The 60,948-nt window shown below is 44.6% G+C and overlaps 1 protein-coding gene across 2 annotated transcripts; it reads right to left on the bottom strand.

The window, feature by feature from the left end:
* Positions 1-2,026: 2,026 nt before the first annotated feature.
* Positions 2,027-25,877, bottom strand: GPR157 (G protein-coupled receptor 157). 2 transcript variants are annotated; one of them, XR_003944103.1, is made up of 5 exons: positions 24,979-25,877; positions 17,764-17,977; positions 15,227-15,421; positions 11,817-12,618; positions 2,027-2,037 (listed from the first exon to the last, which is right to left on the bottom strand). XR_003944103.1 is itself a non-coding variant. In XM_030222394.1 (4 exons), the coding sequence occupies exons 1-4, from the start codon at positions 25,380-25,382 to the stop codon at positions 12,499-12,501; spliced, it is 933 nt and encodes a 310-aa protein (XP_030078254.1). In that variant the 5' UTR covers positions 25,383-25,877; the 3' UTR covers positions 11,463-12,498. The 2 variants fall into 2 exon arrangements, 1 of the variants encoding a protein (XP_030078254.1); XM_030222394.1 differs by lacking the exon at positions 2,027-2,037 and having other exon boundaries at positions 11,463-12,618.
* Positions 25,878-60,948: the final 35,071 nt, after the last annotated feature.

Here is a 60,948-nt window from a genome sequence, read left to right as displayed (position 1 = left end):
TTTTATTATTGAAGGGGGTGGGGAGGATGTCCAAAAAGGACGTAATTTTGGATGGACGTCCTCAACTGCACTCTCCTGCTAGGATCGAGCCGCATCGGAGCCTTCCTGCATCAAGCCGTGGAGGGGGTGAGCGGCGTGGCGTCTTCCTTTCGGGCAGCACAGGTTTTTATTAAGTGAAGGATGTCCAAAAAGAACGTCTTTGGAGTGGGGTTTTTTTTCAGGTGAAGGACGTCCAAAAAGGATGTCCCTGACGACATTTTTTTTCTTCTGATTTGCCCCAACGAGAGGTGTAGACTTCCATTTTTCACGGTAAGGGGATCTGAAAAACATAGTGCATCTCATTATAATATCCTTGCAATAGCCTTTGGATCATCTGCATTCCGTTTTCGTTAGCTGCTACCATGATCAGAAAATGGCTCGGAGAAGCCTTTAGTGCGTGCCACGGTTTACTACTTGCTCGTTAATGGCTCGTTAAGTTTAGTGCATCTGGCCCTCAGTCAAACTCAAATCCAGAAGTTTTGAAAAGTAGATTATTGTCTACTGCTGTATTGTAAATCAGCCATTGTTTGATGTGTGTTCATTAACTAAAAGTCATTTACACATTTGCTACATTTAAATATTTCTTTAGCAACCATTGTTATTTTTTGTGTCCTGTTTTTTGTCTCCGCAAATATGGTAATCTAGATTGGTCACTCATGGAAGATTCAAACTCATGGGTGACACATTGCTCCTGCTTCATAATGACCTTGTTTGAACGGATGGTCTTCAAGGCTGTTGACTTGGGGCCTTCCTGCCAGTCCAGGCCCAGTCCAGGCCCAGCCTAGTATCATTAGCCTGTCTACATAATTTATGCTCTGATTAGCCTGGGAGGCCCAGTATCAATGATAGCTGGTCTGCTGCAGATCGTGAGCTGAGCAGTGCGGAAGCACTCTGCTTTCAGATGATCTCCTTAATGCTATTAATATTTTGATTGCTGTGTATATGATGAGTTGACAACATGTCCCAGACACACTCCATAGAGAAAACCAACCAGCAGATAAAAGTGTCATGTCAGCTAAGAACCACCTCATAGAAGAGAGATACAAAAGTAATAGCTCTGCAGGTTTATAACTGCTTAGTAAAAGAATTCTTCATATACAATAAGGTAGTAAAGAGGAACCTAGCAGAAAGAGAGATTATTAAATATAGAATGAAATGGAAGACAAATGTATCAAGCAGCCGGAGAAGGCAAAACAACTTGGAAGAAATAACAAATATTTAACCTTAGCGTGCTGTGATAAAGTTAAATCAGGGAGACAGGACACAACAGAGGAAAAGCCCCGCCAGTTGGAGACAGCCAGTTTCCAGAAGTACTTCTGCTGCAACACCGGGGAGAAGCCAGAGAGATGGGGAGGTGGGGGGGGAGGGATGGAGCGATACCAGGCAGGTCATGGGGGAGGGGGAAGGTTGTTTTATAGAGCAATACCAGGATGGTCATTGGGAGAGTTTATGGAGTAGTGCCAGGTCTATCCCGTCATGGGGGGGAAGGGTGGAGGAGGAGAGGGAGAGAGAAGTAGGGATGTTGGACCTGGCATAGGGAACAACTTCAGGCGGCCCCCTACCATTGGGCATGATGGCAGTAATAGTTTGTGATGATTGAACATGGGGAGTAGGTAAATACATGCTACAATGAAGTAGATTAATTGTTAAAGCTGGAGAGTTGCCAAGTTCAGGGAGCAGATTTAAGGGGGAGATTTTAGGCCAATCCTGAATTACTGACAACTCCATCCTGATGCATTATGGGACCTGTAGCAATGATTTCAATGTGTTGAAGCAGGGATTTCAATGTGTAGACTCAGGGCCGTGTCTAGGGTCTCCGGCGCCCCTCTGCAGTTGGCCCCGCCAGTGCGCCCCCCCCCCCGAAAACGATTGCTACACCACCCGCCCTCTTCTCCCCAGATCCTTTTCCTTTTTGTTTAAATTTACCTCTCCGGCGCGCGGCAGCGTAGCGTTAGTGAGAAGGAGGCGGCGCTCCCCCGCCCCGACGTGTCTTCTTCCCTTCGCTCAGTGTCCCGCCTTCTTCTGATGTCATTTCTGACGTCAGAAGAAGGCGGAACCGAGCGAAGGGAAGAGACTGACACGTCGGGGCGGGGGAGCGCCGCCTCCTCACTAACGCTACGCTGCTATGCGCCGGAGAGGTAAATTTAAACAAAAAAAAAAAGGACAAGGATCTGGGGAGAAGAGGGCGAGGTAAGCATGGTGCGGCGGGCCATGCTTACCTCGCTTACCGTGTCGGCACGGCCCTGTGTAGACTGACCTGGGATGCAAGTCTAAAAACAGGACTGACCAAAAAGGCTCTCTCCTAGAACTGGTTAACTTGGCAGGATTGGAGCAGTGGGCTGAGAACCAGGGAAGTAGGGCAAGTAATTTTCACTCTTCACTGCCTCTGTTACAAACAAGAGATAGCAAAGAGGCAAACACAGCCAAGGTGGCAACAAAGATGATGAATCAAAATGTCCAATGGACTCAAGGTAGTTTGGGCTGTGTTTTCACTGTGCTTCCTTTGTGGAGCTGATCTTTCAGTATGCCTACCTAATAGCCTTGGTATGAGAAGGAATAATACCATCTTTGTCCAAACAGAACCATTAGGCACTTTGCACTTGAAGCAACAGAACAGCAGAGATGCCAAAAGTGGCCTGCTTCAGAGAGTAAGATAAAAGTATAAATTTACAAAGTTGTACTATGAAAAAAAAATCACAAATGGAAGAAGAAAAAAACCTTTAGCTTTCTTTGGTGCTTCTGAAAGGATATGGACAGATCGGAAGCAGTATGAGGCCAGTTTTCAAAGGACTTTGCCCAGGTAAATTAACAATTAGCTGGATAAACACTATGGACTGATAATTTCCCTTCACTTAGTTTATGCACAGATATATTTGTACCAGTGAACTTCTGCACTCCAGTCCAAAATGTTAAAGGGAAGCTCTATTTATGAGACTGTCTTTACCAAAGGCACAGAAACATGCGTACATACATACAAGCACTTCCTTGCACTTTAATCACACACACAAATGCACATGCATGCACTCTCATTCTTCAGACATACATACAGGCACATTTTATTTATTTATTTAGATTTTGCTCACACCTTTTTCAGTAGTAGCTCAAGGTGAGTTACATTCAGGTACACTGGATATTTCTCTGTCCCATGATGCACATGCACACACTCTATCACTCTCCAAGCAGCCAGACACTATACTGGTGCTGTGCTGCATCTGCTAATCATGTGCTCATTCAGTCGGTACCTCCCCCCTCCCAATCAGTTCTGCCCACCATCATGTAAAGTTCTTGCATTTGCTACCTCACATTATTTTCAGTCTGCAACAACAGCTCCCTCACACTTTCTCCATTCCTCTTAGATTCTACTGGCTAAACCCCTTCTCCCCCCCCCCCCCTCCATGACATTAGACCAGTGGCACCAGTAAGTGACCAGGCTGTGAAGAAAAACTCAGTTTCCCCCACAGCACTTACAGCTCAGTCCCCAGCCTTCCCATTGGCTGGATCCTACCACAGTCTCTGCACTGGCAGGGGGAGGATAGGAGAACTACAGAGAGCTAAACTATGAAAAATAGCAAGACACTTTAGCCATCCTTGGATTTGGAGACAATTTACGAGTCTGCATGTAAAGACCTTAGGGTTCTGCTTTAAGTGTACCTGCAGTGACACCTAGAGGCTCTGCTAGAATTATATACTTTTTACTTTACTATTATATCACTGGCTGCTAGAGAAAAGGGTTTCCACTGTGACTGGTATTCAGGAGAGATTAGTGTTGGGGGGGGGGGGGGTACTTACTTACGTACTCATTACATTTGTACCCCACGGACTATCTTGATTAAATCTTGGTCTTTGACTCTTTGCTGACCTTCATGTGAGGGGAACGGAGGGCTCATCCAGCCCAAAGGCCTTAGCCATCTAAGCCTAAGCAACATAGGAGATAGGAGGCCAGGACAATCTGTGAGGAGAAACTTAGGAGCATTTACAGTGACAGCAGTCGAGGAACCTGCTACACCCACTCCTAGGACCAAGGAGTAAAGGAGAAACTGGGCAAAGTTGTTCATTTCCAGCAGGGCAGCCAGGACCTCCTATCATCTACAGAGGATCCTGGAACAGCTGTGGAGGCTAAAGAAATTGCAAACCACTTACAGCTACAGATCTTCTGGGAACCATCTCACGTCGAACCAGGACCAAGTTATGAAAAGTGCTGCTTAGTTTGGAGCCTCAGAGCCCCTGAGTCTCCCAGGATGCCAACAAAGTCTTTGAAACTGATTCTGCTATCTGCTCCACTGTTACTAAAGAAAGCCTATAAACTTATTCTAAGGAAGAGAGGGAAAGGGAAATGGGACACAGTGGCGATCCTAGCCGGCATGACACCCGGGGCGGATCGCCGATGCACCCCCCCGGGTGCAGCGCGGCCCCCCCCCGGGCGAAATGACACCCCCCCCGGGTGCACGCCGATGGGGGGGGGGGGGTGCTGCCGCGCGCGCCTGTCAGCTGAGTTCGTTGACTTCGCTAACTTCGCTGCAGCTCCCTCTGCCCCAGCCGGAACAGGAAGTAACCTGTTCCTGGGCAGAGGGAGCTGCAGCGAAGTTAGCAAAGTCAGCGAACTCAGCTGACAGGCGCACGCCGTGGCACCTCCCCAGCGGCATGCACCCGGGGCAGACCGCCCCCACCTTGGTACGCCACTGATGGGACAATATACTGCCTTTCTGTGTTTTATTTATTGCAACTACATTCAAAGCGGTCTACATGGTATATACAGGTACTTATTTGTACCTGGGGCAATGGAGGGTTAAGTGACTTACCTGGAGTCACAAGGAGCTGTAGTGGGAATTGAACCCAGTTCCCCAGGATCAAAGTCCTCTGCACTAACCACTAGGCTACTCCTAATTAAAAAGACTTTGAGGTCGATATTCCCTCAGTGTTTTGCTGACGGCCGCCAGTGTTATGCCCAGAAATACGCCAGGTCACGTCCAGGTTTTGGCATTGAATTTCCAGTTTCCAGAGCTGGCTAACTCATAGCCGGTTAAGTGCGATATTCAGCACTTAACCGGCTATGCACTGCTGCATAAAGATAGGACTGATTTTATGCGTTCCTATTTATGCAGTTATCTTAGCTGGTAAAGTGCTGACTATCGACACTTGACCAGCCAAGTAACATAGTAGATGACAGCAGAGAAAGACCTGCACGGTCCATCCAGTCTCATATGTGCTACTTTTTGTGTATGCCTGACCTTGATTAGTATCTGCCATTTTCAGGGCATAGACCGTAGAAGTCTGCCCAGCAATAGCCCCGCCTCCCAACCACCAGCCCCGCCCCCCCGGCTCTGCCATCCAATCTCCGCTAAGCTTCTGAGGATCCATTTTTCACTCCTGGAATACCCCCAAAATAGCCAGTTTTCAGTTAGGCACTAACTGTTAGGTGCTGCTGAAAATGACCAGTTATCCCCAAACAAGTGATTTAACCAGCCAGGAACCATTTCTGACCAGTTAAATTGCTTTGAATATCAACCTGTTTGTAAATACTGTTTGAATATTGCCTCTGCTATCATTATGGTTCCAGGTAATTATTTTAAAAGACTTTAATTAAATTCATTGGTTCAGAACACCAGTCATGGAGTGGTCTGCCTTATCGACTGTGTGAGGTGTGCAATCTGTGGGGAAGACCCTGCCTACAGCCCCCCCTGGTGTCTGCCAGTCTTGTCCATTTCCCTATTGTTGTTGGTCATAAGTACATAAGTAATGCCACACTGGGAAAAGACCAAGGGTCCATTAAGCCCAGCATCCTGTCCACGACAGCGATCAATCCAGGCCAAGGGCACCTGGCAAGGTTCCCAAACGTACAAACATTCTATACATGTTATTCCTGGAATTGTGGATTTTTCCCAAATCCATTTAGTAGTGGTTTATGGACTTGTCCTTTAGGAAATTGTCTAACCCCTTTTTAAACTCTGCCAAGCTAACCGCCTTCACCACGTTCTCCAGCAACGAATTCCAGAGTTTAATTACGCGTTGGGTGAAGAAAAATTTTCTCCGATTTGTTTTACATTTACTACACTGTAGTTTCATCGCATGCCCCCTAGTCCTAGTATTTTTGGAAAGCGTGAGCAGACGCTTCACATCCACCTGTTCCACTCCACTCATTATTTTATATACCTCTATCATGTCTCCCCTCAGCCGTCTCTTCTCCAAGCTGAAAAGCCCTAGCCTCCTTAGTCTTTCTCCAATTAGAGAATGACACGGGGACGGGGAACCGCAATAACCACGGGGATGGGGACAGAGCTCACGGGGATGGGGCAGGGACAGAGCCCACAAGGACAGGGACAAACTTTGTCCCTGTGTCATTTTCTAGTTGGAAGGGTAGAGGGTGATGGTGGGACGGAGGGTTATTATAGCTACTAGTTGTTATTGTTTTCTATTTGTAATTTATACACAACAGTTGCACAACATATTGTTCCTTTTTATACATTAATAAAAAGATTTAAATATAAAATCATAAGTGTGCAAGGCTTCTCTAGATGAGGACAGAGCCCACGGGGACGGGGCGGGGATGGAGACAGGGCCTGTGGGGATGGGACAGGAATGGAGACAGAACCCGTGGGGACGGAGACAGAACCCATGGGGACGGGCGGGGATGGAGACAGAACCCATGGAGACAGGGCGGGGACAAACTTTGTCCCCGTGTCATTCTCTACCTCCAATGTTTTTTTTTTCTTTGTGGGCATTACCTAGATATCACCAATCTTCAGAGGTGATATCTAGTTACCTGGTAAACTTAGGACAGCCTTTTTCTCTGCCCCCAAACCATTCCCAGACTACTCAGGCAACAAAAGGGTAATTCTCCAAAGTCAACTGCTAGGATACTGCACGCTAAGTGCAAATTCTATAATTGCAGTTACATGCATGGACTTACTGTTATAGAATTGCTAGTGTTAAGTTTGCAGTTATGCATCTAACTTTAGGCGTAAGCTAGAAGGCTGCTGTAAGTGTTTGTGCCTGTCTGTACTCTATAATCTGTGCACATAAGTGCTGGTCACACCCCTGACCCTCCCAGATCCACACTCCTTTGCAGTTCTGCAATGGATTTTGCATGCAGTTTACAGAATACTAACTCAGGGCAGTTACATGCATAACTGCCAATTAACACCAAGTAGCCAATAATTACTTGTTAATGCCAATTAGCAGCTAATTATTAAATTAAGCTATGCACATAACTGAGGCTAGCCTATAATTTGCATGCATAATGTTGCACGCTAATTATACAATTGAGCACGCAAGTTCTAGAATTAGGGACTGGATAGTGCTGCAGTCTGTCCGGATACTCAGCAGCACTATTGGCTGAGTTAGTGCAATTTTACCCGTGCAGAAGCCACTCCTGCCTTCTTAAATTGTTTATTTACGCCTAGATTTTAACTATGGGTGAGGGAGTTTTACTATGTAGGTGATAGTGGAGGTTTTGACTTCTATTGTAACTCACTCAAGTTTTCATAATTATTTATTTCAACTTGATTACATGCTTTAACTCAAACCTCTTTTTTGCCTATAATAGCTTTACACTAAGGAATAGCCGTATGGTGAGTAACACTAAGGAACTGTCTCCAATGAGCTATTCAACACCAACTTATTTCAAAGCCTACCTTTAGCACTAAGCTCCATCAGAACCTTCCTGTTGGCCTTTACTGGTGACCTAGACCCAATTATGCATTGAGATGGTTTCTTCCCCGTTTTATGAAGGCCAAAATTACTACCTCCTGCATGGTCAACAGGGACAGAATCTCATACATTACAGTCAGGAGAACTACAGTATATATTTAGAATAGGTGATAAAACCTGGATTAATTTCTGGTAGATGTTTACCCAAGATCCCATCAAATCCAGCTGTTCCAGTAGGCTTCAGGGATCCAAACATTACTAGGACAATTAGTTCAGAAAGCCACATTCTGTCCTACTCAAATGTGTGTTTGGTCACCCGTTGTAGACAGTACAAAATATCAATGATACATGGAGCGTCTAATATTTGCAACACAACCATAAAGCCAGGATTCGTTTTATGTCAACAATATGGAAAAATCTTTATTTACAGATTCTAAGAAAAGGAAGAAAAACCTGTTTCTCCAGACTTTAAGAACATCAATGGCTCTAAAAACTTCTTTATATTAATCAAAATTGAAACTTTGAAAACATGTATTGACTTATCTTTTATTGTACTAAACAAAAAAGTGCAAATCTTCTCTTTGTGTGTCCAAGAATCTCTTTGCACATTTGCCAGTAGCAAAGATGATAATGGCTACTGTTTTGCCCCAGTGACTTTCTCATTAGTGAGGAAGCCACAGAGTCAAAGCAGTGGCCATTGTTGGCCCTTATCTTACTTTACCCCCTCCAGCCTGCACCAGCATGGCAGTCAGCAAGTCTAAAAAGACTCACCATGGCCAATGTGGGGCCTTGAGCATCTGTTCATGTTGCCCCCTCTTTGAAACAGGAATTTCAGGAGAGTTGGGACCTGGCAGGCCTTGATTATGTATGGATGCCCAAGACCTGGTGCCAGCCATGATGAGTCTTCTATAGATGCACTGACTACCACATTAGTGCCGCCCCCAAAATTGTGCCACCTAGATGGAGCCTAGTCTGCCTAGTGGTTGGGCTGACCCTGTGTTTATGTGCTTATTCAGTCTCTCCCACCCCAGCTCTGTATTTGCATTTGCTGCCAGTTCTTTTTCTCAGCTTCCAGCCGCAGACCTATCACCAGTACTTTAGGTGGGCTTGAGTGGCGTAGCTATTTCCTCCGGGCCCCTGGTTTTGCTGGTGGGGATCCCCAACCCTCACCAGCTGAAGCCTTTTCCAGTGCCAGTTTCTGGCGCCGCCACGTTGCCTGCCCTGCTCTCTCTTCCCCCTCACATCCTGCACGCTTCTTTTAGTGAAATTGAGCATGCTCAGTTTCACTTAGAGTGTGCAGGATGTGAGGAGGAAGAGAGAGGAGGGCTGGAGACCGGCGCTGGAGAAGGGGATGCCAAATTAACTGAGCACACGCCGAAGTGTGTGTGGGGGGGGGGGGGGGGGAGTGCTAGCGTCGGTAGCTGAAAACGTGCTGCTGACTGCTGTGGGGTTTAGACTGCTCAGGGGACTCCAAAAAGGACTCTTCAGCTGGCGGGATCCAGCTGCTCCAAAGATTGCATACCACTGGGTGGGCCTGAAGCAAAACTGGATGGGCCCCTGCCCACCCTTGGCTAAAACACTGCCCTTCATTCTTTAGAGGGCAACCAAAACCATTTTTTCCCAGTGTTGGCTGAAACTGAATCTGCGTCTGAAATTTGCCACTTGGTTTCAGCTGAAACCAAAGCCAAAACAGGCCGAGCCCCTGATTGGGAACAGCCACCACGCCCTATATTATATTAGAATTAAAGATAGCCGTCTCAGATGTTCCTGACTCTGGGTTTCTCCAGATCTTGTGTCTGGGGAGCTGTAATGAGTGTTATATTGCGAATGTTTGCTGTCAGCTAAAGTCACGCGGAGAGAGTCCAGTAGCCTGGAGGGAGTGCCCTTTGTCATTGTGGGGTAGTAGCCTGAAAATCGGATCACTTCAGCTTTTCACCAGGCAACATAATCTCTCTGTAAACAAGACCAAAAAATACTGAAAGGTTTTCAGGTCACGTGGAGTACAAGGCTGGGCTTAGAAATATGTACACATGAACAGTCCTCTATAGCAAACCAGAAAGCTTGTGATCTGAAGGATTAGTGGGGGCAGTGGAGTAGGAGGATCCAGATTAAACATCATGCGAATGGAATCACCAGTGAGACACGAAGATCACAGATTGTGAACATTGTGAGGGAAAGCATCCGATGATTATCTCACTTTGTTCCTTATTAATATGGATTTTTTTAAGCCATTCTCTCCCCTATCATCCACACTCAGGCCTCGATGATCAGAAGCAAATGCAGACGCTGAAGTCTATTAGCTCCGTACTAGAACCCGTGTTTGATCCCCCCCCTCCATGATCAAAACTAATAGTATGCAAATTCATGTGCATCAGGGCTTTAATTCCCCACGCTGTTCTGGCACTAATTTTTCAGTGCTGTTCGGAACAGTGCGGGGAATTTGATCATCAGCCCCTCAGTGGTCTATGGAGGACTCTGTTCCTGAGAGCAGGTCTGTGGAAAATGACAGTAAAAGCAGAGCTAGAGAGAAACCAGAGAGGATTTTGCTCCTATCCTCAGAAGTCACCAGTGGAGCACTCTGGGATATATTACTAGATTTATCACATAAAGGACTCTAAAGAGTTTTCAAAGCGCCAGCTGTTCCCTCTTCCTCACAATGGCCTAATGTCAATATTTTAAAATAATTTAATGTCCACAACAAATATAAAAAAAAGAGAGGGAACAAAGTACAAACTAAAGTCCAAACAAAAAAAAAACAGCACCACGGGCCTTTAAAAATGGAACACAGTTCTTTAATGAATGAGCCTTGACAAAAAGACCCGACATGGGCCGTGTTTCGGTGACTAGCACCTGCGTCAGGGGTCACAGTGATGACGTGGAAAACTTGGGGAATAACTCGAATATATTCCTCTACAATATATTATTCCTTACCCCACGTCTCATGTAGTAAAAGCTACAAAGCACCAAGGCACTTTCACTTTCTGTATCAAAATGGATGAAAAGACACAAGAAAATTGTACATTCTCTTAAGAGTCTGAGGTCTAGAGCAGAGTCCAGCCCCAGAACAGTCTTTGTTTCTCTCATGGCACTCTTGAGCATGTCTCCAGTTCCTGTCATAGAGCATCTCTCAGCCCCACTGCACTCTCCCTCTGTCTCCTGGCCCAGTGTGCCCTGGTTTCAGGCTCTCAGTCATCTTGCCCTCTGGTGGCCAGACCTGGTGGCTGCAATGGACTGTCTGGTTATTATCACCCGTTCCAGATTTCAGCCCGGTCCGGATCTTCCGGGCTGCCAGACTTGCTTGCTTTGGTTGAACCTACACAGCTCTCGTAGTTGCCTGGTGATTGCTGCAGTGAGCCTCAGCTGCTGCTGGGCTTATTAGCCATTCTGAAATCTTTCTGCTTTGCCTTTGCATCGCCTAAGGGCCTGAGGTTTGTTGGGGTGCTGTTTGCACTTCTGCTCAGTCTGGTTCCTTGCCTTGCTTCTTGTCTGTTCTAGTTAGTCAGTGGGTAGTTAGATTAGGTTGTTGTTTGTTTGCTAGTCCTGTCTCGGGGTTATAGTTTTGTGTTTAGTCTTTGTCTGTTTGTGTCTTTGTGGCTGCTCTGCAGCTTTCTGTCCTGTGTCTTGTTATTCAGTGTTTTGTCTCCTGTTTTAGTGGCTGCTTGCAGCTTTCTGTCCTGTCTTTTAGCTTATCCTTTCCCTGCCCTGCTGTCCCTGTATATTCCTTTCCCCTCTGACCCTCAGTCCCTGTGCTGCCTTGTTGGGATCCTGTTCCTGCCCTATAAGTCCTGCCGGCCACCTGCAGCCAGGGGCTCAACTCCTGGTGAAAGGTGGCCATGTGCAGGTGAAGCCTGTTTATCAGAGGTCTGCCCCGTCTCTGGTGTAGGGTGGTTCTGCCTGCCGCTCCTCGGCACTGGTCCAAGGGCTCACAAACCCAGGTTCCTGCTTGGAAAACATAACACCCAGTCAAAGGGCATCTCTCAGCTCCTCTGCGCTCTCCCTCTATTTCCTGTCCCTGTCATAGGACATGTCTCAACCCTTCTGCGCTCTCTTTCTTGTTCTTGCCCCCGATACAGCATGTCTCTAAATCACACTGCTCCCGGGCTCTGTCTCCTGCCCATGCTGCAGAATACCGCTCGGTCCCACTGTACATCACTGTACCAATCTTTGCCTCCTGTCCCATCACAAAGCATTTCTCAGCCTCACTGAGCCCTCCCCGTCTCCTGCCCATTGGACTTACAAAAGGCAGAGCCACCCCAGTCAACCTGCAGGTAAAATGTCCTATACACCCTGACTGCTCACAGTAAGGTCCCAGTACTGTGTGAGGTGAAAGATTAACCTTGAGGATTCCTACACAGAAGACCCATGGGATGCCTGAGCAAACAACTTCAATGATACTTTTACATATGTACCTTCTATCATTGTACCACAGGAAAAGCTGGCTGTAATAGCTAAAATTGCTTATATGAAGCAATGGGTGTGAGAGGTAAGGGTCTGTGGGTAGTTAACCTGAAAAGCCCTTTCAAACTTTGAGGCCCCTCAGGGTTGTGATAAAAAATACAGGATTACTGCAAAACATACAGGGTTCTCCTAAAATATTCAATCAGTGTCCTTAGAAGTACTGTGAATGCACCATCATTAGAGAGGACCCAGGTACCTACTGCCTGCACATAGGCAGGATGGAAAGTAAAGACCTTTGCTAACAGGCAGGTCAAATATCTAGTCTCAACAGTTATTCCTTGTTCAACCTTCAGTCCAGAGGCCAGAGCAGGAAGCTGTAGTCAGAATCTTGCAGGTTCTGCTTCAGGTCTCATATCATGCAGTGTGATTGTATCTATAGCAACACAACAGAGACAGCAGCCGTTCCCGGATGACTTCGGTGCAGAGGACAAACAGAATGCAGTTGGCACCTCCTTGAAATGTGTTCCCGACTCCCTGCGGAGATAAGAACGGTTAATGGTTCAATGATTCAGGTGCCCTGCAGAGTGACAGAAACTGTGGCCTTGCTATCCAGAGACACACAATGAGTGAACTGGAGGCAATATGTTGACAGAGATGAGAGAAAGAAAGATATTTCCACTTCTGCACTAACAGGTCAAGGCCATGTGAAATAAGGACATTACTGCTTTGAGAACCTCTTTTCAGAACTATCCTTCAAGCACCAGCCCTGGGGTGTGCTGAAGCAGCGCAAAGTCCTCTAGGCTGGGGGAAGGGGAGATATTTATGGTCACAGCCCAGATCAGACAGAGATTTGCAATGTAGGACCCGAGGACCAATGGTCATAGCCATGTGAAGGGACAACAAACATCAGACACTCATATCATCTGCTTCCAAACCTCCACTTTTTAATTTCATGTATCAGGGTTTACCTGTATTTACCACCTTTATAAAGAAATTCACCCAAGGCAATATACAGAAATAATCAGTGCTCAGTGTGTGACTGAGAGAAAGGGGAAGGACACGCAAATAAGAACAAATGTATGTGTGTACAAGTTTATATTATATTATTTTATTAAACTATAGCTCAGAAAACACCCTCCCTATCTCAGACAGCCTGAAAATAGTCAGCCTCTGAACATCTTCCCCACATTTAAAAACAGCAGGTAGACAGGCACTGACAAAAAACACCACTGCTTACTTAAAATAATAAAAATAAAAATATCAACAATCTGAGAGCACAGTAGAATAATCAACAGATGGTAAGCAGCAACTTGAACAAGAGCAGCGTTATGGCAGTCATTTTGTACAGGTCACCTATAGCGGCAATTAAGCGCTTAACTGCCATTATAGAATACTGGCATAAGTCTGCTGTTACATGCATAAGTTTAGCATGAGCACTTAGCTGTACAGCCGCGTAAATATTCATACCTAAATGTGGCTGTTATGTGTGTAACTTACAGTATTCTAAAAGCTTGGCACACCCCTGCCCATGTCTACTCTCCTCTCGCAGTTACACGCTATAGAATTTAAGTGCCAACATTCTAGAATGTCGTTCAAGTACAGTTACTTGCATAATTGACAGTATTATAAATGCTTAGCATGTAACTGCTTGGCAAACCCTTGCCCATGTCCACGCCCCTTTCGCAGTTACACGCTATAGAAGTGCCAACATTCTAGAATGTCATCTAAGTACAGTTACGTGTGAAACTGTAAATTAGGGCCAATTAGTGGCAACTAACTCCAAAAATCATGCACCTAATTAGTCAATTAAAGCACGTAACTTACTTTATTCTATAACTGAATGCACTATGCCTAGCATGAGGGGGGGTTATGTGACCAAATGGATGCTTTGAAAATTGCCCAGGGATATAGGCACATAGAAATGGACACAAACTGAAAGCACAGCACCTACTTCTATGAAGTGTGCACATGAAAGCACACACACCATATGCAATAAGTGTCAAGATATGCACCTACACACTCTTTAATAGAATAATGCCTAGTACACTTACAGGCTCATTTTCAAAGCACTTAGCCTCCCAAAGTTCCATAGAAACCTATGGAACTTAGCCTCCCAAAGTGCTTTGAAAATATGCCTCTTAGTGAGTAACCGCAAAGAGGTATACACATGGGTAGAGCATGGGAGGGGGTATGGGTGGTCTCCAATTTATGTGTGTAACATATTACATGTCACACACAAATTATGGAACACTAGGTACAAACATGTAACCACAAAGGGACGTACACATACGTGCAGCATGGGAGGGGCTTAGATGTGTCTTCAAGTTATATGTGTAACTTATAGAATATTACATGTTACACACAAATCATAGAACACTAGGCACAAACATGTAACTGCAAAGGGACGTACACATGGGTGCAGCATGGGAGGAGCACAGGTGGTCTCCAAGTTATGTGTGTAACATATTACATGCCAAACACAAATCATGGAACACTGGGCACAAACATGCAACTGCAAAGGGACATATACATGGGTGCAGCATGGGAGGAGCTCGGACGTGTCTTCAAATTATTATAGAATACTACATGTTACATGCAAATCATGGAACACTAGGCACAAACCTTTATGCCAGGTCAACTGTTCACACCTAACTTTAGGCACACCAATGCCAACTTATGCTAGTATTCTAGTATTCTTTGGTGCACAGATGTGGTTATAGAATTTGTGCCCAACCCTCGGCATTGGTAGACCACCTTGAGGCACCGTATTAGGCCTGTCTCAGAGCACATATGAGGTTAAGGAGAGGCAAGTGCTGCCATTACAAAACAGGTGTCTTCTCTGCCTAGGTGCCCGTGTGAATATACGAGTGCATATGATTATGTGAATCTAAGTGCGTGACTGTATGAATGTGACTTAATCATATGAATGGAAGTATGTGTGAATATGAGCATGAATATTTGTGACTATGTGATTTTATTACTGCATGTAAATGAAAGTACACGTGTGTGTGAATGTACATGAGTGTGAGCGAGGCAGAAGTGTCTCTGTCATATTATTTCTGATACATCTACCTGTGGCAAGCTGTGGATTCTGGACTTGGGAAGGAAACGTTCTATGGTCCTGGGCTCAATTTAAACTTACATGTAGGATGACAAGTACAGGATTGTGCACTACAGGAGAGTCACAGAGTGTCAGGAAGAACCTCACGGTGCTCCAGATTCGGAGGAAAATAAAGATGAGGGGAATTATTACTAGCTTTTTATCTGCAATGGAAGCTCGTGGCTGGTAGACATGGTCTGATGCAAGGATGGGTCGATATTCCGACAAAGCAGCATGCTGTGAAAAATGAACACAAGGGTGAGGATTAGGAGAGGTGGGAACACTGCTTCTGAATGTTAGAAAGACACAATCTCCCAATTCAAAATCTCTCAAACATTTTTGCTACAGGAGAACCTCAGCTGTTCCCAGAAGCAGTACTGTTGCCCTATTCCATTTCCTAGGCTTGAAGCTACTAGAATAATACTCTCCCTTTTAGCTCTGACCATTAGGAGCAATTACGTGTGCTCATGTGTACTGAGCAAGTTACGTCTGTGCTCAACCTCTTTCTGCATTGCGTGCTCAGTAACGTGTGCACATACAACACGGTAACCATGTGCTTCTGCTTGTGGTACCATTCTACGCTGGCCTCATTGATTTGCTTTGACTGCAGCTGCTCTTCGCCACCTCCTAGAACCTACCATCAAAGGTGTCCACCTAACCTGTCTAATGTTTAAGCCCAGCCTAGCCATGGGCCTTTGTTCATCCCAAGGGCGTAGCCAGACAGCAGATTTTGGGTGGGCACCAAATGTTCCCCCCCCCCCCCCACACACACACACACACTACCAAAAAAAATATCTCAGCTGATGGGAAAATGCTTCTCTCCACCTTGTTAGGGTGCAGCAGGAATGCGCTGAAAACTGAGCATGCGCAGGTGCCAGTATTGTGGAGAGCAGCATTTTCATCATCAGGGGGAAGTCTTCAGCTGGCAGAGCTTGGGATCCCCACCAGCTACCGCTAAACATGTGCTACCGTTGGGTGGGCCTGAACCCTAAGTGGGTGGGCCTCAGCCCACCTGTGGCTACGCCACTGGTTCATCCTGAGAATTTTTCCCACCACTCACAAACAGTCTTAGTTGGTTCACTGCAGTGACCATGTGGACTCGCTCCCTTCAAAACCTTACAACCATGGGAAAGACCTTTTCACTTTTCTTCTGACCCTACCTTCCTGCAACTTTGGATCATGACTCCTTATCCTTGAACTTCCTGTACTCCATCAAAGCCTGTCGAAATATATGACTGTTTCTATCAAGTCTCCTTTTCCAACAGTAATCCTTGAAGCACTTCATACATAAATAATAGGACACTTGTGTCATATGTAGGACAGTCTGGCTCAATTAGAATTATTTACACATAGGTCACAGTGTGCTGGCTTCCGAATCAAGCAGGTCTGGAATGACACTGGCTACTGACAAGCATAGGGTGACAAAGCGATCTGTGCAAAGTCAGTCAGTAACCTCCTAGTCCTTTATTCTGATGACTAGCCCATAGAACTAGAATTTTGCTTTCTATTAGGGGTTCTTGGCTGGCCTGTAGCCTGCTGGTGAGGAGTCTGAATGTTCTCCTATATAGATGGTCTTACAAACAAGTGGGTTAACCCTTGATTTTGCCGATTTACGGCTTTTTGGATCTAGTGCATCAAGGCATCAATATTTACCTATGGACAAGTGGACTAAGCTAAAAGCCAATGAATTTTGCCGATTTATGCACACAATTGAACGGCAATCCCCACTGGCCACATGGACAAGTGGGCCAACCACCTCAGGTGTGAAAGATAGGTTAGCCCACTTGTCCAAACAGAGGTTTGATGTTGGGTCTTCTGGTCTTAGTGTAGACCATTCAGCTTTTTTACAGTTATATCGTTGGGGTGGGTTCATTTTTTTTGGGGGGGAGCCCGATGATTTGGTCACTCTAGTTCACACTTTTGTGACAAAAAGAATTGATTATTGTTAATAACTTGCTTTGCAGCCTCCCTCAAAGAACGCCATTGGCCAGCTGATTTGAGGAAAAAAGAGGAATGACTATATGATTCCACTGCTGTGGGCAATGTACTGGTTGCCAGTACACTATCAGGTGCAATTTAAGACTTTGTGCTTGGGTTTTCGGAGTTTACATATGGATTGCCCAGATTACCTTAAAGGGAAATTGTTGTAGTATTGTAACGATACCACGGTATTCATTATAACTTAAACCGATGCCTTGGCAGTCCCTGGCACAGCCTTTTGCACCCTTCTCTGCAGCCCTTTTGCAGATTCCAAGCTCTGTCCAGTGTTTTTGCAGGCCCCAGCCTGTGGAATTCTAGACCACTGAACCTTCATCTGGAAAAGAATTACCTGACCTCATGGAAAAGGGCTAAAGCTTAGCTATTTAGCCAGGCACTTGGTCCCGATCTATAAGCTTGGTTTATTAGTGGAGCCGTGTTATCAAATGATGTAAATAAAGAAACCTCACATGAGGGGAGGGATTAAAAGTAGATTTTGCATATATTTCTCCTTAGAGTTTCAGTCAATGCTTTGGTACACTTGTTTAAAGACTGTATATGTTCAATAAAAAATATTCAAACATTAAATAAACCTCACATACTGCCAAGCGGATGTGTTTCTTGATCAGGAGGTAGAAGATGGGCAGGATAATGTATGCGAGCATCTCCCAAACTTTTCCAGTCAGCAGCATCCAGAGGATACGGTCCTTGGCGGTTATACTAACCCAACACCAGCCCACAGAGACGTACGAAGCATCATAGCCGATCTTCTGCAAGGCCACTGCCGTGACAGTGATCACCAAAGGAATGCCCCAGCTGAGTGAGGAAAGAACATAACAATCATATGTCTCCCACTGCACCACAAATTGCTACGGATGCCAAACGCCGTGGCAGCCAGAGAGCTCTCACAATGTCAGCACAGCAATCAGCCAAAGCAGCTCCATTCAGAACCACCTCTCAGGCCAGACAAACAGCAGGGTACACCCAGCATAACCAGAGAAGACAGCACAGAATGCAATGTGTGTCAGGGAAAAATAGGGACAAGGTCAGACCCTCAATCCTATAGCAGCTATGAGACACAGAATGTATCACTGAATCAGGCCCAGCTGAGGGATTCTGAGCATTCCCACCAATCTCTCCATGAGTCAGTGCCAGTACAAGGGTATTTGGCACCCTAGGATACCTTCAGCTTTACTACCCTCCCCACCAATTCTTCCATGCGTCAGGGCCAGTACAAGAGTATCTGGCACCCTAGGAAACCTTCAGCTTTACTCCTGGCCCAATTAACTTTCACCTCCAAGATGTTCTTAATTAAACTCAAAAATCATAATTACCCCATCACCCTTGCCAGAATAATTCCCAACATCATTTATCTAAGTAAATGGGCTACGTGAAAATTGCCTACCTTCCCTGTGGGTATAAATACATGCTGATGATTCTTTGAGCATCTGTCAGGATCTGTTTTGGTGCCTCCCCAGGTGTTGCCATCCTAGGCGAACACCTACTTTGCCTAATGGTTAGGCTGGTCTTTGCCAGGAGCACTCTCAGGCTAAAATGTTTTCCTAATCCAGCAACAAATGTGATCACAGACAGAAACAGTTGTCCTTATATTCACAAGTAGAAATCCTGGCACATGCAACAAGCTAGGTCAAGTAGAAACCACTTACTGAAGAAGTGTGTGGACTGGAAGAAATAGGAACAGATTGTAGGAATATGTGAAAGACAAGTGCTGCATGCATTAACTGTCAACAATTCTATGAGCTATGATGTCATAGGATATAGTGTAATGTCTTGTGGGTGTGTCTGAGTCACTGTAGTTGCTCTGAGAGTGAGTCAGTCTGTGTCAGCATAAGATGGTGTTAGCAATCTCTCTTCAAGCTGTATGATAACCAACTGACAGAATTTTTGTATTCAGTAGTTTTACCATGTCTACTGCAAGTATGATGTAAATAGTTATCTGAAGAAATTGTAAGTAAACATCATTTTTTGTTTGGAAGTTAAAGAAGAGAGAGTAATTGAATCTTTTATTCAAGAGTCTGTGTGAAAGAGAGAGAGAGAGAGAGAGAGAGAGAGAGAGAGAGAACAAAAAAATGGGAGTTAACACTTCTAAAGCTCTGCTGCGTATGGGCTAAATCTGCTGAAGTAAAAGTCTATTTTATCATTTCTCCCCATCATATTGTCCTTATATTCACAATTAGAAATCCTGGCACATGCAACAAGCTAGGTCAAGTAGAAACCACTTACTGAAGAAGTGTGTGGACAGGAAGAAATAGGAACAGATAAGGAGAAGAGGAGAGGAGAGGAGCAGACAGCAAAGCTAGGGTGGATTCTCTGCTTGAGCTTTCAGCCCTTTCCCAAACAGGGGTAGACTATAAATACTTAGTCTCATGATGGAGAGAAGCTCCCGTCTCCCTTCCCGACCCTGCAGGCAGGGGAGGAGTGAACTTGTAGCTTCATTTTCCTTGCTGGGCTGAGATCCAGGAGAATCTCATCCTCAGGCAGGAATGGTGCAGCAACTTCACTGCCAACTCAAAGGGGACATTGAACTACAATATATGAAGCAGTATTCTGACCCTTGCCAGGGGGAGATCAGAGGGAAATTCTCTCAAATAGCTCAGGGGGGCTTGTTTTGGTGCCCAGGTTTCAGAGACAGAGGGGTTTGTAGGAAGTTGAGTAATGGCAGCTGACTGATGTATGTTTGTAGAGATTTAGTGGCTGCTCATGCACCCCAAAGATTTAGCAAACTCCTTTATTTTGGGCAGGGAGGGGTATTTTTGTAAAGGAGTAGCCTAGTGGTTAGTGCAGTGGACTTTGATCCTGGGGAACTGAGTTTGATTCCCACTGCAGCTCCTTATGACTCTGGGCAAGTCACTTAACCCTCCATTGCCCCTGGTACAAAATAAGTACCTGAATATATGTAAACCACTTTGAATGTAGTTGCAAAAACCTCAGAAAGGCGGTATATCAAGTCCCATTTCCCTTTCCCTATTGGAGATTCTAGATGGAATGTTGCTACTATTGAGATTCTGTTGCTACTATTTGAGATTCTACATGGAATGTTGTTATTCCACTAGCAACATTCCATGTAGAAGCGGCCACGCAGGCTTCTGTTTCTGCGAGTCTGACATCGTCAGACTCACAGAAACAGAAGCCTGCACGACCACATTGGTGATCTGCAAGGGCAGTCTTGTACATGGAATGTTGCTAGTGGAGTAGTAGCCTAGTGGTTAGTGCAGTGGACTTTGAGCCTGGGGAACTGAGTTCGATTCCCACTACAGCTCCTTGTGACTCTGGGCAAGTCACTTAACCCTCCATTGCCCCTGGTACAAAATAAGTACCTGAATATATGTCAACCGCTTTGAATGTAGTTGCAAAAACCTCAGAAAGGTGGTATATCAAGTCCCATTTCCCTTTCCCTATTTGAGATTCTACATGGAATGTTGAAACTATTTGTAGATTCTACATGGAATGTTGCTACTATTGAGATTCTGTTGCTACTATTTGAGATTCTACATGGAATGTTGCTATTCCACTAGCAACATTCCATGTAGAAGCCTGCCCTTGCAGATCAGCAACCCGGTGGTACAGTAGCCTAGTGGTTAGTGCAGTGGACTTTGATCTTGGGGAACTGAGTTCGATTCCCACTACAGCTCCTTGTGACTCTGGGCAAGTCACTTAACCCTCCATTGCCCCTGGTACAAAATAAGTACCTGAATATATGTAAACCGCTTTGAATGTAGTTGCAAAAACCTCAGAAAGGCGGTATGTCAAGTCCCATTTCTCCTTTCCCCTCCCCTTTCTTTCCTTCTCAGAATAAAGTAAAGTACTAATTCTGTCCTGCAGAAATCAAATGAAGTTCTAAAATGATATCTTCCTCCAGTTCTCCCTAAGGCCAGGGTCAGAGCATTCAAACTGAGGGATTCATTCATGAAAATTTCCCCTGCTTCAGTTTTTACACTCATCTTCAGACCCCTCCAAGTCATTCCTGGCAACGCAAACCTTTCTCACAAGCAAAGGGGAAGAGTGGAAGATGGACATCAGACACAAAGATCAAGCAGAAAAGAAGCAAAAAGGAGACCGCTGAGGTGATCAGGAACCAGGACTGTACATCAGAAGGCAAGAGGAAGTGAAACAAAACAAAAACAACAGAAAAAAAAAATCATCTTCCCCAAATGTCTGGTAACCCTGAGCCCCCTTGCTCCCAATTACGATATAACTTCTCCAGTTTCAGCTTGGGTCTCTTCCTTCACCAACAAAATGTAGTTATATATCTCAACATAAAATCTTTCGCAATCGTTGAATAGAAAGATGTTACACAGTATATGACCATCTTGGTACAGTCATTTGAAGCAGGCAAATCCTGCCACTCAAAGAAAAGGGAAGATTCCTCCGATTAGTTAGATGACATTTGGTCATAACCATTAATTTCACAATATTGATCCTATAGGGGCTGGTGAGTGTCAACCACTCCCAAGATACGTGAAGGATTTCTGCGCCTACTTCAAGGGAAATGATTCCACTCAATCCACTTGTGTAGTGTCGTATGCAGATAGCCAAGACCTGTCGCTTCTCTCTCTTTAACATCAGCAAAATTCGCCCTTTCCTCTCTGAGCACACCACCCGTACTCTCGTCCATGCTCTCGTTGCCTCTCGCCTTGACTACTGCAACCTACTCCTTACTGGCCTCCCACTTAGCCATCTATCCCCCCTTCAATCTGTTCAGAACTCTGCTGCACGTCTTATATTCCGCCTGAACCGATATACTCATATCACCCCTCTTCTCAGGTCACTTCACTGGCTTCCAATCAGATACCGCATTCAGTTCAAGCTTCTCCTTCTTATCTACAAATGCACTCAGTCTGCTGCCCCTCATTACCTCTCTACCCTCATCTCCCCTTATGTTCCCACCCGAAACCTCCGCTCACAGGACAAATACCTCCTCTCAGTACCCTTCTCCACCACCGCCAACTCCAGGCTCCGCCCTTTCTGCCTCGCCTCACCCTATGCTTGGAATAAACTTCCTGAGCCCTTACGCCAAGCCCCTTCCCTACCCATCTTCAAATCCTTGCTCAAAGCCACCTCTTCAATGTTGCTTTCGGCACCTAACCTTTATACCTTTCAGGAAATCTAGACTGCCTTATTTGACTGACTGTACATTTGTCCTTTAGATTGTAAGCTCCTTTGAGCAGGGACTGTCCTTCTATGTTAAATTGTACAGCGCTGCGTTACCCTAGTAGCGCTTTAGAAATGTCAAGTAGTAGTAGTAGTATGCTTATGCCTTTAATTTGGGGTTTCTCTAATAAAAGGATCTAAGGCAAAATAAATAATAGAGGGGATGGCCTAGTGCAAACTGACCATCTGTCTAACTACTGCTTTGGGCTCCTGATAGAACACTTTCACAGTGTCACTAAATCTCCTCTCTATTCCATATTGTTTTAATACTCCATATATAAAATCCTAATTCATGCAGTCAAAAACCTTCCCCACATCAAAAATATTTTTCTGCTTGTAATATAAACTAGAATTGTCCAGCAATTACAGTACCAAGACCCCCCCCCTCACACCACACACACCCATGCATCTCATTCCTGCTCTGTAGCGTCTCCTGCTATTGCAGTACTGACCCCTCCCCCCCCTCCCCAACACCACATGCCGCTTTGCCAATGCATCGTACTCCTGCCGTGTAGAACTCCAGCTATTCTAGGACTGAGGTTGAGTGGCTATTAACATAATTCAGCTTGAAACTTGATCTGAATTTAAACCAATATTTCTGGAAGTAAAATGGAATCACAGTACACCTATCCCAGGATTCTACTGGAATGGTGATTAGCAGGACCTAAGTCCTGTTGTGGTGTCAGGATGTGGAAGAGAGCAGCCCCCCAAATGAAGAGGGAAAGCTCCCAGATTTCTTTTTCAGGGACAGGAAGGTAGGTTAGTAGCATAACCACAACTACTAGCTCATTTCTTTGAGCTTTTTTATTTTATTTTTGTTACATTTGTACCCTGCGCTTTCCCACTCACGTCAGACTCACAGAAACAGAAGCCTGCGCAGCCTTCTACTTGGAATGTTGCTAGTGGAATAGCAACATTCCATGTAGAATCTCCAATAGTAGCAACATTCAATGTAGAATCTCCAATAGTATCTATTTTATTTTTGTTACATTTGTACCCTGCACTTTCCCACTCATGGCAGGCTCAATGCGGCTTACATGGGGCAATGGAGGGTTAAGTGACTTGCCCAGAGTCACAAGGAGCTGCCTGTGCCTGAAGTGGGAATCAAACTCAGTCCTCAGTTCCCCAGGACCAAAGTCCACCAACCTAACCACTAGGCCACTCCTCCACTGTTGCTACTATTTGAGATTCTACATGGAATGTTGCTATTCCACTAGCAACATTCCATGTAGAAGTCGGCCCTTGCGGATCACCAATGTGGCCACGCAGGCTTCTGCTTCTGTGAGTCTGACGTCCTGCACGTACGTGCAGGACGTCAGACTCACAGAAACAGAAGCCTGCGCAGCCTTCTACATGGAATGTTGCTAGTGGAATAGCAACATTCCACGTAGAATCTCCAATAGTAGCAACATTCCATGTAGAATCTCCAATAGTATCTATTTTATTTTTGTTACATTTGTACCCGCGCTTTCCCACTCATGGCAGGCTCAATGTGGCTTACATGGGGCAATGGAGGGTTAAGTGACTTGCCCAGAGTCACAAGGAGCTGCCTGTGCCTGAGGTGGAAATCGAACTCAGTTCCTCAGTTCCCCAGGACCAAAGTCCACCACCCTAACCACTAGGTCACTAGGAGGCATATTTTCAAAGCACTTTGGGAGGCTAAGTTCCATAGGTTTCTATGGAACTTTGGGAGGCTAAGTGCTTTGAAAATGAGCCCCTAGGTCAACAGTTAAGCTTATTTTATGATCCTAATTTGATCTGCTTTGTAACTAGCTTCGGGGGAGCTCAACACTGGTAAAAATGGATTAAGTTAGTACAATTAAAAAAAAATCTCACCTACAACCTTAAACACTCCTGGGTTTGTTGCAGCACGAGCTTTCAAGGACAAGCCTTTACTCTTCCTCATCTGGTCTCTTGTGCTCAAAAGCATTGGCTTCAATAAATTAAATAGTCTATTAAAGGGTCACTGGACTCCATCATAGACCACAAGTTTACCTCCCTAGAACTTTTCATTACTGCTTGTTGCTGACTTGTATCTTTCTCCAAACTGATTACCCAGGAAACTGAAGATGCCATGATAATGTACTTCCCACTTCTGAAGCAGAGACTTCAAGTGAGGTCCTTGTGAAAATAAGAATATGGGTGGAGTTTGGATTTCAAGGGTTGGAGGGCAAAATAATGAACTGGGCATACATCAGCAAAGAATGCAAACTGTAGGGAAGGCTCAGCATGGCAGACCAGGCTAGAGTGGGGGCCAGTCAGGGTCAGCTATAAAGCAAAGGCTATCTAATACTATGTTCAAGAGTTTAGGGAAACGCTTAACTCCTAAGTCAGATCACACCCATCTGACCTCCTTTGTTCTGGCAGCACTTTAAATATACCTAACCCTGTGATTTCTAGACCTGCCTGGTCAGTCATACTATCTGGGTTTCTGCCAGGTACCTGGATTGGCCACTGTTGGAAACAGGAACTAGGCTAGACTTACCATTAGTCTAACCCAGTATGGCTATTCTTATGATTTCCTCATACCCACATGATGTGAATTGCTGTCCAGCCAAGAAACAACAGCCCCTCCGGTTTTCACCCATAACATGCCCAGTGAATGTCTGGAAATTTCCCCATTCTGTTCCCTTACTCTCACTGACCTGATAAGGTGAATCCAGCAGAGCAGGCTGTCAGGCGGAGCCTGTTGGGAGCGCACGATGATAATGTACAGATACAGAGCCACAGCCACGGTCCAAAAGAAGGAACTAGTGTTGGAAAAGGTGGACAGGGCCCCCTGCAGCACACAGTCCCACGAAGAGGAATCAAAGTTCCGCAGTACCCCGTAGAAGTAGGATGTGGCAGAGAGCAGGTCAGCCACAGAGAGGTAGAGGAGCAGCTGCCGGGGCCGGCTACGGAACTCAGGCCACAGAACGTGGGTGAAAATGATGAGGCTGGACCCCACGAAGGACAGGGCACAGGACAGCAGCACAATCACCTGCTCAAAGGGGTAGAGGTCAGAGCGCAGGAGCCCCCCAGGGCCCCCACCCTGTTCGATCTCGGACATTGAAAACCCGCTGAGATGCGAAGGCTCATCAGAGTCCCAGAAAGGCAAGGAGAGAAAAGCAATTCAGAGCCGGACTCGAGGAAAGGGAGAAACTCCTAGCTGGAAATGCACAGTCTATACGTGCAGCCACCGAGCCTCACAGCACAAAACTTCCCGGGGAGAAGGAGCCAGTAACCAAGCGCTCAGGTCCTGGCTGGGAGGAGACTCCGACAAAACACCCGGAAAGAAAGAGCCGAGGGCTCGGGGGCCTCTGATCACTGCTGAAAAAGTGCCCGGGGGAAGGGAGCAGCAGTTTGTCGCTGAAAAATTTTAATGCAAAATAAGAAACCTAGGCCGTATGACCAGTTTTTTTCCAGCTAGCTCTTCCTGACGTCATGTTCTGTTTGGATTTTTAAACCGTGTCTAATTCTGGATTACTTCGAAATTTAGCAGGAGTGCCAAGATTAGATCACGTGAAGAAGTTGTGAAATCAGGTGCTTACAAAGTTCCTAATACTTAAAACAGAGTACTTAATATCGCCACTAGATGTCACTCTTATTCCATACACACCCGATTTGCCAATGTTCTTAGAGTAACATTGTTTTAATAGGTATATATTAAATCTAACCTTTAAAATGTAACCCCGTTTGAGTTGCATATTTTAAAGTTTGACCTAAATATAGAGGTTGCAGGTTGGGGTGCTAGGGTCTGAAGCTGAAAGGAGGCAGACTCAGGAGTAACATAAAAAAGTATTTCTTTACCTTATGGTGATGGTAAAAAAAAAAAAACAAATTACATTTGTCACGGACCTGAGTATGACATCTGAGGCTGGCATGAAATATTTTTAAAGATGTTTTTTGAGGGTGGGAGGGGGTTAGTGACCACTGGGGGAGTAACGGGAGGTCATCCCCAATTCTCTCCGGTGGTCATCTGGTCATTTCGGGCACCTTTTTGTGCCTTATTCGCAAAAAAAACATGTCCGGGTGAAACGTCCATGTGTTTGTCAGGGCCATCCTTGCTTTTTTCGATTATGGGTCAAAGACGTCCAAGTGTTAGGCACACCCAAGTCCTGCCTTTGCTATGCCTCCAACATGCCCCCTTGAAATAGTGGTGGAGGAGCCATCAGAGAATACACTAGGTGTGATGAGATATGTAAAATGAGAACCAATGTAGAACAAATCTTAAAATCCAAATGGAGGAGAGAGAACATCAAGGAGCAGATGGTGATCAAAGTGTCAAAAACAGTGGATATGTCTAGAAGGGAGAAAGGTGAATAAAGGTCCCAGGCTTCACCCTGAAGATGTTACGACTTTTCTCATGATGGAATGGAAAGGGTGAAAATCATAACGAAGTGGATCCAGAATGTTTGAGCAGTTTGGGTATGGAAGGGAGGGAGAGAGGGAGAGGAGACAATTAGCAGGGCAGGCAAGGTTGAGTGAAGGTTTATTTTATAATTAGTTTTTATTCAAGAAACAATTCACAAAATACATTTTGAGTTCCAACAAATGCAACATTTCTCCATTCCAGTTTTGTTCTTTCAGATTATCTTTATTGTAATTCTTAACAGTAATATAAAAAAATACAATTCAATACATCTTGTGCAAATGTAAAACAAACATCCCATTAGCATAATCTCTCATAAAGAAAAACAGAAAAAGATTATCATTTGTTCAATCAAAAGAGATCACAGTGCTTAGCATAGTTCAAAATAAAGCTTCCAAATAATATATATAGTAACATAGTAGATGACGGCAGAAAAAGACCTGCATGGTCCATCCAGTCTGCCCAACAAGACACTCATATGTGCTACTTTTTGTGTATACCCTACTTTGATTTGTACCTGTCCTCTTCAGGGCACAGACCGTATAAGTCTGCCCAGCACTATCCCCACCTCCCAAGCACCAGTCCCACCTCCCACCACCGGCTCTGGCACAGACCGTGTAAGTCTGCCCAGCACTATCCCCGCCTCCCAACCACCAGCCCCGCCTCCCAATCTCAACTAAGCTCCTGAGGATCCATTCCTTCTGCACATTTCACCCTTTCATATCGTATCAGTTTATTTTTAACTAAAGTGGATAGTTACTCAGTTTCTAGAATTAACCAAATCGTGGCATAGCAATCACAGACTTGAGGAAGACCAGCAAACTTCCATTTAAAGGCAAATATGAGCTTATGGGGTGAGCCCTTTCCTCTTTCTAGAGGCCCAGAAGGAAAGAGAGGGAAGTTGCTGGTCATGGGGGAAGGAAATGTTGGAGATGGATGGGAGAGCTGTAAATACGAGATGCAGTAAAGATTGAGCTTGAAGACTGGATGGTGAGAAGGAGGGTGAAATGTGAGTGGGGAGAGAAGCATAAAGATAAATGGAAGAAAGCTGAAAGTGAAAGCTCAGTGTCAGAAGTGGATGCAGGGGAGGAAGTGAAGAAGATAGGAAGAAAGAAAATAAATGGCAAATGGACAGGAGACTCTGCAAACAGAATTAAAAACAGATAGAAGAAAGCAGAAACCAGAGATTGGGACCAATACAATTAGAAAAATGAAATCACCAGACTACAAAGGTAGAAGCATTAACTTTATTTTCAAGTTAGTGATTAGAATATGTCAGTTTTGGGAATTTTACATTTGCTATACTTTGCAAACTGCATTGGGAAATTAGCAGTTTCCATTTCTCTGTGTTACAGTGCATGCAAAATATAGCTTCCTGGGTTTTCAGTTCAAGCTTTGGCTATAAATTTCTATTTTTATTTGTGGTAATTTATTCTGTACTTGATAAGGGTTTATCTGTGTTCAGTGTGTGTGTCCAAGGCCAGGTATCCTAGTAGCATTTAGTGTCTGTGTACGGATCTGTAGTAATTTGGCTTCTTCAGTTTTTCCCTATTGGCATATTGAAGTTCCAAGGCTCACTACAGTATTTTAGGTGCTGCCTTTTCCTATGTAGGCTTATGTTGGTGCTGTTATGGAATGATACATTTGTTATAAGGTCCTGAGTGACTTTCATAGAATTCTGTATTACTTCACAACATGTCGGTTGCTTTAGCGAGTTTATATTGATGTTACTGAGATTAAACTAGAATCAGACTTCTTTTTTAATGTCAATTTCTACAAGAAAATGTCCTAGCTGTGCTCTGCACCCATTATTGCATGAGGAAGACTTGGGGAGCGGGGAGCAGACAAAGATGCCATTGAGGAAGGTGGAGGAGGCTGAGCCTTGGAGGAAATTTTGAGACTTTGGGAAACTTCTGTGCAAAAATGCTACAAATTGAGTTTTACAGAATTTTCAAAAACTTTGCACAGAATTCCCCCAGGATTTAAAATCACACATTCGCATAAAGTAGACCCTAATACTTACACCTGCTCTTGAGCTGACATAATGTTCAGCCCTTAAATCTAGGCATGATTTCAGGCCCTAATGAGGGTCGAGGGTGGGAATGGGGAGTGTCCATGTTATACAATGGCTGGGGCACTTGTTATCTTCATGGGATGGGAAGGGATGTATGGGTACAGATGGGATTAAAGTGTATTAAATAAGTATTATTGTAAAACATGTTCTGATTTGATTGTTCATATTTACTGTATATTTTATGTCTTTGATACACTTGTATGTTGGAAACTTCAATAAAATAAATTTTGTAAAATCTAGGCACAATTTCTTTGGGACTTGCACTAATAGTTTATAAAGTCACTTGAGGGACATTTTTAATACGACAATTAAGTCCAACTTTGGACATTTTGCTAAAAATTGAAGTGGGGAATATAGCCATTTTCAAAACAGAAAAATGTCTCTCTTTTTTTTTTTTTTCCAAAAATTGTTATTTGCTAGATGTTTTCGTGGTCTGGGCATTTATCTTTTTGGTCCATTAAAAAAAAACAAACAAACAAATGTCCAACTGAAAAATGCACAAAATCAAGCCATTGGGATATAGGAGGAGCCTGCATTCTTAGTAGACTAGCCACACAGACATCCCAGGAGAGCAATAGGGCACTCTAGGGGGCGCTGCAGTGGACTTCAAATAAATGCTCCCAGGTACACAGCTCACCGTTGCTCCTTTATCTTGTCTGCTGAGTCCCCCAAAACCCACTACCCCCAACTGCACACCATTACAACAACCCTCATGGGTGAAAGGGTCATTTATATGTGGGTACAGTGGGTTTCTGGTGAGTTTTGTAAGGCTCACAGTTTCCACCACAAGTTAACAGGTAGGGGAAGGTATAGGCCTGGATCCACCACCATACTACTTCAGGGATCTGCATATTGCTCTAATAGACTTGAGTATAACATCTGAGGCTGGCACACAGTCTGGAAAGTAATGTTTTAATCACATTTTTTGGGGGGGGGGGTGGGAGTTAATGGGGGGTATGGGGAGGTCATCTCTGATTTTCTCCAGTGGTCATCTGATCATTTAGGACAATTTTTTGTGGCTTATTCATTAATAAAACAGGTCTAGACCAAAATGTCCAACTTATAGCCCTGGATGTTAGTTTTGTTCCATTATGGCAGAAAAATGGCCAAGTGTTAGGAACACCCAGATTACACCCCCTTGTGATTTGAACAGATTTATGCCACTTTTTTGGACGTTTCTCTCTTTTAAAAATGAGCCCCATAGACACCTAGGGGTCTTTATAAAATAGAACCCAACTAGATGTCTTCCTGCTCATTTATTGCAGACACCCTGTTATAAAATTACCCTCCTTAGGTGCTAAATGTAGGCCTCCTATTGATTTGCCAATACTTAGGCTCCTAGTTAGGATCCTGCATGGGAAATCAACACCATCTCCCCAGGTCCCTCTGACTTTAGATACCAAAATATCGGTGTCTAATGGAACAGGCACCTGTGTTAGACACTTTGCAGGGGGCATGTTCATTTATGTACATCTAGGTGTCTTCAGGATTTTTACTGCCTTTGGGTTTACCCATTGTCTGCAAGCTGTAGACCTGGTTGGCAGAGCAAAGCTGAAATACAAACACAGTACGGAGTTGACTTTGAAGGCTGGTGCCGTGGTCATGCTAAGTGGCACATTGCAGTCACTCCTATATTTACTAGTTCGGGATCATGATTGGCTGTTGAAATGGATTATTGTGCTTCTTCTTTTAGCTGGAGTTGTGCTCACTGGCCAAAGTAAGTACAATGAACAGCTGTCTGTTTACAGGAAGTTGCGAACAAGAACAGACAAGACTAAAACACAGCTGAAAGCCTGAACCGCATAGTCATAGAGGGTTGGAGAAGATTCCCTGCTCCAGCTGCCCCTCCAGTGCTCTGGTACAGCCCAATAATGTGTAGCATTTCTAAGGCAGTACACTTGCTGATTGCTTCCTTCTCTATGACTCACAACAACCAGCTAAGACACTGCCAAAGGAACACTCACAAGCGGCATTCCTTTGTCCCACTCTTCCGCCTGGTCAACAGCTAAACAACAAAGAGAGAAGAATGAGGTTAGCAACAACAGCCTAGAACAGCAATCTTCACTATTTCTTAAGTGAGCAAAACGACTTCAGTGTGAGAGCCGGGGCTAGTGCCAGATAAAGTGTGTGTGTGCCCGGAGTCCTGGGTGATAAGGGGGAGGTCCCTCTCCAATGATATCGCCAGTCCTGCTGCTCAGGCAGACTCAGAGCAATACGAGTAAATAAAATGAAGATGATGCTTCAGACTTTCTTTTTCCCTCAGCTCATCTTGTCTCCCAAACCCAGATTTTTCCCAACAGTCTCTTCTCCTAATACACACTCTCCTCCCACCCTATGCCAATTAGTCTTAACTTCCACCAGCCTCTTCTCCCAGTCAGTTGCCATCATCCTGTCTCTAATCCCTCTGAGCTTCGTCTTCTCCTGGTTTGTTAATGCCCCCTTAAGAGTCTTGCCCCAGGGACAGCTGCTCTGTTTTCTTCCAGCATCATGTGGCTCTCGATAAGCTTGACTGGCGCAGGTCCAAACTTTTCTCTAGTTGCACAGTCTTGCCCCTATATTTCAAACTGACTGAGAGCCACACAGTTTTAAAGGAAAACAGAGCAGTTGTTCTGGAGACATTGCCAGGAGCGGGGGGGGGGGGGGGGGGGGGGGACAAATGTATTATTGAGAGAGGTAGGGAGACACATTGAGGGTCAGTGAGGGCCTGAAATCAAGAACATTGGCCTAGGATGATGGTGTTAGGAAGGAAAAGAAGATGAGTCTGTGTCTGTTTGACGTGTTTACATAAAGCCCTCACAGCCCAGTGCTACATTCCTCTTTCTCAGGTTTCACAGCAAGAAAAGACTTCTGGGTTTCAATACCAATGAAGACAACGTTAGAACATCTTTGCAGAACACGTTAGTCCAAATTAACTTTCCGATTTTTTTTTCATCCTAAACATTTTCTCTTTCTGCTCCCGATCTTTCTAGAAGCCCACAGAAGGTCCCCTACTCATAAACCTTTGTAAATCCCCTGGGAAATTTGGAGTGGGGGCAAGTCTACTTACCCCTACATTACCACTATTCTGGGTCTTCAAACCTAAACTCCTGCCTCCGAGTAGGAGGAAGAGAGGTGGTGGTGAATTCCACAGAAAGCAGGAGTAGGTTAGGTAACAATCCAGTGGAGTCAAGAACCCACCCTGTCCCCCCACCCCCAGACAGAGATAGATGCTCTCTCTGGGAGGAGAGGAATCAGAGTGAGAAAGTGACACTGCTCTGAAGAAATTCTCCCTTATACGGTAGTGAAGCCCCGCCTAGAACATCCCAGGATGCACTGGGCATGGCAGAGCACCACTAGTTTGAAGGCAGTGCTGGAAGGAGGGAATGCTACTCCTTCCTCCATCATTTAAAGGTATGGGATGGGGTTTGGGACATCTAGAACACCAGGTGGGAGGGGGCGCTAGACCACCACAGCCTCTGGGGGTGGGTGGGCTGACTGCATTGGTGTTTGACAGGTCTGGGCTTTTTTCTTACAGCCCAGACCTGTCAAACAACTTCTGCAGGAGGATTGTGCCTTCACTGGTTACTATTTCTATTCAGCACAACCTGAGACCAGGGGAAGGAATGAAACAGCATCAGCCAGTGACATGACCCATGGTGGATATTCAGGGATATGCCCTGCTTTCCACTGATAGGGAACACCATAAGCAGAAGAAGGCAGACACTGGTAAATGTGGATTCCTGAATCTCAGCCTCAATAGACATCACCAGCCTGAAGTCTTGGGTTCCTGAGAACTGTGTAAATTCTTTACTTTTTTAGGTTTAAACAATTTTTATTGATGATTCAACATTCTTAACAGAACCAATAATGTGACCTTGGAAAAGTACAACGCATTTGAGCATACTCATCCATATCTTTTATCATCAATGGTTTTAAGAGGGGGGGGGGGGAAGAATGATAAAATTCTTTACTTTTAATCAGGTCATTAGCCATTGATGTACTCCAGAGGTTAGCTACATGCACAGCAGAAGGAACACATACCAAGCAGCATTTCCAAATAAATGCAGATAATGGCAAAATTAGCAAGTGGCCATTAATAAGGAAAATAGAAAAATCTGCCATTTTACCTCAGTGGTAAAAATGGCCCTAGCACACGTGAATGACCTGAGTAAGGCTGTGCTAAGGCCACTTTTTGGTACAAAGGCCCCTAAATAAGTAAAGACGTTTTACCCAGAACTAATGGAGCCTACACTTTTGAGGAAGACGCTACAGATCCTGGCCAGAATCCTCATGTCCCCTCTGACATGACTTATCAACACAGAATTTGAAGGATATCAAACAGTTAAGGGGGGGAGGGACACAGTAATACTCTGCTCCATCCTGCTCTCCTAAGTCTTCTCCAGATTTAAATGGCCTCCAATGCCAAATGTTGGTAGACACTGGCATGTTGCTGGTACCACTATGTCTTTGTCCATTCCTGCTTCTTACCCCCCTCTAGTGGCCTGTGAACCCTCCTGCCCTAATAGCCCTGTGCTGCTTAAGTGTTCCCACTACTTCAATCTGGTCCTGGGCCAGCAGGCTAATAAAATTCAACAGTCAAATTAGTATCAGCTTAAGCAAAGGATCACATTGTCAATATTAGTTCAGCACATTTTGAGAACTGGTGTCCAGCAATGTTCCCTCTAAGCTGTGCGGGAGTCCTCCAACCACTTTGCTGTGCTTCAATGTTGTGTTTTTAATTGCTAAGGACAGGCAGGTCCTCTGGACTCCTGCAGAGCTTGCCTGTCCTAAGCTTTTGAAAATGTGATATTGAAACAGCACCCCTACTGGCACGAATATAGGTGGAGGACTCCCACACAGCCTAGGGGGAACACTGGTATCTAGATCTTATTGAATAAAGTGGACCTGTCTCTCAGTTCATTTCACACTTAAGACACTTCTTACCCACACTGTCCAATTGTTCAAAGTGAGCAGAACAATCTTTTCTCCGTAGTGTGTAGTCACTTCACCTTGGCCTACCAATAAGTATGTAATAATCTGGGAGCAATAATCCTTAATAGGAGTGGAGGAGTGGCCAGAGCACTGGTCTTGCAATCCAGAGGTGGCCGGTTCAAATCCCACTGCTGCTCCTTGTGATCTTGGGCAAGTCACTTAACCCTCCATTGCCTCAGGTACAAACTTAGATTGTGAGCCCTCCTGGGACAGAGAAATATCCAGAGTACCTGAATGTAACTCACCTTGAGCTACTACTGAAAAAGGTGTGAGCAAAATCTAAATAAATGAATAGGTAAATCTAATATCATGGATTCAAAATGGTATCTTATTTGGACTTTACGTAGTGTCTTCTTCCAGAATCTTTCATTTTGGAACAATTCTACCACACATATCAGATTGCAGGGCCGCCGAAAGACTGAGCCGGGCCCAGGGCAAGGCCACCCCCCAGCCCCCCCAAGGATCACCGCTGCCCTCCTGCCCCCCCAATTGCTACTGCTGTCGTCTCCCTCTCCTGCTCCCAGGCTGCCGGCGCCGCAGTCTCCACCTACCTACCCTCAGCTCCCTTCTGTTTGCCATCCAACCACCTTCATTTAAAAAAAAAAAATCTCAAAATCGGCAGCGCAGCGCCTTCTGTGTGAAAGCGGCAGATCGCCTCGGGTGGGCCTTCCCTCACTGTGTCCCGCCCTCCTTTGATGTAACTTCCTATTTCTGCGAGGGTGGGACACAGTGAGGGAAGGCCCACCCGAGGCAATCTGCCACTTTCACACAGAAGGCGCTGGGCTGCCGATTTCGAGATTTGTTTTTGTTTTTTTTAAATGAAGGTGGTCGGATGGCAGACAGAAGGGAGCTGAGGGTATGTAGGTGGAGACTGGGGACTGTGGCACCGGCGGCCTGGGAGCAGGAGAGGGTTAGAGACCCCAGCGCCTGGCCCTCCTTGGAGTCCCGGGCCCGGGGAATTTTGTCCCCTCTGCCCCCCCCCCCCCCCCCCTCTCGGCGGACCTGTCAGATTGCCTTCAGCTCCAGAATTGTGCAAACAACTCCACAATGCATCAGGATAAATTGTATGAATCATATGCAGGGTGAGATACAACTAATAAAGTATTTTATATCTACTGGGGGTAATAAACATGGGTGTGCCCATCCACTTTTGGCTCAGGTCACCCAGTAGCAGTATGCACCATTTGTTTAGCTGACAGAAATCTACAAGCCCCAGCAGCTGAAGACATCTTCAGCCCGAAACCCTGGGCCATCAGAACACCATGGCAGTCAGTGGCCATGTTCCCAGCTGCTAACGTTGGCACCCCGTGTGTGAGAACTATGTATGCATGGGGTGCTGTTAGGGCGGCTGGGAATGTGGCCGCTGATTGCCAGGCCTAGGCAAACCTCTCTTTTCTGTCTTCCTATATTGTAGTTCATCATTTTCCTCTTTGTATTTTTTATTAATTTTTTAACCAGTTATTGCTATTTTTATTGTAAAACTGCTTTGATGGATTAATCTGTAAGGCAGTATATCAAAAAAAGTTAACCTTAGACTACCGAGGTCACTGAGATCTTGTCCAGTTATAGGCACCGAAGAGGAGCAGAGAGATCAAGGAGGGTCGGAACCCGCTCCAGTGAGGAGAAACCCAGAATAGAGATACAAGAGAGCAGAAATGATACCACACAACTAAAGAGACCAAGTAGACCCAGCACTATGAGTAAGCAATTACCACTAGCCTCCATTGTTTGGGTACATTGCTCCTTTCCGTGGACAGTTACGAAAATATTGAACCAGCACGAGAGGGTGGTAGAGATTTTGGTGTCTATGGCTAAAAATCACAAATACTCTTTTGTACCCATCTCAGGGGTCACCCTCAGGAGCACTTACTAGGCTATACCTAATGTTTCCTATTTAATAAATGCATTAGATAATAGACTCCACCAAAATTAAGTCTGAAAAGTTTCCGATTAAGTATGGACTTTTCTAGTCTATTCCACCACTTATACTGTTAAAATGACATTAGGCATGAAACTTACTCAATTTTTTCGGGGTTTTTTTTTTTTTTGGAACAAGCAGCACGTAGATAAGAATTGCTAAATAATTAGCAAGCAGATATAGGTTCTGTTACAGGCAAGAGGGCAATAAGAAGCTCCTGAGGAAATCCTTGAACACACCATAACTGCTCTTCAGGTACTTGAAAATAATAATTTTTTTTAAATGAATCTTTATTGCAACATGGAACAGCACAAAAAAACTGTAGAATTTGATTTATTAACTTAATATACCACTTAATACAACTTAAGCTTTAACGTGGCTTACAATATTAAAGTGATGACAAATGACAATAACATATAACATACAATTCAGGAAAAATGCTTTTCATGTACATAAACAGCAATTATGGTGTGTGTAAGAAACAACCTCAATCCCCTTCCTTCTCGATTCACGCTTTATACAGAAAGAGACAGCTAGAGACACAGTATTCCAGGATACACTGCAATATAGCTTTATATACAGTACTTGCCTGAGCCATTACAAGTGGTGGCTAGACCAGAGAAGCTGCTGTCCAATCAGCTGTCCTTTGGCAGAGCCAATACTGCAGCTGGTTCCTCTCCATACATGGAAGTTCTAACAGCACTGGTAACACATATATATATATATATATGGACATTACTGGAACTGCTGTACTCCCCACCCAGGGCTAACCGAACCACACCTCCTTCAGTCAATTCACCTGTAGGAGAAAATGAACTCTAAAGTCCTCCAAGGTGAATCATTCTTCTGTGAACTGAAAGACAGGATTACCTGAATCAACAAAACAAAGGGAGGATGGACTAGAAACAGTGAGGGGGCTGAGCACTTGGGCAACAAGCTAGTACTGAAAAAAAGTGTGAACTTAATCTAAATAAGCACAAAGGTTAAGGGGGGGTGGAAGAGAGCCCCAGACTGGGCAGCAGTGTTTTACAGTTATTTCTCCCCCGATTGTAACTTGTCTCAGTCCATAGCATACCTAAAGCAATCTTCAAAATGCTAATATTTTTTACTTCATATTATTGATTCTTTTCTTATAGGGATCATTAGAAGGCACAGACCTTTTGCTCAGTTAAAGGACCACTTTTTTGAGGCAGCGTTTGGTGTTTTGCTTTGAAAATGAGCCTCTAAATGTCCTAAAACTAGTTCTCCCCACCCTAAGTATGGTCTTTTTAAAACTCTATTGTTTTTGTAGTCTAACATCAAAACACCTTCAATCCATACATTCCTTATTACACATCTTATTTGTAGCTGTCATAGTAGAATAGATCCCTCATAACCACCTTATTTTAAACAAGATAACAGAGGAACCCAACCAAAGTCCTTCCATGTCAATCCTTTCTCCTCTCACCCCTCCTCAGCAGATTGCTCACATCAGGGTCTCCTCCACTTTTAAGAAAAGCCATACTGGGTCAGACCAGTGATCCATCCAGCCCAGTATTCTGTTTCCAACAGTGGCTGAGCCAGTTCACAAGTACCTGACGGAAACCCAAATAGTAGCAACATTCCATGCTACCAATCCTGGGGCAAGAAGTGGCTTCCCCATGTCTGTCTCAATAGCAGACTATGGACTTTTCCTCCAGGGATTTGTCCAAACCTTTTTTAAACCCAGTTATGCAAACCACTGTTACTACATCCTTCGGCAAAGAGTTCCAGAGCTTAACTATTGAGTAAAAAAATATTTCCTCCTATTTGTTTTAAACTTCCATGAGTATCCCCTAGTCTTTGTACTTTTGGTAGTAAAAAAAAAAAAAAATCGATCCACTTTTACTCTTTCTACACCACTCAGGATTTTGTAGACCTGTCATATCTCCCCATATCTTCCAAGCTGAAGAGCCCTACCCTCTTTAACCTTTCCTCATATGAGAGGAGTTCCATTGCCTTTATCATTTTGGCCGCTCTTCTTTGTCTCAGGTCCGCCCTGCAGCAGCACGCCATTGGTGTAGCTGCCATGGATCCCCAAGCCCCACCAGTTGAAGACATCTGGAGTCCACCGTCCCCTGTCAGAAAAGCACTGCGAGCTGCCGATGCTAGCAGCACGGGCATGCTCAGTTCTTGCATGTGCTCACCAGCTACCCTACTGGCTTACACCAACTTCCAAATGGCCTCCATATTTTAACAAATAGACCCATGTTCTGTTGTTGAATTGTGGTAATTCTTATCATATTATAACTTTCCCAAAGGCATTTAAGTAAAGTTTGTTTACATGGTATATTTTTAAGAACAGATCCTTTGTCAGCCCAGGTTAACAATAATCTGCTCAAACTGAGTTTTCTAAGCTCCTAATTCTCCTTCAAGTTTGTGTTCCAGTATGTACTGTCTAACCTGCAAAAAGTCTCTATGCAAGGCCTCATTGTTTCTAGGATCATAGGAACCAACTTTTCAAAATGATTGGGGTGCTAAACCTAATGGAAAGTACCTCTCCCTGGACACAGCTAATGACTTTGCTCTATACTGGGGGTGCTCAAGCACCCACAGAGCTGGCTCTTATGTCTAGGATAATCAAGGTCCTGAAATCTTGTTTGCCTTGTCTGTGTGTCTTCACCGGGCTGAAAGCTCTGAGGAGCAGGGTGTCTCTTCTGTAGTGCTGTGGTGCTACAGAAATATGAACTGTAGCAATATTAATGAGCTGTGTGTAGCGAACAAAGCTGGACACTTTAGGCACTCAGATGCATTACACTAATCACTTTCAAGCAGGAGGAGAGTATTAGTGATGGAAGAAAGCGAAGAGAGGCCCCCAAGCATGTTAATTCAATGGCGGCCACATTTTGAGCTCCCTTATATCAGTATCAAGCCCAAGTTTAGTAACACGAAGAAGAGCTAAGCCACGGAGGTGGAAGGAGACACCTACCGCTAAGTGAATGCGAGTATTATACCAATAATCATTTTAAAACCCTGTGTGTTTTTTCTAGCAAAAAAGGCCAACCTTTAGGGTTTGGTTGATCTCTGAGGGACTCATCCCACATTAGCCAGGCCCCCTGCAACTAGCCACAGAATCTATGACAAGGCAGAATTGGTGTGTAGGGCCTGAGCTCTTTCATTAAAACTTGGGGACCATGGGTCCAGTTTAGCAGACAATGGAAAAGGTGCAGGTACTCAGTACCCCCAAGTACCCCCTGAAAAAAAGCCATGTTTAAAACACACACACTCACTGGGGAAGGGACACTGCAGGGTTCCTAAGATGTTATAATAGGGAATAACAAAGTGCTGGCTTCTCGTGGGGTTTATGTCTGCAAATGGTTTTGTTTTGTCCAGAACATGGCAGGACTGAACCTAATTTTTAAGCCAAGGATGTTGAGACCAATCTTACATCTCTCAAATGTACTGGTAGTGATAGAGCTAGGATCTGTGAGCATAAGGCCTTCATTGGCAACTACCACGGGATTTCTCCCCTGTTTTATATCCTTACCCAACTTGCTACGGTATCATACTTTTGTAAGTAATGTGGATGAGACAGTCAGCTGGAGAGGGACCTTGCTGCACTGGAAGATAAGGTGATGGGAGCCTGCTGTTTATACATGGGGGTGACCTGCATGGAGCAGCAGTTATCTTACTGGGCAGACTGGATAAGAAATTCAACCTTTATCTGCCATCATCTACTATGTTGCAGTGACAGCAGTCGTCCCCCCCCCCCCCCCCCAGCCAGAACCCTACAATTATGTACCTTATTTATACCTGGCCACTAGGTGTGTTACCATTGCATGATGACTAAGTCTTCCACCTCCCACTTCTTTCTCATCCTAAGTAACTCTGAAAACCACTTCTGCAGCATTCCAGCCCTGGCTGGCCTAGGGAGCAGAAGACTGAGCCTGGGAATTGAATATATGTCCTTCTGCAGGCAGTGCACAAACAGCTGTGTTACTAAGCCACCCGGCTTGCCCTACTAATGTTCTTCTCGGTTTTTACACTATTTCAAAAAGCAAAGGGCTTCTTTCTAGAACTTGGAAGATGTAATAAATACAGACAACATGTTGAAATGGGCTTGGAAGTTCTTTTTAATCTCTGTTAGCTATGCTGGGTCTGTGGCTTTCCTGGTCTGTTCTATTGGAATGTTACAGTTGCAGCTGGTATCACTTTGTGGAACACAGCTACATTGTGATGTCACTAAGTATTACCAAAGCAGCTCTGCCATTGGCTAGAAAGGGAGCATGGAGTTCGGGTGTGGATTAATTCAGTCAGGTGGAATATTGTAAATACATGAAAACTGGTTGGGCTGGTATCTGAGACTGAATACTCAAGGGAGGGGGAGAACAAGGACATTCTTTGAATTATAATCATTCTTTCAGTTTCTGGAGCAGCTCAATCACAGCTCTTCTAACAATAGAAGCAAAACACACTTCTCTCCTCACCCAGATCTCCCTAGTTTAGTGTCACCAAATTTCCTATTCTTCTTCTTCCCTCAGGTGCCCTTATTGGGGATAGTCTACTACTACTACTACTTATCATTTCTAAAGCGCTACTAGACATGCACAGCGCTGTACACTTAAACATGAAGAGACAGTCCCTGCTCGACAGAGCTTACAATCTAATTAGGACAGACAAACAGGACAAATAAGAGATAAGGAATTACTAAGGTGGGAATGATAAAGTATGAGTACTGAACAAATGAGTAAGGGTTAGGAGTTAAAAGCAGCATAAAAAAGGTGGGCTTTTAGCCTAGATTTGAAGACAGCCAGAGATGAGCTTGACGTACCGGCTTAGGAAGTCTATTCCAGGCATATGGTGCAGCAAGATAAAAGGAACGGAGTCTGGAGTTAGCAGTGGAGGAGAAGGGTGCAGATAAGAGAGATTTACCCAGTGAACGGAGTTCCCGGGGAGGAATGTAGGGAGAGATGAGAGTGGAGAGGTACTGAGGAGCTGCAGAGTGAATGCACTTATAGGTCAATAAGAGGAGTTTTAACTGTATGCGGAAACGGACAGGAAGCCAGTGAAGTTACTTGCGGAGAGGGCTAATATGAGCATAACAACACTGGCGGAATATTAGTTGTGCAGCAGAATTTTGAACAGATTGAAGAGGAGAGAGATGGCTAAGTGGGAGACCTGTAAGAAGCAAGTTGCAATAGTCTAAGCGAGAGGTGATAAGAGTGTGGATGAGGGTTCTGGAAGTGTGCTCAGAAAGGAAAGGGCGAATTTTGCTGATATTATAGAGAAAGAAACGAAAGGTTTTAGCAGTCTGCTGAATATGTGCAGAGAAGGAGAGGGAGGAGTCGAAGATGACCTCAAGGTTACAAGCCGATGAGACAGGAAGGATGAGAGTGTTATCCACAGAAATAGAGAATGGGGTAGGAGGAGAGTTTGGTTTAGGGGGAAAGATGAGAAGCTCAGTCTTGGTCATGTTTAGTTTCAGATGGCGCTCAGACATCCAGGCAGCAATGTCAGACAGGCAGGCTGATACTTTGGCCTGGATTCCTGCTGAGATTTCTGGTGTGGAGAGGTAGATCTGGGAGTCATCAGCGTGAAGATGATACTGAAAACCATGGGATGAGATCAGAGTACCAAGGGAAGAAGTATAGATGGAGAAAAGAAGAGGTCCCAGGACAGATCCCTGAGGTACACCAACTGACAATGGGATAGAAGTAGAGGAGGATCCACTAGAGTATACGCTAAAGGTACGCTGGGATAGATAAGAAGAAAACCAGGAAAGAACAGAGCCCTGAAATCCAAGTGAGGACAGACCTTTGGATCTGGCCAGGAACAGATCATTGGAGACTTTAGCAAGCACTGTTTCAGTTGAATGAAGGGGGCGAAAGCCAGATTGAAGTGGATCAAGAATAGCTTGAGATGAAAGAAAGTTAAGGCAACGGCGGTGAACAGCACGTTCAAGTATCTTGAATAGGAAAGGGAGGAGGGAGATGGGGCGATAGTTGGAAGGACAGGTAGTGTCCAATGAAGGTTTTTTAAGGAGTGGTGTGACTACAGCATGTTTGAAGGCATCAGGAACAGTCGCAGTGGACAGTGAAAGATTGAGGATATGACAGATAAAAGGGATGACAGTAGGAGAGATAGTGTTAAGGAGATTGATGGGAATAGGATCAGAGGAACAGGTAGTTGGTTTTGAGGAGGAACTAAGATGTGTAGTTTCCTCTTCAGTGATTTCGGAAAAGTAAGAAAAGGAGGCAGGGGTTGGAGGGTTGAGAGAATGGACAAGGGAAGGAGAGGTGGAGGTGACCTGGTTGAGAATTCAAGTTTAATCTTGTGAACCTTATCATGAAAGAACTCAGCCAGAGTCTGGGGGGAAAGTAAAGGGGGGGGGGGGGTTGGAGGTGAAGGCACTTTGAGGAGAGAGTTCAGTGTGGCAAAGAGACGTCGAGGGTTTGAACCAAGAGAATTAGAGGGGCATAATCGAACGAAAACGTCTATCTCCATGGGCGTTTATCTCCGAGAACGGGTCCGTGAAGGGGCGGACCGAACCGTATTTTCGCAAAAAAATAGACGTCCATGTTTTATTCGACAATGTGTGAGCTGGGCGTTTTTGTTTTTCAGCGATAATGGAAAATGAAAGCGCCCAGATCAAAAACGAATAAATCCAAGGCATTTGTTCGTGGGAGGGGCCAGGATTCGTAGTGCACTGGTCCCCCTCACATGCCAGGACACCAACCGGGCACCCTAGGGGGCACTTTTACAAAAACACAAAAAAAAGGTAAAAGAGCTCCCAGGTGCATAGCACCCTTCCCTTGTGTGTTGAGCCCCCCAAATCCCCCTCAAAACCCACTGCCCACAAGTCTACACCATTACTATAGCCAAAAGGGGTGAAGGGGGGCACCTACATGTGGGTACAGTGAGTTTGGGGGGGTTGGACTACTAAGCATTAAGCAGCACAATTGTAACAGGTGGGGGGGGATGGGCCTGGGTCCACCTGCCTGAAGTCCACTGCACCCCCTAACAACTGCTCCAGGGACCTGCATACTGCTGCCAGGGAGGTGGGTATGACATTTGAGGGTGAAAATAAAAGTTGTGAAATATCATTTTTTTGTGGTGGGAGGGGGTTAGTGACCACTGGGGGAGTCAGGGGAGGTCATCCCCGATTCCTTCCGGTGGTCATCTGGTCATTTAGGGCACTTTTTGGGGCCTTATTCGTGAAAAAACAGGGTCCAGGAAAAGTGCCCTAAATTCTAGCTACAAACGCATACTTTTGTTCCATTATCGGTGAAATGCGCCCATCTCTGTTCAGCCGATAACCACGCCCCAGTTCCGCCTTCGCCACACCTCTGACACGCCCCCATCAACTTTGTCCGCATCCGCGACGGAGTGCAGTTGAAAACGTCCAAAATCGGCTTTCGCTTATCCCGATTTATTCGTTTTTGGGAGATAAACGTCTATCTCCCGATTTGGGTCGCAATATTGGCGTTTTTCTCTTTCGATTATAAGCAGGTTAGTCAACTGGATGTAATAGTCCTGTTTGTCAATTAAAAGAGCAGACTGGAAGGTCAGCAAGAATCTGAAATGTATGAAGTCAGCATGGGCACGGGATTTCAGCCAAAGGCGTTCGGCAGAGCGGGCACAGGAACGTAGCCTCAATAACAAAGACAAAAGGCAAAGACTTTGCACTGCCCATACACATTCTAGCTAAACAAGCCTTCTAGCTATAGCCTTATTACATCTTCCAGGTATACCTACCCAGTTCACCATACATGTTTAACCTGATCAGTCAGTTATGGCAGATATGACCCTGTTCAGTCTTCATGTTCCACCTGCCATAGTCTCACCAGCTGTGGCCCTGCTTAACCTCCACATGCTAAGTGATCAGACTCACAAATAACCTAGTTATTCCTTCCTGTTTCATAAAGGGAAGGATGAAGCTCAACCCTGAACTACAGGCAGAGAAAAACAAAGAAAGGCTGAAATAAAAGCGGCACCCCTCCCCCAGGAAGAACCAGCTTCCTACATACTTTCTCAGCATGTGAAACATGAGTGCAGTAACCAAGAACCCTCAAACCTCATTACACTTTTTCCATAGAAGGATAGACAGTGCACATCTCAAAGCATTGCTAGAGATTCAGAAAATCACAATATGTTCTAGGTTGATTATCAGGGCTGCATCCTGCATTCCTCCCCATCTTCCATGGGCTGCCCCGTTAATCATCCAACCTCTGCATCCCATGCAAGCAACAAAGGAATAAGACTTAAATAAAGGGCACTCTTTTTCAATCAGCGATCTCTAAAGAGCTTTGTATCAATAGTGGGAGGAAAGGATCTTCAGCTCATAAACCAAATAATCTAATATAGCAATGATTACTGCTTCCAAAATGTAAGGCCTCATTTACTAACCTGTGTAAACACACATTCATTCAAGTGGTGGGTTTAGTTCATAATTAACATTAACAAGCATTTCTGTGCATTAATATGGGATTAACATGATAAGACAGTTTAGTAAATGAGGTCCTTAATTTGTAAACTCATCACTTTCCCCATCTAGTCATCATAGAGACAACGTTTTCAGAGGCCACTGACTGTGGCTTCCTCCAAAACCCAGTATGTGTACAAAAAAAACTGTATACAATGAAAAAACACAAAGGCTAAATAACAACCACCATACTAAAGCATGCAAGAAAGAAAATACGGTATGAACAAATAGTGATTTTCTGTTTGTTTTCCTCATAGTTTTTTATTTTGATTAATAAAGGAAGAAGAATGTTATTTTTCCTGGGATTGATTCTATTTAAGACATTGATTTATGTTTACTCTGTATTTATGCTTATGAATGATTATTTCACTATTGTTATACAGTTAACAAAATTGTAAATTTTATGCCAGGTTGTACCTGCAGTTCCTTGCCTTGAACAAATCTCTTCATAAAGGTGGTTAATAAATCCAAATAAATAAATATTAATTGATTTGTAGATCACCCCATATTTGGTGTCATAAGGAAGAGACAAGCTCTTTTACTTAACCCAGAAAGGAGGAACTTACTGCTTCAGCTATGCATGTTTACTTTCCTGTAAACTTTTTCACTGCACAGATTGTAGGTACAAAGTCTGAAGTATAGTTAACACACACAAAGAATTCACAGACCAATGCAACAAACCATTGAGCGGTTCGCCGTGAGAACGCCTGACCAATTTACCGGGAGGAATCCCGCTATCTTGTTGGAAGGAGAACCACGCAACTTGGGTCTAGATGTTACCCTTTCTCCCTCGGTACTCAACCCACCGCCTCTTCCCATAGGCCTCCACTCCCAGCAGAGGTCACTTGAATCGGAAGTCGGTGAGGGAGGACCCCTGGCTTGAGGTTCTGAGGAGTTGGGAACCAAAGGAGGTTTGAGGCCTTTGGGCCATCAAACTGAGCGGAAAGCTCTACTATCAAAACCGGAGACGGTGACTTTGGAGAGCATATGGGAAGCTCTCCAAAAATTGGATGTTACACTGACCAACTCAAGAATTCTCAATAGTAACAATAAAAAAGAAAGAAATTTGATAAGTAGGAAAATTGAACAGATTGAGAACTATAATCGTAGGTTGAATTAGCGTTTTTTAAATTTTTCTAGAACTCTGGGGGTTAGTCCTTTGGAAGCATTTAAGAAATACTTGATTGAAATTTTGAATTATGCACCAGATCTTATTCCTCCAATCAATCGGATTTACTATATACAGTCAAAAAAGAACCCAGAGGAGTTTTTTGAAAAGAATTCTCAAGAACATTTAAAAGATAAATATGAAAACATGAATTCAACTGACATATTAGAATCATCTATTTCAGAAGATTCTGAAAGAATGACATTACTAGTTTCCTTTATATTTGAACAGGATTTAGAAGTGGTTAAGCGGTTATACTTCAAGAAAGCACATACTATGTTTTATGGTAAAAAGATATGGATGTACCCAGACGTTACAAAACAAACTCAAGAAAGAAGAAAAGCCTTTTTGCCCTGAGAAGAGAGACTCTAGCAATTGGGGCCTCTTTCTATCTTAATTATCCATGTAAATGTGTAATTAAATATTTTTTCCAACCAGAACAATGAAGTGCTTTTGTTGGTCTAAAAAAGTTGGAATCAGGCTGATATCCTTAAAATAAGGTTGGGAATATAATTTGTAACATGGTACAGGTTTAATGCATGTTAAGCTATATACGTTATCATTTTTTCTTCATTTGGTTTTCTCCAAAACAATCTATGAATGCGCTCCACTAATAATAGTGGTCTAAAGAGGACAGATATAAGTTCCCTTTTATTTTTTTTCTTCTTTATCTCCAATTTATTTGTATTCTAATAAATAGGGAATTTAGTCTGGGGTTTTTTTCTTAATCAAGTTTCACTTGTAATAAATATTTGGTAAATAATAAAAAATTAAAATTAAAAACCAAAATTGCTTCTTATGTGTGATCATAGTTTGATGCTTGAATCTCCCCACTTAGCCTACCGAAGCTCTATGGATGTCAATAGTGCCACCTTGTGGGGTTCTCCAGGGTTCACTCATCTTCCCCATCGTGTGCAATATTTATATCAGCTCACTTGGACAAGTTCTGTTGAATCCAGGCAAGTTTATGTTGTCCTATGCTGATATTTTTGTATTGATTCCTGTTACTCAGGATGTTGATTCTACTTGCCTGTACAACTTAAGCTAAATGTAGATAAGCCTAGAATGCTATGGTTTACTCTTAATTTATCAAATATTCCGCAGGTTGTTCCAAGTTATCATAGGCTTCAATTAAATGTTGGAAGGGTATCCAAAGTTTTGGGGGACATCACTGGACTCCTCCCTGATGATGGAACCCCAGATTAATAGTCTGGTTTGGAAAGCTCATTTTAAGTTGAAGTAATTGCACCTGCTACTTTCTTATTTCTGTGAGATCATTTCAGACTTATCATGCTCTTTCAATTTTAGTTATATTAGATTATGGAAACTCTTTGTACTTGGGTATAACTTCTAAGTTGCTTTCTAAAATTCAATCAACACTCAGCCTCTAAATTAATTTTCTGCAAATCTCTGTGATCATGTGACTCCTTTATTGACGGCGCTTAACTGGTTGCCAGTGCAGACTTAGATTTATTTTAAAGTGCCATGTTGAGTTTTTAAGATTTTGTCTGGAATTGGTGAGGATGTTAAACCCTTATGTCAATTCTAGGAGCTGTAATCAAGTGTTTTTGGCCTTCCCACAATTAAGAATGTGAGATTTAAGGCTTTATTTTCTCATTCTTTGTTTTTAGCGATTTGATTATGGAATGATCTTCCGATGGAGTTCTGTGAGATGCTACTATTCTTTTCGTAAAGCCCTGAAAACACATTTCTTTAAGTTTAGTAAGATGTGATGTTATGTTTTAATCATTATTCTATTTTCATATTTTATAATTCCTTTTTATATATATATATATATATTTTTTTAGAGTTTAACAATTAAATCCAAGCAATTTCACTTGTACAGAAAAGTGTTACACAAGAAATTTTAACCTCTTAAAAAGAAACTTTCTTAAAGGAAATATAATAAACACTCAAGTCCACAATATTGGGATCCAAGACTTAAGAGGAAGAGATAGGAAAACATTAAAGGCAATATGAGGTACATGAGCAAGATATTAATTATATAAACAGATCTACTCCCGAAACTCTCTTGGTTGCTATAAAGGCTGACAAGTGAGAAGGTTCAAAGAAAACGTATTTAACAGCATTATATCTAATAATAAACTTACATGGATATCTTAAGAAAAAAGTTCCACCTATTTGCCGAACTCCAGATTTCAATAATAGAAACTGCTTGCGTCTACGTTGAGTATCTCTTGATACATCAGGAAATAATTGAATCTTAAAGCTTAGAAACAATTTCTCTCTGTTTACCAGGAGATAATGCCACCGAAGCAACCAAAGTCGCTGAGGCGGCTACTTCTGAATCTCACGTGTTCCATATAGCGGAAACATATTATTTTGTAATTCCTGATGATTATATCAGTCTCTTTTTTGATTATTGTATCTCGCCTTGAATCCAAGTTGAGGGAGTTGGCAGGTGATTAGTCTCCTATAACTTAGAACATAACAATGGGGGCTGAGCACCACCAATATTATTTATTTAGAATTTGCTCACACCCTTTTCAGTAGTAGCTCAAGGTGAGTTACATTCAGGTACTCTGGATATTTCTCTGTCTCAGGAGAGCTGACAATCTAAGTTTGTACCTGAGGCAATGGAGGGTTAAGTGACTTACCCAAGATCACAAGGAGCAGCAGTGGGATTTGAACTGGCCACCTCTGGATTGCAAGACCGGTGCTCTAACCACTAGGCTACTCCTCTACTGTAGCAGCATTCTGTGTAGAATCTTCAAATAGTAGCAACATTCCATGTAGAATGTCAGATAATATCAACATTCCATATAGAATCTCAAATAGTAGCAACAGAATCTCAAATAATTTATTTGGATTTTGCTCACACCTTTTTCAGTAGTAGCTCAAGGTGAGTTACATTCAGGTATTCTGGATATTTCTCTGTCCCAGGAGGGCTGACAATCTAAGTTTGTACCTGAGGCAATGGAGGGTTAAGTGACTTTGCCCAAGATCACAAGGAACAGCAGTGGGATTTGAACTGGCCACCTCTAGATTACAAGACTGGTGCTCTAACCACTAGGCCACTCCTCAAACTCTTTCACTGTGACCAGAAAGGGTTAAATTGTGTTGTGTTTAGCACCTCCAATCATTTTGAAATGATGGCGCCTATACTTTACTCTTTGCAGCTGTCCCCAGCCCACGTGAACCTGAGGCGAAGAAGCTACGTTTGGGGACTTAACCTAGGTCTCCCACAGAGCAGCATGCAGTACAACAGCTGGGCAGCAAAGTCCTGATCTTTCTCTCTTCCCTGGTCCCTCATTATCCCTTCCGGCTGCTACTTCCTCCTTCGCTGGCTTCCTTTGGAAGTCAGAACCACAAGGAGCCCCATAGTCTTGATTCACGTTTCAGGGTAAATCCAGAAGAAGGGGCAGCAGCCAGCTGAATGAGGAAGGAAGTGATACCAAGGGGTGGGAGGAAAGAAGAGGTGGCAATGCTAGAGAATGTGGTGGTAGCAAAGAGGTGGGAGGGAAGGAAAGTGGTGATACCATTATGAGAGAGGGAAGCTGATGGTGTGCCACCATAAATTGAACACAGTGCTGGGTGTGCCACAGAACAAATAATCCAATAAAGGTTTAATAAACAGGAAGAAACTACTGGACAAAACTAAACAAAACACTGCAAAAGTGACTTCATATATAGCATTCAGTTTCCCTCTCCCCACAGGGATTTGGGGGCTCAGTCTTTCAAACACTGACTGCCAGCTGAGCACTCGGACAGCATTCCAGGGTAAAATTCAAGAGGTTCATTCTGGCTGCCAACTATAGTCACTGCAGGGTTAAGCTCCGACCATACAGGACTGAGTTTCGGTTACACAGATAACCCCTCCGCACCATTGTGCCAGAAAGCGAAGTTACTTATCTGTAATAGGAGTTCTCCGTGGACACCAGGCTAAGTCAGCCACATTTAGGTGACATCATCCAATGGCTCCCAAAGGACGGAGTCCTCTCCAATAGCTCACAGACAAGGTCCCTCTGAGCATGCGTATTTAGTACCCTTGCAAGGCAAACCCAGGCATCCCCACCTCCTGCTTCAGTCAGTCCCGAGCTTGTTCTCTCAGACTGTCGCTGTAAACAGTAGGTCACTTCTGAGGTAGTCATTGGGTGGTGAAAATGTTCCCTGAACATGATTTCTGTAATGTGAAGGACCATTTTATGCAATTTTGTGGGGTTTCCACTGAAGGGAGTGGAGATATGCTAGAGCTTCTTAGGTAGAACATACTAGTCATGCTCCATCACTGGGTCTAGGTCTAAACAGAAGGAGATAAGACTAGCCCTACTGGGCCAGACCAAAGGTCTATCCAGCCCAGTATCCTGCTTCCTTCCAACATTGGCCACTCTAGGTCACTAATACCTGGCAGAATCCCAAGGAGAAGGGAGATTCCATGGTACTGATCCCATGGATACAGCCCTTCATTGTCCTGTCTGGGAATGAGGATGGGGCCTCCCAGCTTGTATTGTGTCATCTGCTTTCTACTGCCACCTACTCCTTTTAAACTGTCCTTTTTTTTTTTAACTACAGAAGGTTGAATAAATTATTCTGTTTATTAGATTATTGCTATACTGCCTTTTTGTAAGAACGAGTTGCTCCTACAACAGAACTGTAGAAGTTGAGGCCAACAGAAGTGATGGCCTTCAGACCAAACTCCTTGTGAAATATTATGCTGAATTTAGCAACGGTGAGCCCTGGTCACCATGTGGTGGGGTGCAATGAGGTGAGGTTTGATGCTGTATCACCTGATAGGGAGCAGCATCTTTTTCCCAGTATAACTAACTGGCAGCTTAATACTCATCCTGCTGGGAGTCAGAACGTGCTTTATCAGTATACAGGTGTGTACAGGCATTGTTGTACTGAGGCTGATCAAGGGACCACATTCCAGGTCATGAGAACCCACAGGATTCCAAAGAGAGTAATATGGGATGACAACATGAGAGGGTGGTGGACGCTTGGGATGCCCTCCCGCGGGAGGTGGTGGAGATGAAAACGGTAACGGAGTTCAAACATGCATGGGATATGCATAGAGGAATCCTGTGCAGAAGGAATGGATCCTCAGAAGCTTAGCTGAAATTGGGTGGTGGAGCAGGTGGAAGGAAGAGGGGGTGGTGGTTGGGAGGCGAGGATAGGGGAGGGCAGACTTATACTGTCTGTACCAGAGCCTGTGATGGGAGGCGGGAAATACTGCTGGGCAGACTTATATGGTCTGTGCCCTGAAAAGGACAGGTACAAATTCAATTCAAGGTAAGGTATACACATATGAGTTTGTCTTGGGCAGACTGGATGGACCATGCAGGTCTTTTTCTGCCGTCATCTACTATGTTACTATGTAACATGGCATCTTCCCTGATGGAAATAGGGTGGCTCACATTCTATACAGGGGATAGGGAGCTTCGGGAGTTCCTCTGAAGCTAATGCTTTAGCAGTTTTTCAGTGCTGTTGCTTTTATTAATTCACCAAAGATTTCTTGGCTTGTTTGGGTGCACCGCAACAGAGAATTTAGGTCTGGTTGCCCTCAAAGGATGCTGGCTGAAGGCAATGTTTTTGAATTACATGCAGGGCACAGAAATTCTGAGTATTACACTGATCCCTTGGGTTTATGCCCAGGACCATGGGATGTTTATGGGCTCACCCAGGATGACTGAGGATTATGAGCCATCAGTCCGCTGGGGCAATGATAGCGACTGTCTTAACTTGGTATGAGCATGAAGGCAAGGGTCTTGCAGCCTTTTTTTTCATTTTTACATCAGAAGAGAATCTGGTGGCACGGGGTTGCAGAGCACGCTGTTTCTATGCCCTATGGGCGCCTCGGAGCAAGTAGGGACAAAGGGGAAAGTTTCATGTTCTCCTTGCTAGGGAGGGCCATGTTGCTTGGATTTGCTGTTCAAGTCACATAGCAATAAGAGACAGCAGACTCTATGGCTGATGGTGCTAACAGCCAACTCCTAACATCTCATTTAAAAAGCAAAGCCTCCTGATCTCAAGGAGTGAAGGGTAAAGAGGTGAGCTTGTACTCCAGATTTCCAGATGGTAGTCACCACCTTGCTGTTAATATTGGCAGCTCTTGAAGGCTATTGAGATTGCGGAGGGAGGGGGCAGCAAGGAAAGGCAGGCAGTTGTAGCAGAACGTCCTTGTTGTGGAAAATTTTAGACCTATTTGAGGCAAATTCTTTTTTTTTTGTTTCCCAACAAAGATCTCTAAAAGACCTTGTCACTTCCTTCCCTTGCAAATACTCATTGGATGATGGGGAGTCTTAGCATCCTGTAGTGTCTGAAATCCGGTAGAAACAGAGATGCAGTGTACATGTGCCAATGCTGTAAGGTCTGCAGGCTCAAGGAATTGATGTCACGTATGATGTCATCTGTGGCGGCCCTATGGGCATGGCTTATAATTTAGGGGGTAATAGCAGACAGTTTATCTGTGTCTTCCTACAGGCTGAGAAGCACACAGTATGATGTCATCTGTGGCGGCCCTGGGGGCATGGCTTATAATTTAGGGGGTAATAGCAGACAGTTTATCTGTGTCTTCCTACAGGCCAAGAAGCACACAGTGATCAGGTGTTGGAAGCTGGTCAGGCAATGTCTACTCTGTAGAGGGTTCCATGGCTCCAACTGAGGAAGGTGGATCTCGGCCCCAGCAGGGGAAGTGTTCTGGGGGTGCAGCCACAATGGTTGGAGGAGCTCATACCAATGGGGAGGTGTTCTGGGGGTGAGGCTATGCGGGTTGGAGGAGCTGAATGGCACTTCTCCTCCAGGTGCAGAGGAATGCCATGCATAGGGTTAAGCAGAGCCCTCATGGGGGGGGGGGGTCTGAGAGCCGACATGCCTCTAGGTGTGCCCCAGGGGGAATGAGGCTCCCTCCCCACCAGGAGCTGTTTAGTACAGCAGCTCCAAATTTTCTCTTTCAGCAAGTGGGATGTCCATGTGCAGTGTGGCCAGACAGGGGAACTGGGAGGTGCAAGGGCACCACACCCAGCCTTTGTTGATTTGAGCCTGGTGTTTGTCTGCCACAGCCTGACAGGAGAACCGGGAGGTTCAAGGCCACCACACCCAACCCCTAGTGATTTCAGTCGATGTCCGTCTCCACTTGCATGAGAGGGGAACCAGGAGGCACAAGGCCACCACACCCAGCCTTTATCTTGATTTTGGTCCGATGCAAAGATTGGCCCTCCGATGTGCCCATGCAGTTGATGAGCCTGTATCAACAGAAAAGAAGGTGAGTGTTTTTAATTAAGTGGAAAACAACAAATTGTGTAAAATACAGGAGAGTAAGGAAATCCGTCTCTGTCTGGGATGGCAGATAGAATAAACTGAGGCAGGAAGTAGGGATGCCTAGGCTTGCCTTACAAGGGTACTAGATACACATGTTCAAAGAGACCTTAAAAAAAAGTCTCTCTGAGCTACTGGAGAGTACTCTGTCCATTGGGAGCTGTTGGATGACGCCACCTACACGTGTCTGACGCGTCCTGCTTGTCCTAGGAGAACTAGAGAAAGGAGATGGGTGAGTCCCTTGAGGTTTAAGTTTTACATACAGCACTGTGACAGACTGAGAGGGAGGAGAAGATGGCTGTCACAATGCAGAAGAGCGTTTCTGTCACACACAGTGCCCTGTGTCACAGGATTAGATGGAGGACAAGGGTGTGCCTATCTTGTAGTTATCTAAATATTACAGCACTCCAGCAGTACACTTAAGAAACTGAGATCATATCCAGCACATCCAGACGTACAAATGAGGTTTACTCCTATCATGGTATGTGCAAAACTAACCTATTACTTAGGTAGGATTTGCCAGCTAGCTCCAGTTTTACCCCACAGGTTGATCCAGTCCTGGCTTTACCTTACATGGTTTTGTAGTTAATGTAGTATTGCTTTTCTTAGAGAAGGGCTGAGCATCCACAGTCTGAGGACCACAACTCAAGTCAGGTTTTCAAGATTTCCAGATAGATCTTATGCATATTCACTGTGGAAACATTGAAAACCTGACTGAGTTGTGACCCTCGAAGACTGTGGTTGCCTACCCTTATGATAACTAGATAGTTAAAAGCAGCCCCCAAATAAATAGAAACATAGGTGGTCGGTTGCCCAGCTGTTTGGGGAGGCTAAAGGGGGCGGGAGCAGAGCGAGGGCTTACATCCATAATTGTCCGTTTCCCGGACCATCAGAGCAGCACCTTGGCTTCAGCTCTCTTCCACAGGTTCAGCAGGCTCTCTTCTGCCCCTTTGCCCCCCTCCCCCCAACTATAACTTGTCTCCCTCTCCAGGGTCCTCCATATTTTCCTCCTCCTGCCTGCCTGTCCTCCTTCCCCACCCCACCCAGGACCAAAAGAGCAGCACATTCAGCTCTCTCTGCCAAAGGTTCAGCAAGCAAGTTCTTTTCCACCCCCCACCCCCATCCAGGACCATCAGAGCAGCACCTTCAGGTTTCTCTCCCACTTCAGCCAGCATGCAAGCTCTTCCACACCCCACTCCCCCAATCCACATCTATAACTTGTCTCCCCCTCCAGGTTCCTGCATATTTTCATCCTCCTACCTGCCTGTCCTTCTTCCCCACCCCACCCAGGACCATCAGAGCACCTTCAGCTCTCTCTCCAAAAGGTTCAGCAAACAGGTTGTTCTGCACCACCCTGGACCATCAGAGCATCACCTTTAGGTCTCTCCCACTTCAGCCAACAAGAAAGCTCTTTTCCATCCTCACCCAGGATCATCAGAGCAGCACCTTCAGCTCTCTCTCCCACTTCAGCCAGCCAGTAAGGAAGCAAGCAAGCTCTCCTCTGCCCCTGCCCCCACCATTCCAGTCTCTCCCTCTTAGTCCCACTCCTTCCCTCCCCCAATGAAGCAGTTGGACTTGGACACTTCTTTTCTTAGATAATGTGGATGGATCATTCTGCAGCATGCAGTGCTGCTGGTAGCGGTCTCCATCCTAGCGATTACAGCAGGCCTGCCTCAGGGACTCAGCCTTTCCCTGTGACACGTCCTGCCCTCAAGGAAGCAGGAAGTCACATCAGAGGAGGCAGGATGCATCACAGGAGGAAGGCCTTGTTCCTGAGGCAGGCCTGCTGTAGTCATTAGGATGGCGACCACTACAGGCAGCAATGTGAGAGTTGGGGGGAGGGGGAACGGGAGTCCCAAGTACTCCCAGCTATCACCACAGCACACGGTGGTGCACTGCAGGTCCCGTGGCCGCAGGCTGCAGCTGCTTTAATGGGCTTTTCTTGCTGTTTGTGTGTTGCTGTGCTGTATGGCGCCCTGGCTACCTTTGGGGAGGCTTGTTGGGTTAGCTTGCGGTTGGGGAGGCTTAGCCTCACCAACCTCTTATACCGGGCACCTATGAATAGAAACCTTCAAAGGTACAGTCTTCTGAAGTAAAACTATTAGATATTGTGATGTGTATTATTTATCTAGTGCTACCGAGAATATGCAGAACTTTACAGACACATATAATAGACAGTCCCTGCGTTTTGAAGCTTACAGTCTAAGACAGACAGATAAAAACCACAAATAAAATGCACGGAGGCCTTAAAATTAGAGCCACAAGGAGTGAGGCCTAATAGGAGCCCTTCTGAGGGAAGAGCAGATGGGTGAGGCAACGAAGCTGTTTACAGGAATGATTAGGTTCAAGCTTTAGAAGCTGCCTTAAAGAGGTGCTAGATCTGAAATCTAGCAGGAGTGGAGTTCGTGCTCAGGAAGGCTATTTCAGGAGCTTGATGATTCAAGATTTAGTGATGGAGGAGAAGGAAGCACTGCAGAGTGAGTGCATTTATAGGCAAGAGCATGCAGTTTGGATATTATGTGCAATTCGATGGGAAGCCAATGTAGTAATTCAAGAAGCGGAGTTGAAGTATCGTATCATCAAAAGATGAAAAGTTGTATTGAATTCTGAACAGGCTGCAAGAGAGAGAGAGATCATTCAGCTGCAGACCTGACCTGCAAGAAGCAGTTGCAGTCATCTAAGCAGAAGGTGGTGAGAAGGCATAGAAACATGACGGCAGATAAGGGCCAAAAGGCCCATCCAGTCTGCCCTTCCTCAGCAACCACTAACTCCTCCTTTTCCTAAGGGATCCCACGTGCCTTTCCCACGTTTTCTTCAATTCTGACACAGTCTTCATCTCCACGACCTCCACCGGGAGGCTATTCCACACTTCTACCACCCTTTCCGTGAAAGAGTATTTCCTTAGAATCCTCCTAAGCCTATTTCCTCTTAACTTCAGCTTATGACCTCAAGACATTAGACCATTCCTGTATATGGGTAGACAGCTGGTTTGGGTGGGGGATTTTAACCTCATAAGCAGGGCAGGGGACAGCAGGGCACGGGCACAGGAGATCAGTTACGATGGGATCCCATTGGAAGATCTCATGACAGCAGTGAGGTTGGAGGATGTGCAGTGAAGGCAGGAATACAGGGACAGAAGGGATCTAGGTGTCATCATTGATGATACGTTGAAACCTTCTGCTCAGTGTGCTGCAGTGAATAAGAAAGCAAACAGAATATTAGGTATTATTAGGAAAGGAATGGAAAACAAAAATTAAGACATTATAATGTCTTTATATCGCTCCATGGTGCGACAACGTCTCGAATATTGTGTTCAATTCTGGTCACCGCATCTCAAAAAATATATAGTGGAATTAGAAAAGGTGCAGAAAAGGACAACAAAAATGACAAAGGGGATGGGACGACTTCCTTATGAGGAAAGGCTAAAGCGGCTACGGCTCTTCAGTTTGGAGAAAAGATGGCTGAGGGGAGATATGATAGAGGTCTATAAAATAATGAGTGGAGTGGAATGGGTAGATGTGAAGGGTCTGTTCACGCTTTCCAAAAATACTAGGACTAGGGGGCATGCAATTACGCTATAAGGTAGTAAATTTAAAACGAATCGGAGAAAATGTTTCTTCACTCAACGTGTAATTAAACTCTGGAATTCGTTGCCAGAGAATGTGGTAAAGGCAGTTAGCTTAGCGGGGTTTTAAAAAGGTTTGGACAGCTTCCTAAAGGAAAAGTCCATAGACCATTATTAAAATGGACTTGGGGAAAATCCACTGCTTATTTCTGGGATAAGCAGCACAAAATGTTTTGTACTTTTTTGGGGTCTTGCCAGGTATTTGTGACCTGGTTTGGCCACTGTTGGAAACAGGATGCAGGGCTTGATGGACCTTTGGTCTGTCCCATTATGGCAATACTTATGTACTTATGAAGGGTTACACATTCTGGAGAGAAGAACAGAGGAGTGGAATTTACAGGATCATTGTTAAGAAGGGATGCGGAGGGTTTAAGCTGCAGCACACTCCCTTTTTGGACCACCACATGCTGACGGTGGAAGTGGGGAGGGCAGAAGGGAGTGAGAGGGCCGGGGTTGTAGAGGGGATATGCAAATGGCCTGCAAGTCCTGCACAGTACCTGTAAGGCAGCTGTGGCCAGATGGAAGAGGAAATGCCTGAAGCCAACCTGAGGGGGGTGGGGGGGGATAGGGGTGGCCAGAAGGTTGGCAGACGGGTAGTAGAGGATGGATGGGGGGAGAGGGAAGGAAGAAACACTAAGACGATTGATGAAATGGGTGACCCTCAGAAAGGGATAGGCCCGGGAGGAACCGGGGAGCAAAAGGTGCATTCCAAATGTCGATGATCAATGTGTCCAGCAATTCACATTAATTCTCACAGTTCAGTTGTGTTCATTGACGCATGAACCGAGTGATCAACTGCTAAGAGTCACGTGCGGGCGCTTGAAGCTTTCCCTTATAGGTTTCATCTCACAGGGAGTTGGGAGAGGCGTTTCTCGGACGCTGGGCACCCTGGTCCCTCCGCAGTCGTGGGTTGATGGAGACCGACAGAAGGAAAAAAATAAACCGGAAGCTTCTAGTCCAGGTGCTCAGCCTGGGAACCTCCTGGAGGAGGATCAAGCAGAATAGGGTTTGGTAATATGTTCTGACAGGAAGGGATAACTATTGGAGAAGTTATTGAGAAAAGATTGACACTTCTTTAACTGCATTGTGGATATGCCCAAAGAAGGAAAGGGAGAAATCGACGAGGACTACAGGACCTACACTGCTAAGGTGCCAACCAAAAAAAATGATTGAAAACCCTACAAAAACACACTAAAAAATTAAGTATGTGGCAAACAGTCCCTAACAGCACTACTTCCAGCACAGACAGTGGATTGGGGTAAACCACTGGGACTATGATCAAATTAATCTTTTGCTCAAGGGCAAGAGACAAACTTGATTTGTTTAGCACCCTCAATCAAACGGGTGTTCCTTTGACTCCTAGGACTCACAACAACAACAACCCTATCTAGGAAAATTCAGCTCTGAAAATATCATATTGGGTCAGAGAACACCAATATTTCCTCCTACAGGAAAACAAAACAAAACAAAACAAAACAAGATAAACTGCTTCAGATCCCTACAATAAATCCTCACCTTAGTCACACACAGAACATGCACAAAGGCACTTGCCCAATACAGAATGATGGACTAGACATTACAAATAGAAATGCTCAGACAAAGGATGAATTGGAAACCTCAAGAAACCAGACTCGGCATGCAGTGCAACACTGGAAATAGAAAAACAGAAATGTATTTCTTCTTGTACTATGCTAAATACAAAGATATAAGAAACACATTCCCCAAACTGACATATTCCAATTACACATTGAAAATAAAATGGTTTCCCTCTACTTTCAACTGAACATTTTATTTTTCTAATTCTGTTGGTTGTAGTCTCTCTTTTGCTCATTTTCAGTCTTCTATCTCCTTTTCCATAGTCTCTTTTCCCCTTTGTTGCGCCCCTACATCTCTCTAACACGGAATTTTAACTTTCATCTGATTCTCCTTTCTCTGCTTCTATCTACTTATAATACCTCTCCTAATCTCCATTTTTATTCCCATTTAATAACCCCAGCCTTGTTTTTCACTCTCTGTTCAGACCCCTCTACCCAATTGCTGAGTCCACACTTTTCGTCTACCATCTATCTCCAATCCCTGCTCTCGTCCCACCCAACCTCCAAGTCTTCACTGTCCTCCCATCCCCAAGTTTCCACTCTCCCCATCCCTGAATTCCCACTCTCTCATCCCCACTCAATCCACCAGTCTTACACATCTAATCCGGTCCTCGAGTCCTCACTCCCAGTCTCTAACCCAGTACCCTAGTCTTCACTGTCAGCGCTTCTTCTCCTACCTGAATCAATCTCTAGCATTTCCTAGCCTCAAAATTCTCCTTACCTCTCTACCCCCTCATAGGCTGGGCAGGAGAATGAGTCAACCACCTGCCACCCAGTACCTCTTCTCCTTACTGTGTGATTTTGATTAGCTGTTTGAACTTGCCAGAAGGGAAAGGAGAGGCAGTAGTAGAAACAGCAAGACCAAGTCCGAAGCATTATCCCATTTTGCTGCTGGCTGGGGGGAGGGGGGAGGTTCAGATATGATGGACAACAGCACTAAATTCTTTCCAGCTCAGGGCCATGGAGGGAGAGTGGGAGGAGGTAATTTTTTATTTGTGGTTCCAGGCCCAAACCCTGGGACTGCTGCTCAAAGCCAGGCGCTAAAGCCCACAATGCAAAGCCCCATAGCACAACTACAAGAGTTATTCAACTGCAGAAAAATAGCTAAGCAATACTCAAAGAAAATGACAGTATATATGTAAATAATATGCATGCTCAATAAGAGCAAGGGGAGGAATGTGCCTGGTACATGCGTACAAGAGTTTTGCGGCAAGCACGGCACTTGTACACATGTCCAGACAAAACTGGAAGTGCAAACACGCATGGGTGCTATTCTTCTGCACTTTTAAATATAAGCCTTTCAAAAATTGTTTCCACTTCAAATTTTTGAAAGGCTGATATTTAAATGCAGAAAAATAGGCACCCAGGTGTGCTCACACTTTTGGTTTTGCTCGGACTCGCGGACATGTTTGTTTCTGATTAACTGTGCTTAAAGTTGCACGACCTTCCTTCTGCTTGCAAAAGAAGACAAAACCCGCAGTTCAATGTGAAAAACTGGCAAGAAATCTTCTCCTGAAAACCTTCTATGCTGTCCCTGATCTGGCACTACATTTTTGGCATTACAGCCATCATTTCCTTCTGTGCATTGGGAAGGAATGCTTACTGACCTCATTAACATCCATTTAAATACAATTGGTGGTCATCTCTAGGGCACATGTTAATTCAGGCACTCGAGCCCTTGGTACTGTATAACATGCACTGAAACCCAGCATTAACTGCATTTTTATAGTCGGCAGTAGTCTTGAACATTCCCCCTCACCATGCCATTTTGAGGGGGGAGCAATGGATCAGGTGCTTCTTCAGACCCACACACTGTCAGATGGGAGGGGGCAGGGCACTCATACTCTTCTCTTGACTGCACTTGTGGTATAGACCAGCAGGAGGCAGGAGCTCTTTTCTTCCTCCCTATCAGGAGAGAGAGAGGGCAGGCAGGTATCGAAAGTCATGGGTAATACCTTTTTCCCTTCTTCCAGTTTGTGGATCTATCCAGAAGGGAGTTGGAAAGAGCACTGGTCCCATTTGACCCCAGTGTCCTAACATGTGTTTTGCTGCTTAAGAACCACCCTCTCCCCACCACCCACATTTTGGTACATAAGTACACAAGTATTGCCATACTGGGAAAGACCAAAGGTCCATCGAGCCCAGCATCCTGTTTCCAACAGTGGCCAATCCAGGTCACAAATACCCAGCAAGATCCCAAAAATGTACAAACATTTTATACTGCTTATCCCAGAAATAGTGAATTTTCCCCAAGTCCATTTAATAACGGTCTATGGACTTTTCCTTTAGGAAGCCGTCCAAACCTTTTTTTAACTCCGCTAAGCTAACCACTTTTACCACATTCTCTGGCAATGAATTCCAGAGTTTAATTGCACGTTGAGTGAAGAAATATTTCTCTGATTCGTTTTAAATTTACTACATTATAGCTTCATTGCATGCCCCCTAGTATTTTGGAAAGCGTGAACAGACGCTTCACATCCACCCGTTGAACTCCACTCATTATTTTATAGACCTCTATCATATCTCCCCTCAGCCGCCTTTTCTCCAAGCTGAAGAGCCCTAGCCGCTTTAGCCTTTCCCCATAAGGAAGTCGTCCCATCCCCTTTATCATTTTCGTTGTCCTTATCTGCACCTTTTCTAATTCCACTATATCTTTTTTGAGATGCGGTGACCAGAATTGAACACAATATTCGAGGTGCGGTCGCACCATGGAGCGATATAAAGACATTATAACATCCTCATTTTTGTTTTCCATTCCTTTCCTAATAATACCTAACATTTTATTTGCTTTCTTAGCCACAGCAGCACACTGAGCAGAAGGTTTCAATGTATCATCAACGACGACACCTAGATCCCTTTCTTGGTCCGTGACTCCTAATGTGGAACCTTGCATGACGTAGCTCTAATTCGGGTTCCTCTTTCCCACATGCATCACTTTGCACTTGCTCACATTAAACATCACCTGCCATTTAGACACCCATTCTCCCAGTCTCGTAAGGTCCGCTTGTAATTTTTCACAATCCTCCCGCGATTTAACGACTTTGAATAACTTTGTGTCATCAGCAAATGTAATTACCTCACTAGTTACTCCCATCTCTAGGTCATTTATAAATATGTTAAAAAATAAGTGGTCCCAGCACAGACCCCTGGGGAACCCCATTAACTACCCTTCTCCATTGAGAATACTGACCATTTAAC

This window comes from Microcaecilia unicolor, chromosome 13, assembly GCF_901765095.1.
Source record: "Microcaecilia unicolor chromosome 13, aMicUni1.1, whole genome shotgun sequence".
NCBI lineage: Eukaryota > Metazoa > Chordata > Amphibia > Gymnophiona > Siphonopidae > Microcaecilia > Microcaecilia unicolor.
Note: the sequence above shows the minus strand (reverse complement) of the source record. Positions and strands in the feature narration are given on the sequence as shown.

What these genes read in the sequence shown, in the direction of transcription:
- GPR157 (XM_030222394.1), bottom strand. Translation starts at nt 25,382, where the DNA reads ATGTCCGAGATCGAACAGGGTGGGGGCCCTGGGGGGCTCCTGCGCTCT. An exon ending in TGCTGGATTCACCTTATCAG is followed by an intron (nt 17,978 to 24,978) that starts GTCAGTGAGAGT and finishes TTCCTCACTCAG; the next exon opens with CTGGGGCATTCCTTTGGTGA. An exon ending in CTGTACTTGTCATCCTACAT is followed by an intron (nt 12,619 to 15,226) that starts GTAAGTTTAAAT and finishes TTATCTCCGCAG; the next exon opens with GGAGTCGGGAACACATTTCA.